The 54,168-nt window shown below is 39.7% G+C and overlaps 3 protein-coding genes across 7 annotated transcripts; 2 read left to right on the top strand and 1 right to left on the bottom strand.

Annotated features, from left to right (window-relative positions):
• Positions 1-6,333: 6,333 nt before the first annotated feature.
• LOC306906512 (uncharacterized protein) lies at positions 6,334-17,698 on the top strand. 2 transcript variants are annotated; one of them, XM_079477973.1, is made up of 10 exons: positions 6,334-7,009; positions 7,900-8,009; positions 11,239-11,376; positions 13,453-13,515; positions 14,117-14,176; positions 14,260-14,304; positions 14,622-15,102; positions 16,605-16,808; positions 17,196-17,333; positions 17,420-17,698. In XM_079477973.1, the coding sequence occupies exons 1-9, from the start codon at positions 6,766-6,768 to the stop codon at positions 17,306-17,308; spliced, it is 1,458 nt and encodes a 485-aa protein (XP_079334099.1). In that variant the 5' UTR covers positions 6,334-6,765; the 3' UTR covers positions 17,309-17,333; positions 17,420-17,698. The 2 variants fall into 2 exon arrangements, with proteins under 2 accessions (XP_079334099.1, XP_079334100.1); XM_079477974.1 differs by lacking the exon at positions 14,260-14,304 and having other exon boundaries at positions 6,647-7,009; positions 17,420-17,691.
• On the bottom strand, positions 17,521-44,578 carry LOC306906511 (BEN domain-containing protein 2). Of its 4 annotated transcripts, none has more exons than XM_079477970.1 (10): positions 24,713-24,912; positions 23,362-23,429; positions 22,800-22,877; positions 22,101-22,208; positions 21,572-21,923; positions 20,892-21,095; positions 19,498-19,619; positions 18,868-19,027; positions 18,278-18,478; positions 17,521-17,964 (listed from the first exon to the last, which is right to left on the bottom strand). In XM_079477970.1, the coding sequence occupies exons 1-10, from the start codon at positions 24,723-24,725 to the stop codon at positions 17,825-17,827; spliced, it is 1,446 nt and encodes a 481-aa protein (XP_079334096.1). In that variant the 5' UTR covers positions 24,726-24,912; the 3' UTR covers positions 17,521-17,824. The 4 variants fall into 4 exon arrangements, with proteins under 4 accessions (XP_079334096.1, XP_079334098.1, XP_079334097.1 ...); XM_079477972.1 differs by lacking the exon at positions 24,713-24,912 and adding an exon at positions 44,511-44,578 and having other exon boundaries at positions 17,524-17,964; positions 23,362-23,465; XM_079477971.1 differs by having other exon boundaries at positions 17,524-17,964; positions 23,362-23,465.
• Positions 36,548-43,038, top strand: LOC306906698 (uncharacterized protein; the record flags this gene model as incomplete). The annotated part of the gene is made up of 7 exons (XM_079478298.1): positions 36,548-36,710; positions 38,131-38,211; positions 38,893-38,987; positions 39,034-39,390; positions 41,739-41,826; positions 41,927-42,207; positions 42,360-43,038. The coding sequence occupies 7 exons, from the start codon at positions 36,548-36,550 to the stop codon at positions 42,813-42,815; spliced, it is 1,521 nt and encodes a 506-aa protein (XP_079334424.1). The 3' UTR covers positions 42,816-43,038.
• Positions 44,579-54,168: the final 9,590 nt, after the last annotated feature.

The raw sequence follows: 54,168 nt of genomic DNA, 5'->3' as shown, positions 1-54,168 counted from the left end.
TTTAATCAAATACAAATACTAATATAAAAATATATATTACAAATATAAAATCAAATATTGGTTACTATATAGGTAAAATCTGATTTTACAGATTTGCTGGCTTTCCCTTACACTCACATGAAATTCAATTTACTTACTTATATTCCACTTTTATTGTATCATGTGTATTTGCATTGCAGTTTTTACATTCTTGTCTGTGGTGCAGAACATCTAGGAACACTTTCAGTTTCACTGTATTAGGACATTTTTCTTTGTCCTGAACCGTAGCTTTTATCCAAAGCGACTTACAAGTAGTTTTATACAGTGTCACATTACTGCAGAGCAATCAGGGGTAAGGTGCCTTGCTCAAGGGCACTTCAGTCATGACCTGCTGGCACTGAGATTTGAACCAGCAACCTTCTGATCACAAGCCCAACACTCTAACCACCAGGCCTACAGAAGTTCAGAAATATATGAGAATGAACTTTATTTGCACGCAACTCGGAAGGGAAATGATGAAGCAGATGTAAGGTTAACTTTCATGGTAAAGGCCCCAGATTTTTTCTCTGTGTTCATCAGAACAGATCTGGGGCCTGTACCATGAATGTAGCTGAACAAACTCAGGGTAGTTGGATTAGTTTTGGGTTGACAAAACCAAACCAACGTGATCAAGCTTTGTTGGTACCATGAAGCAGCTCATGGAGTTTCTTTGTCAACTGGCTAAACCAATCGCATTATAAATGGATAAAGCGATTTCCACAATATGAACACAAACATGAATTTCAGCCATGGAGTGATATGTTTCTGCTGTCTACGCAAGAGAGAAGTGTTTCAGAAACACTGCTGATTGCGTTAATGCGCAAGTTAAACACTATAAAGTACACACATTTACTGTAGTGCAAACAGGATCCGCGGGGTCCTCGGTGGAACTACAAGGGGTCCGTGTCCTTGGGGGCAACTTTTTTTATGTAAGGCATGGGTACAGAAATATTACAACAAATGTTCATTGAAGCTCCCGCATATTGCAATTTTAACCTGCGTGCGGACAAAAAACATCCATTCAGGCAGCAGAAGCAAGAAAGTTAACCTTACATCTGCTTAATCATTTCCCTTCCGAGTACACATGAGAGGAGTCGCGTGCAAATAAAGTTCATTCTCATATATTCTGAACTTCTGTACAAATTTGTTAAAGCTGTAAACGGCTAATTTGACAGGCAAATGACACCACAACGCTTCTGCATTGTAAACTCTGACATCTTACGTGTTTAAAATCAATGAATGCGTGTCAAACAAGTTGCCCAAAAAATAACGCGGACTGGTTGCATGTTGGTCTCCTTTTAGTCTGATATGATGCTCTGCAGGAAAAAAACTAGTTAATTTTTTGCAGAAAGACAACGGAGCTCAGAATTATAAATAGCGGTGTGTTCTGCAACACAGAGAAGCGGAAGAAAATATAAGAATTACACATAATAAAACGGCCTGCTTTTACAACAGAATGCATAAACCTTTACCTTTAATAGACTAGTCTTTGCGGCATTAACCAGGTCAGTCATTTCATTGAAGCCTTAATAAAAACTACGGTTCAGGACAAAGAAAAATGTCCTAATACAGTGAAACTGAAAGTGTTTCTAGATGTTCTGCACCACAGACAAGAATGTAAAAACTGCAATGCAAATACACGTGATACAATAAAAGTGGAATATAAGTAAGTAAATTGAATTTCATGTGAGTAAGGGAAAGCCAGCAAATCTGTAAAATCAGATTTTACCTATATAGTAACCAATATTTGATTTTATATTTGTAATATATATTTTTATATTAGTATTTTTATTTTATTAAACAGTATAAAAAATAACTAGCCATTCTAACACGCATTACGAGTCAGTTACGTCACCTATATGTTTCTTTGCTCACAGCTGATTGGTCAAACTTCAGTCTGAGATCTCGAATCCAGAACATAGCCTGCCCCGGAGCAGGTTAGCCGTGCAGCGTAAGATACCATGGCGACGAACACCGAATAAAGCCGAGCTACTTTTATGGTACCTAAAACCCAGGGTTGCCACAAACTAAACTGAAACATAGCTGGCTAGCCACCTAAACCAGCTTCATGGTACAGGCCCCGGATCTGGAACAGCCTGAATGTGAGTAGATAATAGATAAAAGTATCTATTTAAAGCTGTGAAATGACCATGCTGTCAGTAATGACGTCAAATGTAAAATAATTGAATTGGTCTATTAAAATATTATTATTCACAACGCAAAAAATGCATATTTTAAATACAGACACTTAATAAACACAACACGTGACTCTGTAGTTGTTTTTAAGGAAGTCCAGGGGTCTCATTTATAACCGTAGCGTACGCACAAAAACGTTACTGAAACAGGCGTACGCCACTTCGCACGCATAAATTGTGATTTATAAAAACAAACTTAACGGGAATATTTGCGTACCTGCACGCAAACTGTGACCCATGCGTACGAACATTTTGGAGACGGAGCAGTTTTGGCGACAACCGATGGTGAGCTGAGGGATTGACGGTAGATTAATGAAATTAAACACATTGAATTGAAAAGTTGCGCATATAGACCTATCTATATAACCATAAACATACAAATCACTTTCAATCGTCATTATGCGTCCTAATCATAAAACATGCATGTCCACAATACCAATTTATATAAATAAATGGTAATCATTTATCAAATAAAAGTGCATCAATTTAATTTATTTTACTTTCATTTGCTAATGATCTAAGGGTGGCCGTATGGGTTTACCACTCATTGTCTGATTGGTATGACAGGTGTAAAGGCTTGAATGTGATCGCTGCAAACATAAATACTACGGTGAAACCCCTGCATCTACGACATGATGGATGCGCTGGCTTTGCTGGAGGACTATGCCAATGGCAGACTTAGGAGGGAAAGGGTGTTTAGAGATCGCGAAGATTTCCTAGCCCACGATGATGACTGGCTAATAAGCCGATTTAGATTCCCTAGACCCATGCTTTTGGATCTGTGTGCTGAATTGCGGCCAACATTACAAAGGCAAACTAGAAGAAACCGGAGTTACCAGCGGGAGTTAGCCGATAGGCAAGTTAACAATATGATACTATTTTTTTATTTTTATTTTCCTGAGCAAAGCTTGATGTGGAAACTTATAATTCAGTTAATTTGACATAGGTCTGGGATTTCACAGCCATCACTGAGCTCCTTAATGCCTGCTGTTTTGAAAGGGATTATTAAAATGACAAATCGATACATAAAGTTTCCTTACACTATTGGGGAACAGGCCAATATCAAAAGGCAATTTGCAGCAATGTCCGGATTCCCAAATGTAATCGGCGCAATTGACTGCACTCATATTGCTATAAGGGCTCCACATGAGAACGAGTACATTTATGTGAATCGAAAACATGTGTATTCCATAAATGTGCAAGTTGTTTGTGAGGCCAACATGATTTTTACAAACATTGTGGCGCGATGGCCTGGTTCAACACATGACTCGTTTATTGTAGTGCACAGCAGTGTAGGGAATAGACTTGAGGCAGGTGCTGTGCGCGATGGGTGGCTTCTTGGTAAGTGAAAATTAAATAATGGTGTGTTTTCTAACAGTTATAGCCTAATGTAAAATTAATCTGTTATACTGGTAGGTGACAGTGGTTACCCCCTGAGACGTTGGCTCCTCACCCCATTTCCAAACCCTCAGAGTGCCGAGCAAATGCGTTACAATGATGCCCATGCTCGTGCGCGCTCTGTAGTTGAGCCATTGGCCTCCTCAAGTGTAGATGGCGTTGCCTTGATGTTTCGGGTGGTAGACTTTTATATTAACCAAAAAAAGTCTGCCAGATCATCATGGCATGCGCCATTGTACACAACATGGCACAGAGGAATGGTGTTGCTCTCCCCCCTGACCTCCCTTACCTCCAGCATGAGGAGCCCGACCCACACCCCCCTCCCCAACATGAACGGCATCATCAGGGAGCAAGGATCCGCGAGGAAATAATGTAGCATTTTTGAAGGAACAACACAAAGGTTCATTTTTTAACAAGATCTTTTAATGTAGACGCAATGTCGCCCAAAACAGCCCTTATTTGTTTTAGCTCATCTGCTATAACCGTAATTGCGTCAATAGTGTCCCTCTGTGTCTGAAGGACAGCCTCCGTTAACACCCGGCCACTTCCAACCGTGCCATGGGGTCTGGACGCGCTCCTGCTGGGGACCTCCGAGTCCGGACACTCCATCGTTGCTGCAGACTCAGCGCTGGGAGTCTCCTCGTGTGTGTGCTCCCATATCCTCTGGAAAAACAATACCACATTTACCTATTGTGCTATATTTTATTTAATTGTGCTAATGCAATAAAATGATTTACCCGTTTCCACAATGTCTGTGTCTCCCTCCGTGTCAGGCAGAATACCGCACACACTGGTTTCTCCAATTATAGAAGCCAGCCGGGTCTCCAAGGGGGACAGATCGGACATCCCAGGACCCCCACCAGTCCCAGACACACTCTGTCGGTGACTGGCGAGCCTTTTTTTTGCCCCCACTTTTAAGTCGGACCACTTTTTTATTTCGGGAACCGTCTGGTTAGCTGAACCAACTGCATTTACAGCTGCAGTCACATGCTGCCATTCCACACTTTTTTTTTTGTTCGTGACGCCAATACTATGACTACCAAACAAAATAAATTTCCTTTCCTCCACCTCAGTCACAAGAACCTCTATTTCTGTGTCTGTGAAATTTCTCTTTTTCCCCTTAGTTTCCATTGCTGTTATCACGCATACAGAACCTTTTGCTCATTAAGATGCACGGCCATTCATGAGGTGATTTGCATGGGCTATATATGGTTGAAAAGGGGCGGGTTAAGGGCGGGATGTCGATTTTTTTCACGTGCGCAAATTATCAGGTAGATTGTGATTTATAAATGGAAAATTGCGTGCAGGTGTGCGTGTGCACGGTTTTATAAGTCTCAATTTTTGTTTGCGTACGCCATTTTTGGCTTTCGGGCGCACGCACAGTTTTATAAATGAGACCCCAGGGGCCTCATTTATAAACGTTGCGTAAGCACAAAAGAAGGCGTACGCCGCTCTCTACGCAATAATTGGAATTTAAAAAGCAAACTTGACGGGAAACCGTGCGGTCCTTCACGCAAGCTCGTACGCACAAAAACGGGTGAAATGAGAAATGGCGACACCGTCGACAGATGTTAGAAACACGTGAAAGTGTGTGAAACTGTAGACCGCTGTGTAAAAGAAATGGCAATACTGCCTCTCATAAATAACATGAAGACTTCACAAAGCAAGTTTTACAGTTAACAGCCTACAACAGCCGTTTGATCGTTCTGCAGTGTAAAACCAACAAAAACAAACGAAAATTACAACAGAAATGCAATTAACACATATTTGCAATATATTTGAAATATGTTCTGCAATAATCTTGGCATGTTATGCAATTCATCCTCATAAATAATATGGTAAACAGAACGAAATAATGTACAAAACTGATATTCTCGTCAATGTCCTGGCGGAGCATAGATAGATAGATAGATAGATAGATAGATAGATAGATAGATAGATAGATAGATAGATAGATAGATAGATAGATAGATAGATAGATAGATAGATAGATAGATAGATAGATAGATAGATAGATAGATAGATAGATAGATAGATAGATAGATAGATAGATAGATAGATAGATAGATAGATAGATAGATAGATAGATAGATAGATAGATAGATAGATAGATAGATAGATAGATAGATAGATAGATAGATAGATAGATAGATAGATAGATAGATAGATAGATAGATAGATAGATAGATAGATAGATAGATAGATAGATAGATAGATAGATAGATAGATAGATAGAGATATAGATAGATATAGATAGATAGATATAGATAGATAGATATAGATAGATATAGATAGATATAGATAGATATAGATAGATAGATAGATAGATAGATAGATAGATAGATAGATAGATAGATAGATAGATTTTCTTTTTTATTTCGGCCACGGTCCGAGGTTGTGAGGCTACAGCATTTACAGGGTCTGCAACCTTTTGCCACTCAAGTGCCTTTTTGGCATTAGTAATGTCCACACTGTGCCCTCCAAACAAAATTTTTCTCCTCTTTTTCACCTCGCCAAAGATAACGTTTACTACACATTGAGTGACTTTAAGTTTTTTTTTATTTCCTCTCTGTGTCTGCCATGATTTCGCAATCGATGAATATTAACTTGTGGGCGTTTCACGGACTATTTATGGGCAACTATGGGCGTGACATTAAGCCGCAAAAGCTGCGCAACATTTAGAATTGATTGTGATTTATTAAGGGAAAACTGCCTAGGATGTGCGTGCGCACGGTTTTGTAAATCCGAATATTTCTGTGCGTACGCACGTCCTATGTTTCATCCTTACGCCACTTCTGACGCTAATCCTACGCAAAGTTTTATAAATGAGGCCCCAGATGCTGCACCTTTCTGACTTAACAGTTCCTCTCCAACGCAGCTTTGCTAACAAACTGCGTCTTCTCCACGAAAGCTCGTGACAAGTAGTATTTTTCATGCTAAGCAACGCCTAAAACATCTAGTTAACATAAATAATCACAACATTATTATCCAATCACATTTAAGTAGCCGGAAGATCACTATTTCGAGATCGATCCGCCCACTTCTACTAGTAAGCAAACGGCGCGACGTCCGCTTCCATGGCCGCACGTGTGTTTCGTAGTTAATTCGGCGAGGATCAGACAGATTTCGGCTGTTTTCACTCATACTGAAGAACATGCGTGATTCCGATGCCGCTTCGCGTCCGCAAACTTTGTTCAACCGCGACGAGGACGATGGCGATGAAGCTAACAGTCACTACATAGTTGTCGAGCTCAAAGATGAGGATCTTAATGCGCCCACCAAGGCAGACCTGAGTATATTTGCTCCTGTCGAGTCCTCTGAATGCGAGGAAGATGAAGACGAACTCTCGGACTCATCCGGTGTTTCCTCATGGAGGAGAACAAACACGAGAGAGAGAGGTTTGACTTGTGCTTCCAATACAAGTTAGATGCGCTAAACGCCGTTTAACTAACGTTACTTAAAATGGCTCACTTGTCATGGCGCTATCAAACTCTTAACATTTAGTTGTCCAGACCTTGAATGAATGAATGAACGAGTGACTGTGTCGGGTTTACTGAAATGTTACGAAATAAATCAAGCGACGTCAGCAAACAAATAATGCTGAACATGGTCACAGATCTGACTTGCATTTTATCAGCCCCACAGGTTTTTCTAACCAAGAAGTCCGAAGGTGTCACGTTAGTCACCATAAATATTAATGACGTAAAATGAAAAAGTATTTCTAGAGTAACCATGTTTGATATTTGCAGTAAAATTGAGGTTAAAGGTAATCAATTTCCCCAAAACAGGGTTATTATTACACTTATACCGTGGTACAATTTTCTAATGTCTGGCAACCAAATGTCCTGACCAAATAATTGTTCCTACTAATTTAGTATATTTGTTATTTAGGTTAAGTTTTTGGCATTACAGTAAATTTATTTAATAAATATATTATATAAATAAATATTTTTTATAGAAAAAAAACGAACCCTCGCTTCTCTCAACAGGTATGGTCTAGCTTTTGTTGTAGTGGTCTAGCAAGCTTTTGTTGGAACTAGTAACTTTGTATTAGCACCTATCATACTATTGCTCTTTTTTGACATATGGCTTACTGCTCACAGAACTCTTTGAAAGTTGCTTTGGATAAATGCGTCAGCTAAATGTAAATGTGACCCATAAACACATGTATTCATTTGGCAGAGGCTTTTATCCCAGCGACTTACATTGCATTATACTATACGTTTTTTTTAAACATGCTATATCTTGTTATCTAATGTAATTATGTTCTTCATCTGTCTTGTCACAGATAACTGTGAGGATGTTGCACCCCCTGAGAGGCAATCGTCCAGCGGGAGACAGAACTTTCTGGAAGGAAAGAGACCAAAGAGGAATCCTGAGTGTCGTGCAGCAGACAGGGTATGAATGTGTTTGTGTATGGGTCAATGACTCAAATGTTTGTGTCCTTATGGTTGAATTAAATAGAATATGTTAAATAATCAGATTACTTGCATGCATTCTCTTTCCTGAGGTCCAAGTCTGCAATATCTGGTTTTTATTTATTTTGAGATTATGTTTTGCTAAAATGTCAGTGTGGTGTAACCGTTAAAACGTGATGCCTAATACTTCATTTTGTTTATAAAAGTGAAACTCTAAATAAAACACCATAACTGCTTGTTTGGTGCAATCGCAGAGTAAACCCTTAAACTAGAAAATACAAGGAAATGGTACACAATTGTTCTGAATATTAAAATTAATCTGGGCAATCATGTTAGTCAAGTGAAATTCCTGAAGTGTCAAGTTGGTGTAACCACCATACACCGAGCATATTGTGCAAGAAGACACGTGACAGGAAATTAAATCACAGAGAAGAACCCCTGGTGAACTTCTGCATCAAAAGGTTAGTAACTCTTTAAAATAAGTTCAGGTATTCTTAGGTATATAATGAATGTCAAGTGGTTAGACCCATTTGTAATATTTCCATCAAGGCCATATGGGCACACATAGGTGTCCATTCACGGCTGTCAAATTTGATTTTAATAGGAAATGTCAAATGGTGTAACCGGTTTGGCTCCTATTAAAAGACAATTTAGTCAAATATTACTAGTTAAAGTCCGAGTAAAGTGACATTAAAATATGTGTTCTGAGTTTGTCACACAACAGAGAAGTGTGTTATTAACCACCCAGCCAAATTTGAATTGAGGAAAAAAAACATCAAGTTAATACAATAAATTATCAAAATCTTGGAAATAAAAGGCAGGGAACTCTGCCACTGAAACCACGCCCACTCGCGGGAAAGCGGCTGTTGTCATGTTTCCCTGCCCAGAAAATCCACAGAATTGGTGAAAAACTGTTAAACGGTTTAACTCCACAATTCAGTACTATATACTACTGAGTCTTTGTAACCTGTTTCAGCAATATATTTAAAACATTTATGGGGTGTTAAGAAAAAATTCTCTGATTTCACTTTACCCGGTCTTTAAGGATGCTGATTAAAGGTGTAATATGCACTACTATGTCATATCAACTATTGTGTTAATTCGATGATTTTCTGATATTTTATAATCAATACAATATAAAGAGCCCCTTTCTCCCCAATAGATTCCACTTTCGAGCAAGGAAAACGTGGCTCATCTCTCCTCTTGCAAGGGCCATTTACCTTGTCAAAAGACGTGAAAGGTAGTTTACACATACACGCACAGACGAACCCTCTGAAAGACTGTGATGTTGAAGTCAGGTTAGGTCTTCTGAAAGGTTGGCCAGTTGAAATTACAGGGTGAGGTGGTAATTAAGGACATAACTGTTTTTAGAAGCTCTATAGGCTAAAGGTTTTTACTTTTCAATTGTATTTGTAGTTATCAGAAGAAAAAATGAGAGGGAAAGACTTAGCATATTCCATAGCCGAGCTTTCCAAAACAAAGCAGGAGGAAATAAGGGAAAAGTGGAGAGAGTACCAGGGAAACAACAGAAAAAACAAAAGGCTGCTTTGCATTTTCAACTTAACTCTGCCATATATGAACACATCAGCAAATGAGCAAATTCAGCTTCTTAACAATCCTAAACCCTTGCATAATCCCCTTGACCATCAATACTGATTTTCCAACGGGTTGTCCGATCTTAAAATGGCCTGCGCTTTTTAACTCAAAAAGCCTGGTCTTCAAAACCTTGCTGGTCTTTGCTGAATCTGTGACTTGGGTGGCCAGAGCTTCCACTACCGACTGCATTTTTAGAGATCCTTCAACTGCAACCAACTGTCTGCAAGATCTGAAAGGCAAGTTCATTCTGCTCGGATATGAAAATAAGCCCTTTAATGCACAGGTCATCCACGTGGTGGGTAAAGAAGTGGAAGTGGAAGTGAAAGAATGTCTTTACCTGACCTCCTATTCAAGTCTGATGTGCTGCACATAATATCTGAGCTCTGAACCTTTGAACTTGCATCATTCAAAACTCATGACCGAGGATGAGTGTGCAGCAAGCACACAGCCTGAAAATCTTGTCACATTGACATACTTTTCTAGACCGGAATAGGACTTTTATCAGAAACTAGATAACGCATACACACAGGGTCCTAAACACACATGGTACCCCCTCTCTTTCCCTTTCACCCCTGCCTAATTACGCACATACACACAAGTTTTGAATATATCATTTTTCCCTGATTTGTTGTAGCCAGATATTTTTCTGAACAGTGATAAAAAGTGAACTCATGTCTTGTATTGTGATAACTGTTATGATTTCTTGTTATCAGATATTGTCCCCAACTGTACAATACAGATGTGATTTCTTGTTGCCAGATGTTTTTTCAGCACTGAAAAAAATAAAGACTTCAGCTGAACGTGTTGACTAGTCATGCTTGATTTTCAGCGTTTATTTATTCAACAAACAATTTTAAAGCAACGTGATCAGGTGGTTTAACCGGTTTGTGTCAATTGGCCAGTATTTTTCATAAAAATATAATTCTTTTCAGGACAAATCATGTGGTATAAAATATAAATTTTTACAGTCTAAGCTTTGTCAGCATAGGTCTCACCAAATAATGTAAAATTCATTAAAATGTACTTTTAGAGAACTCTGATGACATGTGTTTTTGTGTGATATTATAAAATGTTTGTATTTTTGAGTTTGTTTACATTTCTATTTAGGTGTATGAAATATTACAAAATTCTCAATATTTGGCAGTTACACTATTTGACATTTTTCAGGTCAGTCTTAACTAAAAATGGTGCAAATGTTGTGTTTTAATAACATAAAATCAACATAAATGCACTAGGTACATTTCAAAATATCAGATGGATTCTTTTAAAACAAGTTTTAAAAGATTTCTTGTATTGTTTTACTTTTTTAGTCACCGACTAAATGTGTGTCTGTTTTTAAGCTACAGTGGTGATATGGTCGCAGTTTTTCCTACAGGAGAAAAAAACTAAGATTGTACATTTCCTGCTTTTGTTGACTTGAAATGTACCATGAAAATCATGTTTTTGAAAGCGACTTAATTGTCCTAGTTTAACTTCGGTATAGTCTTTGCTTAGGCTAAGTCTTGTCTGTGACACTGGGCCTTTTAGTATCAAATAAAGAATGTTGAGTTCAGTAAACAGACAGGTGTGTTCTCATGGCAGCATCTCTCTCTCTCTCTCTCGCTCTCTCTAAGGGCATGAATGAAGCACTTCCTGCTGTGGAGCCTCCATCACTGTCAGATTCAGCCACAGCGCCTGTTGAGATGTCTGGGCCTTCAATCAGTCCTTTAGCTGCCATGGAGCCTCCTGTATTTCCAAATACACCTGTCCAGGTTTGTTGGGTCTTGTTTTTATACAAATTGTATGTTATGGGCATTACTCTATAAAAAGATGAATTGTGAATAATTTTGTAAAATTATCATAATAAAATTGTCATGAATTAAAAGCACCAGTTAAGAATAATTGAAACTTTACTTACAGTATCTCACAGAAATGAGATCACCCCTCACATTTTAGTAAATATTTTATCTTTTAATGTTTCAACACTGAAGAAATTACATTTGTAGTGAGTGTACAGTTTGTATAACAGTGAAAATTTGCTGTCCGCTCAAAATAACTCACACAGCCATTAATGTCTAAACCTCTAGAAATCAAAAGTGAGTACACCCCAAGCGTAAATGTCCAAATTGTGCCCAAAGGGTCAATATTTTGTGGCCACCATTATTTTCCAGCACTGCCTTAACCCTCTTGGGCATGGAGTTCACCAGAGCTTCACAGGTTGCCACTGGAGTCCTCTTCCACATCACGGAGCTCACAGAACCCAGGTGCCGACAGCACTCATGCAGCACCAGACCATGACACTCCCACCAGCATGCTTGACTGTAGGCAAGACACACTTGTCTTTTTACTCGTCACCTGGTTGCCGCCCCACACACTTGACACCATCTGAACCAAATAAATGTTTCTTGGTCTCATCTCAAGATGAGCTTACTTGGTTCAGATAGTGTCAAGCGTAGGGTATGAGTGCTGCTGGCACTGGGGAGGGACAGTTTATTGAGGGAACCATGAATGCCAACATGTACTGTGACATACTGAAGCAGAGCATGATCCCCTCTCCCTTCGGAAACTAGGCCGCAGGACAGTATTCCAAATTGATAACGACCCCAAACACACCTAAAGAAGTGGAGGGTTAAGGTGAACTGGCCAAGCATGTCTCCAGACCCCAACCCCTATAGAGCATCTGTGGGGCATCCTCAAACGGAAGGTGGAGGAGTGCAAGGTCTCTAACATCCATCAGCTCTGTGATGTTATCATGGAGGAGTTGAGTAGGACTCTAGGGCAATCTGCGTAGCTTACTCCTTGCCCAAGAGAGGGTTAAGGCAGTGCTGAAAAACCATGATGGCCAAACAAAATATTGACCCTTTGGGCCCAATTTGGACATTTTCGCTTTGCGGTGTTGTACTTTTTGTTGCCAGAGGTTTGGACAGTAATGGCGTTGTGTTATTTTGTGGGGACAGCAAATTTACACTGTTATACAAGCTGAAAAGTGTATTTTCTTAAGTGTTGTCATATGAAAAGGTATAATGCAATACTTACAAAAATGTGAGGGGTAGACATGTGCTGATTTTCGGTAATTCAATAAATCCCGATAATGAATATACACAATATTGTTATCGTGGGCACTTCAAAATACCGTAAAAAATAATAGCTCCGAATTTTTATTTTTAGAACGTGCATTACAGCTTATTTTCCATCAACCGCTTGAGCAAACACTGCGTATATGCTGCGCAGAACACGTGAGCGCACCCGGATGTAAACAGTGTTCACGTCACACATAGAATCACACTGTGCGCGCCACGGCCACTGACGCCGCAGTCAAATTCTCACATGAAGAAGAAGCATGGCGGAAGGAGGAACGTTGCCGACAATTTATCCCCCTTCTAAAAGGGTAAAGTCAGAGGTTTGGAAATATTTTGGGTTCCAAAAAAATATGCCAGGAAGCCCAACACAACTTTATAGTTGTGTATCGTTCTGTTTTTGCAAATGTTGTACTTTTGCAGTTTGCACATGATTCATTTTGATATAATTGTTCAGTTTACTTTTATATTTTATATTGTTTTATTTATATTTATTTGTATTTAAATGTTTGAGTTACTTTTAGTTCATTAAAAAGCTATTCAAGTTACTAAAAGGACAAAACTGAAGTTTTTCTTTTTTTAACCTGTTTCTCTTGTAAAATTACAATATCGCGATAATACCGTATACCGTGATAAATGCTCTCTCAATTAATCGCAGCATGAAAAAGTGATACCGGCACATGCCTAGTGAGGGGTGTACTCACTTCTGTGAGAGTGTGTAGATCAAAAGTACTGGTCAGTCTGGTTTTTCATCCCAGTTTTCTTCTCCAGAGCAAATCTGTTGTTGGGGAGGAACAGCACAGTATATTACTCGAAGTCCTGAACTATTGTAAGGTAAGAACTTATGTTCTAGTTGAAACTGAAAGGTCGTTTACATGATACCATTTTCAACGTTGTGTTTTGGCTGTTAATTTTCACGACAACAGTGTTAAAACATAAACTTTTGAAAACTGTTCTGGAAGTGCAAGGTTTTGAAAACGACGACATTAACTTTTTCGTGTGATGCGGCGTTTTTCAAAACCCATGATGTCAATCTGTAGGCATGCGCGAGTATTACTCAAACAATAATGGCGGCCTCCATTATGCTTGGTTGTGTTGCCTGACATATCCATTATCATTTTTCCAGCAAAAAAGTAGATTTACTGCACCACTACAACCAGTGGAGACTTTGTTTGTGCACATTCTCGCTGACAGTGTATTAAAAGCGCTTCTAGCTTAAAAAAAAGGTATGCGTATGTGCGCAGGCACGTGGGGTTTTCTTTATAGCGCAACCGCGCCATGCACTTGCCTGGCATACAATGATGTAGTGTGTACGTTTAGCATTTCAAAAAATGCAAAGGACCAACTTTTCAGTTTTTCATCGTGTAAACGTTCTCTGAATAGCTGATTTTTGTTTGTTTGGGATTGACTGAAATATTGTTTGTTTGACTTGTAGTTCCTGCATGCAGCGGTGGAGAGGCTTGAACAGAAGATTGACGGACAAATGTCATATGAGGTACTGTACAGATAAACTGTTTATGCCTGACATAGTGATGATGCGTTTACTGATGTCACTCATTTCTGTTGAATAACTTGAAGCAAAGGTATCAAAGGAGTTCAGCAAGGTTCAACAGTGGTCCAAAGGTTTGTCTACTTATTTTATTTTAGAACAGGTTTTTTAATATTGACATGATTTCCACAATGTAACATTTTCAACCGTATTTATTCGCATTTATTGCTGTAACGTTTTACTGTGTATCTGTTAAAAGCTTGTTAAAAAAGCATGAGGGTGTTTTCTTCAATTCTGGAAGATCTTCATTAGTTCTTGTGTCATGATGGTTGGGTGCAAATCAACGATAACATTTGATTTGACAATAAATTACTAATTTTGGTCAGTTTATCACTTGAAACCACTTTTATACATTACAAACATTTTTACAAGATGAAAATGTCATTCTCAGAGACCGACAAAGGTACCTGCTGAAGGAGAGCATATATCCTGGTCTTTGGCTGAACGTCTCGGTCCACCCGTACAGAGGAAACCACAGTGGATTCCTCCCTGGAAACGAAGCGCTGTTCAGCAAGGCCCGAGCGGGGCAGAACACCAGGTGAACAACTGTAATCTTCAGTCAGCCAGACCGTCTGGTGGTGGGAGAGGGAAAGGCCGGGGGAGAGGACGTGGTCGCAGGGGTCGTAATAATGGATCCAAGTGCCAGTCTCAGACTCCCGATCCTGCTCCACAAACATCTGAGCCTTTGCGAGATGGGATGTTTACTGCAGAAACGGACGATCCGCAGCCATCCAAGGTGATGAAGAAAAGCTCTCAGCTGTTCAAGGATTCAGAGAGTAAGCAGAAGAGGAGAAAAGGCTTGGAAGGAGACGGAGATCACAATGATTCAGAGATGTTCAGAAAGGTGGTCACGCTTGAGGCGGATAAGAAAGGTAGGATGGAAGCTTAACGGTATTGCCAGAGTTGTTTGTGTTGTGTGTGATGTGTTTTGTGAATAATGATTCTTGCATGACATTTTCATGTCATGTAAGACAGCAAAACGTTCTGGGGCACTTTTCACTACCATTGTAATGTTTCCTACTAAAATAGTCAATGAGGTCCAAGAACTGTTTGGATACAAGCATGCGTCCAAAATTCTTTCACTGTGTTCAACCAAACAAAGAAATGTAACAACTAGAGAGTGAGTACTTCATGACAGCATTTTCATGTTTGGGTAAACTATCCCTTTAAAGGGGTTGTCATTGATTTCCTTCTGCAAAACACAAAAGAAGAGCATTTTGAAGAGCGTTGTTTACCGAACAATGGTGGTACCCATTCACTTCTAACATACAGACACAAAACCAATGCAAGTCAATGGGACCGCCATTTTTCACTTAGCAACATTCTTCAGAATATCATCTTTTGTGTTCTGCAGAATGACATGAAATGATGAGTAAATGATAAAAAGGAATATTCCATCCTAAAAATCCAAATTCGTTCAAGTACTTTGTTATATCAGATTTTCCAGGAAAATCTTTTGACAACCTGAATTGTACAGTGTACGGAGCTAAATCACCCAAAGATTTTGAAAATATAAATAGATCTGGACAAAATAAAATCTCCCTAACGTCGTTGTACCTATGGCTGAATTATAATATCTGTACAGGTAAGAGGTCTGCACTTTAAACGAAAGCCCGAACCCGGCCCGTACTCGAGATTGTTTAACCCGACCCGGTCCTACCATTACAGTTACATTATAAGCCCGAACCCGACCCAAAGTGCATTTAACAGCAAGCTTTGTGGAAATGTGCTGCATTTTATGATTGCTTGTGATGCTAATTAAACAAATAGCTACATGTAAGCAAACACGCTTTCATCAAGGCACGGCGGCCCCCTCAGCAGTGAACACACAAGAAAAAATAAGAAATAGCACAGACTTGCCAATAAGAAACTTTGCTGTGGGTGAACAGGCGGAAACTCTGAAACTCAAACTTCAAAAATGACTTGATGGTTTAAGCTCCGTCCTCCTCGGATTAAAGGTTAGCTGCTAACGTTACTTGCAGGGATGCTGAGGATATACGGGCCAGTCTTGACAGTAATGACAAGATCATAATTCTTCCAGGGTGCAGCTTTCCCTGCATCATTTGGAACTGTAACAAGTTTTCCATCGCTAATATTTCACTTTATCGGATTCATCTTATCATCACCTGCTGTGTTTTGTGACAACGAGGAGAAGCGCGGGAGGTGGTAGCACATTTGTGTGTGTTTTCTCTCGTGTTTTTTTGTGGTCACAACGACGCAAACACGCAAGCTCACCCCACTGCGCACAAGCTTGTTTTTATATAGACTATATTTCTTACTTATGAACCCGAACCGGAGGCTATTCATTAAACATTAACCAGAATGGGTTGCAGATCTCTAGTACAGACGTGTGATTGGCTTTTTTGTTCTTCAGTGATGATTGGGAGCTCTTTGAGGAAAGTGTGCATCCCGCTGTCTGTGTATAAGGAGGCGTTTAAAGAGATGGAGCCCCAGAAAGCCCTGGTGCCAGTTCTCCATTCTCTCTTCTCTAACAGCACTCTGTCCTGCAGTGCGGTCACAGGCAATCCAGACAGAGGCATCAAGCAGCTCGACCCCAACAAAATAGAAGCGCTTCGAGGTAAAAACCATCTTCACCGGCTCAGTTTAATTATAACTGAAGTAAATCTCTGGAATCCAAAAACATTTGACAAATACATATGTATAAAATTGCACGAGGCATAATGCAACATCTCCGATATGGATGCTGTCACAACAGATCATTTAAAAGCCATTTGACGTTCATAAAACACAGAGACCTGAATTCGATTTCATTAAGCATCCACGTGTATTTGGGAGCCATAGTCTGTAACCTTTTTGTGCTTTATCAGTGTTTAAGCCTGATATAACATTTATGAATAAAATTACGTATAACGGTTTCTGGGAATTTAATTCATGACCTATCGCTTGCACTAGTCAAGCTCCCGAACTGTATAGTGTTACACTTTATGCACGTGTTTGTGTTCAGAGTTTCTTGCTGAGATGTACCCACAGTACGATGTCAGCCTGAGAGGTGTGACGTGGGCAATGTGTGTTGGAGTGGTCAACAACATTACCAAAGACCTCAGGAAAAAAAGCTGAAAACCCATCACATCTGCTAGAAAAGGTCAGTTTGTTCTCTAATTCTTGGTCTAATCTAGATGATTATCAAAAACCAATTTGATAAACCCAAGCTTTTGTGATATATTTCAGGTTGGTGACGGTGGGAGTGATGCTGCGTTTATTCATAACTCTAAGGATTTGTGTTATTAAATCCACAATGTGACAAAATCACACACTTCATGCGCAACACTACTGGCTGTCAAAAGCTTATATCTGTTTAATTCAGTTTGATTATCTTCAGTACAGATGACATGTACAGATCAGTTTCTGTGGCTGTTATATAGAATTTATCTAAGCAATATATCAATGTTTTTCTGTTCTAACATTTTAATATTTGTGTTACAAAATAAAAGTTTATTTTCAAGAATGTGTGCACGCTTGTTGGAATATACTTCAGTAAATGTTCAATTTACAGAAATACAAAAAGTAAAAAAAAATCACCAGTATGAATCACAAATCTGTTACTGATCGTGCTGGAGTAAACGCCTCTCAGCGCTAGCATTTTCCTCTCTTTAAGCCCATCTTCCTCTCAAATCGACACTTGCGGATGGTGCTGTTTATAGCTCCAACGCAAACCTTCCAGTCACATCCATCCTCTTCCAGCTTCATCCAGGGGAAATGCTCTGACAGGTGCTCTGAAGAACAGACAGACAGTCAATGACAAGGTAAAGCAATCCGATTCCTAATCAAAACAATACATTTCTCAACCTTATGTTTGATTTTATTATTAATAACGAAACGTCTGCAGTCACGTGACCCGATAATATTCAATAATGTCTTTATGGCATGTTAGGAAACTGAAAAGAAAATCATGAACTTTACACTATTTACATTTTTGTAAATTGCACTGCTAATAGAAGCCAGAGTTTGTACTGAATCCATTAATGCAAAACTTTCGTAATGCAAAATGGTGCGAGTTTCATATCGGCTTTCTAGCATTTCACTGACCCCGGAGTGCAGATATCTTATTGTGGTCGAGGGGATCCATGCCGGTGCGAGCGCCGTAGACATTACTGCGTACCAGGACATCCTCTGGGAAGATGAATTTAATGAGATACCGTGCTATGAGCTCGGGACGCTTGCGGATATGTGCTGCATACAAGGCGGAATTGGGAACCTTCACTTCTCGATGACGGGACCCGATATATACTATTTAGAACAGAAGAAAATACATGAGAATTCAGCATCAGCAACGTTTCTGTAACACCATTGGAAATAATGGACTCGCTTAGTTTACAAAAAAGCAGGAACACATTGACAATGGAAGAACGCAGGGTTGTGATGTAACATTAAAATACCAATGTTGACGCGAGACTAGTCAATGGTATGTCATGATGACATAGCTTTAAATCCTGTCAATCCTTCCATTTTTACAAATGATGGTACAATAGGATGCAAGAAGCATCTGCCTATAGGGCACTAACCTACAGGCCTTGTTTTAATTCTTAATAAAGATTATTCACCAAAATATGTATTTCTGCAGTGAATGTTTGTAAATAGAGTTCGTAAAAGAAAAAGCAACAGATGTAAACGCCTACCCAAGTCGCATTCTGACGTGTTAAAGTAGATTTTGCTCTTCTGCATCTCTTGCGGTTTCTGTTCGGTGTCACTGTCAGACAGCTCAACATCAATCTCAGCAGTACGTGCAGGTGAAACTTCTACTTTTGATTGAACCGTTTTAGATGCATTCATCATTTGCTGTCAAGTAAAAACAAGCTTTTATAATGTAATAAAAAACAATGTTTAAATAAACACAAAAAGATTATACAACCGATCAATAATGTGTATCAGCCTTTGAAAAACATTTCAAGTAAAAATAAATCTGAATGTTTTAGGAAAGTTGTTTTTATATGTGTATGTACAGTTCATGTAATCCCTTAAAGCTGCAGTCTGTAACTTTGGCCTCTAGAGTTTGAAATGTAATAATGCAGTTTATTTTAACATACCAGTATGAGGTCATTTGATTAATGTATTTCCCATGAAATACCGGACAGCTGAACGTATGAATCATTAATATAAAATGATGTGATAAGGAGACCGTTTTGAAAACGTATGAACTTTTTCAACTTGCGATTAAAAATACCAATTGTAGGGTTCATGTGAGGTGATGAGCTCTGCTAATAATTGTACAGGAATTAAAACATTTGCTTAAATGGTTTTGGTCTCACCTTCGGTGTCTTGCTTATAAAGCGAAAGTATCGTGCCATTGAGGTTATTACAGACAAACACATTTTCCATTCTTTGCCTTTCTCACGAAGATCAAATTTGGGGTACCTCTTGCCAGCCCATTCTGTGAAAATGAGCACGGTTACATCTGATGGATTAACACAATACATATCTCCTGGGCCCAGTTTTTCAAAAGGTTTAATCCGGATAAAATTGATCCGGATTTAGTAATCCTTTTTTTGCGATCCGTGATCACGTAATCCATCTTACTTTTGGAGCCAGTTTTTTAAAGCAACATCGGATTGGATCAACCTGATCCAGATAGGAACTTTTCAGGATCACCAAATCTGGATAACCAGTGCTCAAACAGGATAGGAACTCACAATGTAGAACTATAGATATGTAAAGAGCAACAAGTAGAATAGCCAGTGTGGGGTCAATATAAGTTTATTTTGATTTGAAATGAAAACACACACATTTAAAAAAAACTAAAAACAAGAAAAACCCCACCCCATCCTCTTCCTGCAGTCCGCTCATCTGAAACCTACAACACAAACACTGTACATACAATAATAATTTCAGACTTCCTCATCTGATGTGGAGAGACCAGCTTGTCCGGGCGTAGCCTTTAGGATGCAGATCTCAAGTCTGGCCTTTGTTTGCTGCAGTTTGATCAGAGTCAGTTGTTCCTCTGCCAGAACGAGCAAACAGGACGTGCAACAAGGGACGCAATAGTTAGACACTATTTCTGATTTGGTTTTGTATTGGATTTCAAAAATCAGTGATTGCCATTCTTTGCATTTTTTTGGTTATTCTGTAATCCTTGCATGCATCACTAATAAATATTCTAAAAACAAAAATATTTTCGATTGTGATGAATATATATATATCAATTAGTGACAGAATAAAATGTATTGTTTTTGGTTTGGATAATTATTTTATGAGGCCAAACTCTTTCTACTTTGCTTTAGGCCTATACTGAAAGGCTGAATACGTTTAATCACTGTAGCCTGACGGATGAACAAATACAATTAAAACCTTATGAATAAATAGGATATCTTGTAACCAAATATAGTATTATTTGATACATTTTTTTAAGTTTTCATTACATTTTGGGCATGAAATCCACGCTGAATCCACCCTTCTGATGGGATCAGTTTAATCCAGATATTTTGGATCAAAGTGATCCAAATCCTACAAAAAAGTTCTGAAAAACCCAAACTAAAGGTTTGATCCGGATCAAAACCAAGATTGGATTACGTGATCTAATCCGATTATGTGATCCGTTTTTTCTTTTGAAAAACACATTTTCAAGATTTGATCCAATCCGTTATCCAAAATCCTAGTGGATTACTTTTGAAAAACTGGGCCCTGATAATAGATAAATCGGGCTCACCTCTGATGGCACTGATCTTGTTAGGGTCGAGTGTCTTCAGACGTTGAGTCGGATTTCTGGTTGTGCTGCTTTTAGAAAGTTCCTCAGTTGTGAACATGTTTCGCAAGAGGTACCGCACCGCTGCGCTGGGTCGAGCCATTTTACCTGCCTTGTGCAGGACACTGGATGGAAGGAAAACGTTCCTCTGAGATTTACCCACACAACCTATAGATGATACAAACAGAAGCATTCATGTCAAATATTGTTGACATTGTCCTGACATGAAATTTCGTATTCTCCTATAGGTTTTAATCGGGATTAATATAGTTTACTAAAACTACGATTACTTAAACATTTCTATTTATCGACTCAAATGAAATGTCTGACAAAATATTACTTTAAAAACTAAACGAAAATGAGCGATATCACTTTAGTAATTAACTGAAATAAATTTGAGGCGGTATTATTGAAAATAACTGAAAATTATAATAAACGTATATAACGATAACAAATAAATAACGAACGGATGGAAGCACATTACAAAATTGCAACAAATTTAACTGAAAATAAACAAAAACAAATTTGTCAGTTTGAAGTATTAATAAAACTAACCCAACGTAAAGTAACCTGCGATTTTGTTTCAAACAGAGATGGCGATAAAGAGGCAAAGTTACAGATCGCCGCAGAAATATTCAGCAAACCTTCTTGTGCCAGTCGAACATCAGAAAAAATCTTGCATGACTTTACAGGAGTGGTTCTTTCAGCAGGGTCAGCGCTATCAGTGTTGATTTGAGTTGGACCGTTCCCTCCGCCCTTCTGTTGTTCTGTGCGATTTATCTTGAGTGATGTTTTTTGTACGGAGTTATGGGATTGATTCTGGATATAAAGCCGTAAAGGCTTTTTAACATCTGGACCGGGAGACAGTGTGGGAAGTGTCCTGCTCTCCACAGAATGTGAAGAAGAAATGCGTGGCATAGGGAGCCTAGAAGTTGGCAAGCTTTTACTTCTGCTCTGGAAGCTGTCTGGGTTACCGGATGACACGTACGTCTTCTTCTACGTAAGAGAAAGTCAAATAAAATGAAACATTCAGGGTTATTTATTCATTTTAAGATGTTTTTAGCAAACAAACTAACCATATCAAATGTTAAATGCTGTTTCTATCATATAAAGTATTAGTGATACATAAATGCCTTCCACATTTGCTCGTATGTGTAAAGTGTGTCATTTCACCTGAGAGAGCAGAGCCGATGGATTCTCATGAAGGGTCTGTATGTTTGCTACTTTAGCCTGAAGCATGTCAAACTTTTCCTCAAGTTTCAGAATGGCTCCATACGTAACCTGCACACAGAGGAGGATTCATATTTGTTCAGCACTAGATGTAACCTGGTCCGATTGAAGTGTATTAACTGAATGACTGTCGTTTCTGTATAAATAACCCCGGAGTGGGGAGCGATGGTATGGTATCTTGATGCAAAACAAGACTCAGTTTTGAATTCATACAGAAAATAACAGAATGAGATTTCTGTCATCATTCACTAACACTTGTTCTGTACTATCGGTCTGTATAAAGCAGTGTGAATGAAATAGTTGAATGCCGATTTATTCTACCAAAAAATTAAATAACAATTCATGCAGATGGTTTACAGTACCACGTGTGTAGCTTTTGTTTTATTTGGCTTTCTTGTACGCTGTATGTTATGTCGTTGCCATTGTTTTCTTGCAGATAGTTTTTGAGGAGGATCAAACAAGGAACTTGTGATGCTTGCTTATAAAATGCAGAATTATTTGCACGTGTAAAACAGATATTCATAACTATTGCCAATAAAAGTTGAAAAGGGTATAAAAGTACATAATAGCAGAAGTTTTAGTTTTTAGTGTACTTCAACAACAGCAATACTTGCAGGCAGCACGTGTGGTAAAAGTAAGTACCTGACAGCAGCCAAGAATCTCTCCCAGAGTCCTCTTCAGGTCTGCTCCATTTATCTCAATAGAAGTGCCATTTTCCCCCTTCAGGCAAAGAACCAAAAACATGAGGTATGCAAGTCTGTGTAATGTTTGTTTTCGGTACCTGTGAATTATGTGGCAATTTATGTTCGATGACATCATTATTTAAACCGTCATTGCCTTCCTCAGAAATATAGCAGAAAAGCATTCAATACCATATTCCACGTCAACACATACCAGTACAGCTGAACCCCGTGTATTACAGTTCATGCTCATGACTCTCATCATTTCTTGTGACGTTGGTAAAATGATTCAATTTGAGAGTTCAAAAATCTAAATGAAGAAATCGTATTTTTTTTATATTCTGTGATGTATTTCTCTATCTGTTAACTGACAGAGCACTGCTTTCCAGTCAAGTACACAGTTGCAGTGGTTGCCACTTTGTTCAACAAATCAAATTAGTTAATCCTTCTAGTGTTCAAAGTAAATGTTACAATACTAATATGAAACCGTGTAACTCTAACACACTGTCATGGACAGGACTTACGCCTCCGCATCTCACAGATGATGTGCCATCATCAGCCCCAGTCTTCATACTGCACAATCCTCCTCTAACTGCAGACAGAAATGCAGCACCAGTGGATTATTTGTCTACAAATGAATGAAATTTTTCAATGAAAACTATTAAACAGCAAGAGTCAAAAATGAAAGTTCTGTCATCATTTATTCACTTTCGAGTGGTTCCGAATCTGCGTTTCTTTGATCTGATGAACGCAAAGAAAAATATTTGGACAGATCTTGCCCCCCATTGACTCCCATAGTAGGAAATATTACTTTATCATTCAGTTGAACACAAAAGAAGATATTTTGAAGAATGTAAGACAGCAAACAGTTCTGGGGCACTTTTGACTATCATTGTATTTTTTCCAACCATGCGAGTCAATGGGGGGGATAAAATGTCTGGTTATAAGCATTCTTCCAAATATCTTTCTCCGTGTTCATCAGAACAAACACATTCATACAGTTTTGGAACAATTTGTAAAAAGTTGACAGATTTACATGATGATGACAGAATTTTCATTTTTGTGTGAAGTATCATTTTGAGTTACTGTGATCTAATCTGTAGTACAGATTTATGTTTTATGTCTTCATTTGTAAAGGTATGAATAAAATAGTTGCCATTTACTCACAATGTAATTCAGTACCATGGTATTGTATACAGTATATATTTCAAAATGGTTTAGTATAATCATATGATACCATACTTTTCCCCAAAGCTTGGTCAAGAGATTAACCCTTATTAAATATGAACCATGTTCTACAATAGTTGCTCAGGTCAACTATGGTATTTGTGGTATAACCAACAGTAACAACACATTTACTATGGTTTTACTATAGTGACAAATAGTTTGTATTAGTCTGTGTGTCAGGAAAATAAAATGCATCTGCACTTTCGTTAATAACACTTTTTGTGATATGCACCATATCACAGTACACCAATGGCGATCATTCAACTCCACGTTATTATAACTTTCTTTATCGTAGTCTATGGATGTGAATCGGGTAAATTCAACCTTTGGTAGTAAATGATCAGACCATTTTCCTGTAGACGGTATTATTACATGCGTTCCTAACATCTTATATCCCAACATCTTATATCCCTTCTTCCTCTGACCTCGTGATCATGATGCGCTACTCAATTGCGTTCATGAACGTTCGTAAAGAAGGAACCGTGTCATCACACCAACGTACCACGAAAAAATATGCTACTTTCACTTCTGTATTTTAGAGCCAGAGAAACACAGGAGTTCATCAAACATTAAAGTAACTAGTACACAAGTCATCAAACCCCCCTCGACATTGTATGTTCAAACGTGTTTAAAAAGAGGCACGTGTACCGTGTAGAGACATGCTTGATCCTCCGCTGTCACTCTTGTATGGCTTCTCGTTTAATGTAAATAATCTAGTATTGTGTTTAAAAGACTATTGCGTGGATTTGAGATTAAGCTGTTGTTATTGTTGGGTTCCGACTCAAGCCACGCCCCGTTCTGCTCTGTCATCCCTCTTTGCGCATGTCTGAACGCTACAAAGCGTTCCCGACGCGTCTGAGGAACCACGGGAGCAAAATGCGGATGACGGTGGGCGGCGCTTAATCCAACAATCCTTTAGGGCTTTAAATCTCGATTGTGTTTTTCCAGAATCCATTAAACGTCTTTGGTGACATTATACGGCTGTGAGATGTGATCGTTCACGTGCTCATAGGCGTAATTTCCAGGTGGGGCACGTCCCCACCACTTTTGGGGAGAAATGAAGTAGCCTAATGCTTGCGGAAGATGTGCGGCTATTGTTTAGGGGCCATTAGCATCTATCTATCTCCCATTGCTCAAACTCGTTATATTTGCAGAAGACAGAAAGCCGCGACTTCAGGAACTTGATTTGGTCACTGTGACATTACCTTGTGACCACGTTCTGAAGACGTCTTGGCAACGTTCCATTTGTTAGAATGTTTACTTATGTTACCGAAACGTCCTAGCCATGTCCCCAAAATACTGGTCCTCAGATAATATGGACACCGGTCATTTGATTAATGAATCTGGTCATTTTTGCTAACGTTCCAGGAACGTCTGAGCCACGTCCTCATGTAACGCCGCAAATTGATCCCGGGGAGAACGTTGTAGCGACGTAATGCTGGACACTGGTCATTTCTGTTTATTATGTTACTGTTTGGAAAATGTATTATTAGAGTAAAATCTGTTATAATGTAAAGAGGATTGCCATTAATCTGTTTTCTTACAGCGATTAAACTGGAGTTTCATTCGATACCACAATTACAACTATTTATTTTGTTCTGAAAAGAGCCGTGTGCTCTCATCATTTAGGCCCCATTCACATTTCGCGTTTTTTCTGCGCGCATATTCTTTATTTTAAATGTAAGTGCAGGGAAATAGGGGGCGACGCAGTCGAGATGGGCATGTGCGGTGCGACGCGCCCTTTTTCAGGCACGTCTGTGCTGCATCTAGATTAAAAAAATCTAAACTTTTCAGAAAGCGGCGTGCGCACCACAGGTCATGTGACAAGAACCAACCAGCCAATATAGACAAGATCAATTAAGATGGAGACACGGATGATCACAGCATAACTAAATCTAGTACCAGAGTTATTGCAAGGTGTTTTCAGTGCATATATCTTTGTTTATATCTCCTCGTATCAATGGCTATCATGGCCCCATGGTTGCTTAGCGACGACATACGCCAGGGGAGCGCAAAGTCCATTTGGAAAAAAAGGAGGACACAGTGCAGCTCGCGTTTTCCACACGGTTTTAGACGCGCAATGTGAATTGGGCCTTCAACTGTCGATTATTTTTACCTCACTGCATGATTTAAAGTTAGCGGTTTATTTATACTCTTAATAGGACACACAGGTTCGACAGCTTGGAGGTGCAAATAAAACAGAGGTGTGACCTTCAAGTTAATTGTTCTATTTACCACCCTTATAAAAATGACAATTAGAATCCGTATGAAAAATATCTTCAATTTAGAGACACTTCTTGAAAGACACTTCAGAGGGGAACATCATAATAACAACGTCCAACTGGCTAAATCCAAGGCCTAAAACAGACATTGCAGCCCTATTCTGACAAGGGAGATCTGCCGCCAACTCCTCTGGGGGGCCTCTCTACTCTCTGAGGTATCCACGGCAGTAGGGGACAAACCATTAGTCCCCTGATCTGAAGCTTCTTCCCTGCTGTTGTCCTATAACAAATCTATTACAGATAGTGTACCGACAGGGGAGGGGGGATAAGGGGCAGGTGCTTTAGCAAGAACCTTATTACTAACTCTAATCCAGTACTATTCGTCCACAACTTCTTCCTCCTCCATGATAGTCTCTGCTTGCGGGGGCTCGAAACTCACTCCTGGACCACTGAGCCGGTGTACTTGGTGTCGCTCCAGATTATCAACAGGGGCAACACAATAGACCACTTCTCCCGGGACAGGTGCTCGAACCACTTGATACTTTGTGGGGCCCAAGACGTCTTGAATTTTATTCCTTCCCGAATACTACAGTCTTTTAGGTATATCAACTGACCCGCTCAGACTGTTGCTACAACCTTTCTGGTCATGACGACCTGGCTGCCATTCAGATTCTTTCTTGAGCACCCTCAAAAGCGACCCGCAAGCACTCTTGATGTTCCTTAATCTAGTCCATTACAGTTCATGTTCCATTACAGTTCCTGGTTCTATGACTCTTCCAAGCAAAAAATCAAGTGGGAGATTTTTGATCAAAGGTTCTTGGAAGGTTCTTGATCAAACATTAAAAGATCAGGGAAATCACCCATCGCTTGATGCACAGTAGTGTTGTAAGAGAACAGCAATTGGGGTAGAAAATTAGGCCAGTAAGTATTGGCTGACTCAGGGACCATGCAATGGGCACAGTGTACCTTCCAATTAAATTGTTTACATTGTCCATTGCCCTGAGGGTGATAGGGTGTAGTAAGAGTCTCCTCAATCCCATACAAATCACACAATTGTTGTATCAGGGCCCCTTCAGAGCTCCTCCCTTGATCGGAATTTATACGAGCTGGAGCTCCAAATTTGCAAAACCACTCTTTCACCAGGACGTCTGCTACTGTAGAGGATCCGATATAGAACCTCGTCTCTCACTACAAGATGATCCCACTGTCTCACCAGCTCTCACCCACTCAACTCCATCCGCTATCCGCGGTCTGGTCGTTGTTTCCTGTGTCAAAAATTAAGGAAAACTTGAATAACTGGATCGGCCTGTTGAAAAGCAGCCAGGTCATTCACCGAATAAATTGGTAGAGCAGATACTGCAGACTCGTAAGCATTAATTAGTGTCCGATCTAATGCCTGCTCCAAAGACATTGGATCTGCCTTCCCCAGAAGAACTTGATGCACCAGAGCGCTGCCTTCAAAAGGATGCTGTCTAGAATGGAAGTCTATGTTATGTGTTAGCCCGCCCTGATAAGTCAAAAACTTCCAGTAATGCCGCCCACCGTAACTCCGTTGCCCTAAGCTTTGCCATGTTTAAGTGCCTCAAAGGGTAATTATCAGTCCAGACTATGCATCTATGACCCTTCGCTATGTATCAATCGATGGCCAGCTTTTTTCCCTTTAGTTTCACCTAGTTCCCCAATCAGGCAATACAAGGGAGCTGCAATTACAGAGAAACCCTTCACGATCCGTCTGTAATAGCTAGCGAACCCCAGGAAAGATCTCAGGGCGGATACATCTCTTGGCTTAGCCCAATCAGCCACAACAGCAGTCTTCTCAGGGTCAGTAGAAACTCCTTCATCAGATATCACATGCCCAAGATATTTGACCTCCTTCTTGAAGAAGCAGCACTTTTCAAGTTTCACTTTAATGCCTTCTTGATGTAGCCGACTCAGGACAGTATCCAAACGTTCTAGATGTTCGTGGATGGAACTGGAAAAGAAAATCACATCATCTAAATACAACAACAAGATTTGAAAGTGTTGGGATTCAAACATACGTTTCATAAGTCTTTCCCAAACACCTCTTCATCCACTTCAGCTTACCCCAGATACGGTATATCAAAACCAACTGGCAGCTTTAAGTTGTAACCAATTACAGGTATGAAGTTGTTCATTTAATTGTTTAAAGAAAAATTTTCAGACACAGTCTTCACCATAGATCCAGTATCTAAGAGACATGGCACCCTCACTCCCCTCATAAGCACTTTACCCGAGGTACACTGTCCCACCAGTTGCGGCACCCCTCATGAACCATGACTCTACCACTCAGAGCGAGCTGGTTTTCTGCCGGCTGCTGCTGGGCTGACCTTCTCTACCTGAAATGAGACTGAGGCCCAGATTCAACATGTTCATTGTCACCCACTCTTCATGATCGGCCATCTTTGCCTTGGTGGATCGGGTGGATGCACGCATTCCCTCCGTTGAGCAAGCGATTGCAGTGAACCTGGGCCTGTCCTCATCTTCTCTGCGGTCCGAGGCTGGGCTGGCATCTAAGCCATGCCGGATGAATGCCCAGGTAGCAGAGAAGGCGTATTCCGCCTCTGGAGAGGACACCTCTGCTCTACAAAAATTCTGCCGTTTCTCATACAATGAGCAAACCCTTTCCCATAGGTTTTGCCTTGTATATAGGGTGTAAATGCCAACCGTTTCTCACACAATGAGCAGACCCTCCCTTAGGTTTTGCCTTGTATATATGATGTGTAATTCAGCCGTTTCTCATACAATGAGCAAACCATTTCCCATAGGTTTTGTCTTGTATATATGCTGTAAAATTCAACTGTTTCTCAAACAATGAGCAGACCCTCCCTTAGGTTTTGCCTTGTATATACTGTATGCCATGTAGTTTAGCCGTTTCAAGCACAATGAGCCGCTTCTCGTACACGAGAAGACCCGTGCAAAATTTTTACACGTGAATAGGCCCCGATGCACATGCTCAGTGCACTTGTTAGGGGCCCCTTGTAGGAAAGTGGTTAGAGTCATTCACTTCTACGTGGGAGATCTGTGTTCGATTCCCGTCTTAGCCATCACTTCCTGTGCTCAAATTGCACTGTGATGTGTTGTACGTGGACACCATATCTTATATTATACAGATATGAATTGTTTGTAATACCTGTTGCAGGGTGTAGGCTTATGACTTAGTCATGTTACTGTCCTGGCCCATTATTGCATAGATCCTCGCTTTGTTGCGTTTTATCATATTTGTGACATATCCAGACAGCCACGCTTTCGGCGGTTGACAGATCGTCATACAGGTTATTGTACCCAAACTTAACCATATGCAGTATTTGTTTTAATCTAGACAACACCTTGTCGTAGACATTTTCTGTGATTCTTGTTGCAATTCTGAATATGAACTGTCACTGGATCTGCCCCGAGTAAGGGGAAGCTGCAGACCTGGATCCGGTAAATATACGCCCCTGTTATAACTCATGCGTCCAGTAGGGGGAGAAGGAAATACGGTGAATAACACTATATGGGGAGGCTGCCGAGTTTAGAAAGAGAGATTTCTACATTCAAACCATATTGGACCAAAGTTTTTAATGTGGGTTTTATCATGCATGACGTATGTATGTATGTATTATTTGACAAAATACTTGAGTGAGAATGCAGTTTAAGTCTTTTTACTTAGAGACTTAGCGATTTGCATACATACATGCCTATTATAAATGTGTATTTTGTGTGTTCACACATCATAGACTGTCAAAAAAATCACACATTTGTGATTATCCACTCTAATGTTGCTCCAGAAACCATGTGGTTTATGTTTAAATGCAAGGATTAAACAGGGTTTACCAGAAGAAGCAATGTCACGCAAGGTAAAGATAGACAACAAGATAAAAAATAAAAATGTAATTCATTTTAAAAGTGAGTGAGACAGAGCGGGTAAAGAGAAGACTAGGGGCAGCTTAACCTACACGTGGTTAGCTAAGTTTGAGTTGGACATAACATATATGAATGAAATTACCACTCTGCTTTGCTCTTTAAACTTTTTGGTTTCTTCGTCCTTCTACCTCTATTTTTACAGTTGTGTACCCTGCATCTCATAAACTTGTCCTTGTGTAATTATTGTTCTTTGTTGATATGAACCTGCAACCATTCAAAATCTATTGAGCAGTCAGTACTGTTCACAAATGGAAAGCACAATGTTCAGTGCAAAACAATTTGTTTACAGTATTGTACAGCCTTCAATGTACTGTAATATAAAATCAGAAAACAAAAGAGTAAACATGTGAGGATCAATGTGCTTCTCTTTGGGCTGGGTCAGGCCAGAGCACTTCATGAACGTCACAAGCAATATTGTCCTTCCTGAGGCAATGGGGAAGAAGCCTCTTGTGTGCCGTATCCAGTCCTGACATGAAACATGGTGATGCAGAACACCATGGTTGCTGATAGCAGCACAGATTGTGACATTACCACCTCGTTGACCAGGAACTTCAACAATGGCCCGCTGTCCAATCCCGCCTCTACTTCTTCTCTTCCTCTTTCTTGCCCTCCTCCTCCTCTTCATCTTCCTCTTTCTTGCCCTCCTCCTCCTCTTCACCTTCCTCTTTCTTGCCCTCCTCCTCATCGCCCACCTCACATAAGCACTCGTCCTCTCACATTATTTTTTCTATCCATTTTCAGACTTTCTCCTTCCCACCTTCAACACTCTTTGCTCTATGAACTGGCTTATATCGGTTGTGTCACATCATTTGAAACAGGTTAAATCAAATTTGAGTGGTTGTGTTCAATCAATGAGAATATCTTCTCTATTTGTATTTGATTGTTACCACTTGTGTTTACCGGTATGGATGACATGTGCATTAGAGTGCAGAATGTGTTTTGAGAATGAGAATGTGTTGAGTGTTTTGCTGAAGAGTCTAAGCAGTGTTGCCAACACATTTTCAGGGGAAGTTGCTAAAGGCAGATCGATTTGTTGCTAAAAGTTGCTAAATGACGTTGTGACGTCATTACGCAGTGACGTCATTACGTAATCGCAACGCAAAACTACGCCATTATATGTAATACGTAGATATGACTGTTTGTAAAATAAATAATATATACACACACACAGCATTTGTAAAAGTAATACAAACAACACTTATTCATGATAAGATTTTTTTTATTTTTAAATACAACATTGATATTGAACAGTTAAACACTTTTAAACAATTACATTTTATGTAGGCTATTTTCTGATTTACCAGTGAAATTACACATTAACTGAACAATTTAAGCACTGTGGTAGTTGATATCTTACCAAAATAATCAACAAGTATACAAGTTAATAACAAAGTATATCAGTAAATGAACAATTAGGCTATATTGAACAATTGCAGCTAGCATCTTAACTTAAATGTGATTGTCTATTGCTAGTCACCTCTTTCCAACTCTCTCCATAGAATGGTGTGCTGCTGGGCTGGTTAGCAGTGGTTTCCTCAGATTATTTTTCTTATTTACAGTGCAGTGCACACTGTCACCACCATCCTTGATTCCCCCAGTTCCGGAAAGTCCATTGATGAATCATAGATTTACAAGCAAATCATTTTCATCTTCACTGTCCAATGAGCTGGTATCAGCAGAAACGGATGGCATGGCTTTAAAGCTGTATGCTGCTGTGGTGCCAAACTGTTGCAGAACTTCACTGGGTAGTTCATGCTGGTAACAAGTATCACCAGCCAGCTTCAGTCCATACCGCACAAGGAGTATGGAGTTGAGAGTGTGCAGGGACAGTCTATTTCTTAACTTAGACTTGACCACACTCATTTGGCTGAACAGCCGTTCAACCTCTGCATTTGAGTGAGGCAAAGAGAGGGCAGCCAGTGCAGCTTTGCACAGTTCTTCGAATGGTTTTAACCCTGAAGCGTCTGTGTAGTTATACACTTCGCTCCAAAACTCAATGGTATTTTCAGTTGATTCCCACCTCAATAAATGGATATTTCTCCATTGGGAAACAATTTTGTCAATTGTCTCTGGCTGGTACCCCAGTAGCTCAACTACTTTAATAATTTGATTGGTGCCTTTATTGTGTTTTAGTGTTTCCTTAACACTGAACAGGGTCATGTTTCGTAAGGTTTCGAGATTGTCTGGGAGCCTTCCTTGCAGCTCCTTGCTTAGAGCAACAACATAGTTGATGCATCGTCTCCGAATTACTTTTTCGTCCTCTGGCGCAAGGCTGAGTTGGGCCATTGTGCTTTCGAAAAGGTATCCAAGATATGGTGCTGGACTGAGATGACCATCAATGGCATCCTTCAGGACATTAATTTTTGCCATAGGGTTGACTACTCTGCTACAAATTGATGATATGAGGTGTACCAGATTGTCTAAAAGCTTGACAGGATCTGTATGTTCTCCCTCAAATGACTTCACTGCAACTTGAACTTCAGACAGAATTGATTTTAAGAATGTAAGGTAGACATAGTTGTTCTTGTCCATGTACATAGCATGGAGCACATCTGCCATGTAGCAATGCTCGCTGGCCTTGGTCAACTCAAAGTGGAGTTTCAATTCTTCCCACTGGTCCAATATACGAGTTACCGCAGGCTCAATCGATAGCCAACGTGTAGCACACACTTTGGTGATCTGCAGGGGTTTCTGACCACAATTAATGGTGGCATACACTGCTTTGTATGCCTCTCGCCGTTTTGGGGAAATCGAAAACCAGTTGTAGGTTTCCCTGATTAAGTATTCAACACTTCTAGGGATGGTTTCTTTGGATGCTGCACTGACAGCCAATTGTAAAGAATGGCACACACAGCGAATGAGTACCAAATTGGGCAAAGCACATTCTTCCTTTAAAATCTTGTGTACGCCATTGTGTACCCCAGTCATCACAGACGCATTATCAGTGCCAATACCCTGAAGATTCTCCTTTTTAAGGCTACACTTTTCAAGAAATTCAACTATTGCCTTTACTATTGATCTGGCATCGCCCGCCTCCAATTCAACCAGCCCAAGAAATGTGGACACAATTGTTCTTTTTTTAGCACTAAAATACCGAATCACCACACCCAGGTATTTTGAGACACTGACATCAGTGGACTCATCCAAAAGGAGACTGAACCTCTCATCCCCCACATCTGATGTTATCCTTTTCAGAAAATAAGGAGCCAATACTCCCTTAATCATTTCTGTGCACTTGGTGCGGTGCATCTGGAAGTTTGTTGCTGCCACAGAATCTGAAAAGGCAGCTTTGCAAGCCATACCTAAATGGTCACATGCTAGCAGTGAACAGTGTTCCGCAATGAACATTGCCATAGTAGCTTCTGCACTTTTGCAGTTATCCACTTTCTTAACTAGCTGCGGTAATGTAGACTGCTTTGCTGGGTTATATGCTTTTGATTTATTTATATGCTTTGCTGTAGCACAATGTTTTTTGATGTCATACATTTTTGCAAGCATATCTGATTTGCAATACGCACAGTATGCTCGACAGTCATCCCCAACTACTGGCTTCAGCCACCCTTTAAATTCAGGTAAAGACTCCCACTCTTTTCTGTACTTCTGGCTGTACAGTTTTGATTGAGACATGTTGATGGATGTAGTTAAGTCTCTAATCAAACATTCATTAACAGCTATATTCACTGGATTTTAACTGTGGTTGTTGAACTATTTAAATGTATCAAGAAAAGTTTAAGAAAAACTTCAAATACGTAATTTAATCAGATTTTGTCTGTAGTGAGTGCACTAGCATGCATTAGCCCTTTCGAAGTGTTAATGGTAGCCTACTTGTAGGAAATTATAAATGTATCTTTTCTTTTTAATTCTGACTTGCTTACCAAACAAATGTACTCTGAACTTAATGTGTTTAAACAATTTTGCCAAAAATTTTAAATGCGTGCTGCTCGGTGCTTGCCCTGGGCGCTATATAGACCTTATGTAGCCCCGCCCCTGCGCTCGTTGTCTTTTGTCTTCCTGTTTTCAAATTTCCACAGCGATCTTGAAGGGTAACTAAACCCTAAAACAACTTTTTTTAGTTAATGATCTGTAAGACTGGGGCTTTATTAATGCTGTTCATTTATTCAAGCAATTTTTTTTTACATGTGGGTATAAAGTGTTTTAATTCTACAATATATGCTGTAAAAAGGTAAAAACGTCTGAGTGCTGCCCTCTTCAGGATGAACAGTGGCTACTGCAGTTTAATTTTGGAAGTTCTGATGCCCTAACCAGCTCACTAAGCCCTTGCTGTGTCATGTTTTTTGGATTTTAGTCACTTTCCCAAAATTGCTAAAAGTTGCCAAATAAATTTTAAAAATTGCTAAATTTGTTGCTAGGTGCTTTTTGAAAAAAAAGTTGCTAGGGTAGTCTGAAAAGTTGCTAAATCTAGCAACAAAATTGCTAAGTTGGCAACACTGAGTCTAAGTGAGATCTGCAAATTGTGTTTTACCATGAGAAATGGTTTAAGGTATTGACAACAGACTGCACAATTAGCTAAATAAGTTCAGGCAACTGAGAACTTTGTTCAGCCAATGTTTTTTAGTGTTTTAGCAATTGAGAAAAACTGTAAAATGTACTTGTGTAGTGCTGGGTTGTCTCAGCCCTGCTGGGTTGTTCTAACCTATTGTTTGGTCAAATACATTTTCTGTTAATTTATACAGACGGCTAGATTTGTCCCCTTTTGAACCTTTCTGAAAATAACCCATTATTTAGTGTGTGTTGCCTTTATTCGGTTTCAAACTTAAAATAGATTTATACTTTGTACTTTACCTTTGTCATTTTGCATTTTGCAAATCTCTTGCCTTTGGGTGGATTTTTATCTGATTATTCAGTCTTGGTATGCCAAGCAGACTGTATCACATCTATATGTGGTGAAATGAATTTCAGTGTGCGAACTCCACGCCCACTAGTAATGAGTGTCATTGGGTGGCGGGTATATATATCGTGGTGGGTGGGAACAGGTGATGTTGCTTCACCGTTTCAGCCGGTTCCGGTATTCGCTGTGTTCGATATCCCCTCGTGGTGAAGTGTCTGTTTGCCTTTTTGGGATAATAATTTGCTGCATCGTTGGTCAAACTGCTACGAAGATGCGTGTTTGTGACCGCTGTCTTCCTGTCGGTAGGTATCGTTGTACTTTTACAAGATATGCATGTCAGAGATCTTTTCTTAATTGTTACCATTATTTTCGCGTAGTTACTTAAGGTGCTCCGCCGGATAGGTGACGGGGTTTCCCGCATGTGGGTATGTAAAATCTACTCTTCTTTTACGATCGCGTTGAAAGGTATGTGAAGTCATTGTTTTAAATTGTGTATTTATATCTTAGATACAAACCAGTGCATCCTTGTATCCTTTTGTGCTCTGTCGCTGCAAGATTTGATGTCTCAATACTGCTGTTTTGCTTTAGTTTTTCTTTTGTTTTGCTTCGCGTTGCTTCCGGGTTGCTGCTTGCTTGCTTTTCTCGCTAGCCGGCCCAGGGGTGTGTGCGGTGGCCTAGTGGTTGCCGGTGTTTCTGTGGTACATTTAGAAGATTGTTTAATTGATTTCCTTTTTGTACTTATTTCTTTTGTTTTCTTGTTTTCATTATAGTTTTGTTTAATTTAATCATTGTTCCATTTCTATTTTCTTTGTTTCTAGGAGCTGGGAGGAGTCCAGAGTGGGCAGGCTAGTTATCCCTGGTGCCAGAGTTTTCCTACCAAGTGTAGTTTTCTTTATATTTTCTTTTGACGTGTATTCCACGTGTGTGTGTGTCGTGGTTGTCTGTTTGGTGCACGGGTTGACCCTTGCGGGCATTGGAGGCCTAGGATCTAGCCTGTTCAACTACTGGTGATCTCAGTTCCCGAAGTTTGTGTACTATTTTGTTTAGTTAAAATTGTCTGCTTCATGTGATTGAACTCCTGACTAACACCATTGCAGTGACCAGTTTTTAATTATTTATGGTCATATATTAAAATTACAACTAGTACCAAATAAAGGTGTCAATTATCAATATCCACGTCTCATAGTCTCTGTCAAAAAGGGAAACTTGAACCTGTGTGCTTGTATTGATTCTTTCCCAGGTAGTTAACCTGGGTGGCGTAGTCGTTATTTTCTTTAGTCCAGTGGGATTGAGTTCTTCCTCGGGCTGTTCGAATCCAAATCCCACCCCTTCTTGATACATTTGGCGTAGTCGGCAAGGTGTCCCTATCTTATTGACCTCTAGTGATGTGGATATTGATTTGTTGATTGTTTTGTGGCTGTCCATTTGTTTATTTGTTTATTTTTGAAGCAAAACAGCAGTGGTTGAGGGACGTTATTTTTCTTTACCATGGAAGACGAATTGCAGGAGTTACGAGAACTGGTAGCCCAGTTAAGAGCTGATAATTTAACATTGCGACAGGGACCTTCCCAGACAAGTTTGCCAGGCCCAAGTAATGAACCTTCTGGTCTGTTAGAGCCACCAGAGCTCTCATCCCAAGCTACTGATGCTGGTGCCACATTAACTTTTTATCCCTAGGGATAGGAAGTGTCCAAAATTTAATGGCAGATAGGGTATCGGGATAAATGAGTGGGTTGAAGAAGTGCAGGCCTGAATGCGGGCCCGACATCTTTCCGTGGCAGATCAATCTTTCTATTTGTTTGACCATTTGGAAGGGGAGGCACGGGAAGATATCCGATATCGACCTGCTCACGAACTAGATGTTCCTGAGAGAATTTTTTTTTGCTTTGAAAGAATTGTACGGCTGTTCGCAGTCGTATATTGCGTTGCAGGAGGCATTCTTCTCCCGGAGACAACAGGAGGGTGAGACCTTATTAGAGTTTTCTCTTGCCTTACTGGGTCTTTTGGAGAAGGTGAAACGGCAGTCACCGAACGTAATACCAAATGCTGAGATACTGTTGCGAGATCAGTTTGTTGAGTATGTTCTTGATTGTACCCTTCGGCGTGAACTCAGCAGTTGGTGCGCCGTCAACCCTCTGCTACCCTATTAGATGTTCGTAGTGAAGCTATAAGGTGGGAAAGGGAGGGTATGCCTGGGGGGGTTGGACGTCGTAGCCATTCTGTTCCTGTAGCGCATGGATTTCAATATGGTGTCGAAGGTGGTGCTCGTTCACCTGTGGAGAATTCCAAGTGTTCTGGATTGAGTGAGCTTAGGGAAATGTTAAAATTACAGCAAGAGCAACTGACTTTGCTTACTAAAAGTGTTACTCAGTTATGTGAATTACCGAGGGGCATTCGTCCTGTTCGTAATGATTCAGTTATATGTAGTAGATGTCAAAAACGTGGTAATTTTGCGAGAGAGTGCAATGAGGAGCGTGTTCCTCCTCGACCAGATCGAACAGACTCCAGGACATCAGAGAATAGACGAGAGAACGTGTTTTTTTCTCGATCAGATAGGACACAAAATTGGCAGCAACACTTGCACCAGGCATCGGAAAACTAGTTCCCGCTGTGTTGTCGAGTCGCAACTCGGGTGGGGAAAACGAAGGCTCTGATATGTTTATGAGGGAGGGCCCTGGGTCAAATTTAATGTCATCACGCCACCATGTTGTGGTTCTTATGGGTGGTATATCTGTGCCGTGTTTGATTGACACTGGCTCAATGGTGTCTACCATTATAGAAAGTTGTTTCCGTGAATATTCATGAGCCTTGGGACCAAGAACGTCTTAAGGCCTGTCAGTGGCTACAGCTTAGAGCCGCTAACGGGTTGTCTATCCCTTATAATGGTTATATCGAATTAGATGTAGAACTATGCTATAAGTTGGTTTCGAAATGTGGAGTGTTAGTGGTCCGAGATCCCTCGGGTGGTATCTGTGCCCAGGCCCCTGGTGTGTTGGGTATGAATGTCTTAGGGCGGTGCTATCAGGAGCTTTTTGGGCAGTATGGACTTTCTCTTTTTGATTCTCCTTTAGTGTCTGGGGCTGCCCCTGTGGTGTTTCAGGCTCTGCAGCACTGCCATCAGGCAAATGCACAATTTCCGATGGAAGCAACAGGTAAAGTGACGGTGTGTGGCCCTCGAGCAGGTCGCATACCAGGTGGTATGATGAAACTAGTTGCTGCCACTTGTTCTGAGAAGTTTTCTAGTGGTGTTGCCCTCTTCGAACCTTTGGAGTCGGGACTCCCAGTAGGGTTATTAGCTTCCCCTGCCCTTGTCCAAGTGTCAAGAGGCACCGTATATATACCCAATGTCAATGTGGGGACTACTGATGCCTTGTTGTTTCCTCGCAGGGGGATTGGCACCCTAACTAGTGTGTATGTTGTTAGTCAGCCCCCAGGTGTTTGCAGTCCATATGCCCCTCCAATAGTCCTTGTTAAAAAGAAGGACGGTAGTCTACGGATGTGTGTGAACTACCGTCAGCTAAATACTAAGACCCGGAAGGATGCCTTTCCTTTACCCCGCATAGAGGAGTCATTGGACACATTGACTGGTGCCCGCTGGTTTTCCACTATGGATTTAGCCAGCGGGTATAATCAGGTTCCAGTCACTGAGGGGGACAAGCCCAAGACCGCTTTTTGCACACCATTCGGGTTATTTGAATGGAACCGAATGCCATTTGGGTTGTGCAATGCCCCCAGTACGTTCCAGCGATTAATGGAGCGCCTGTTTGGAGATCAGCAGTGTCATTCCTTGCTGTTATATTTGGATGATATTATTGTGTTCTCCTCTTCTATAGAGCAGCATATGGAGCGGTTGGAGGTGGTATTAGGCCGATTGGAACGGGAGGGACTTAAGGCCAAGCTTGAAAAGTGTGCGTTTTTGCAGGCTAAGGTTAGCTATCTTGGCCACCTAATTTCTGCTGAAGGCGTGTCCACAGACCCGGGTAAAACCCAAGTTGTGGCTCAGTGGCGTTGTCCATCTAGTGCTACAGAGCCACGTGGGTTTCACGAGTTACTACCTACGTTTTGTGGAGGGATTTGCAAAGGTGGCAGCCCTTCTGCAACGACTGGTAGCAGAGTTTTCTGGTAGTAAGAGGAAGCCCAGAAAGCAGATTGGTACGGGCTTTGTTGATGCCTGGAGTGAGCAGTGTGAGAAGAGCTTTGAGGAGTTAAAGCAACAAATCATTTCTGCACCAGTACTTGCATATGCTGACTTTTCCCAGCCATTTATCTTGGAGGTGGATGTCAGCCACGGAGGTCTGGGGGCAGTCCTCTCCCAAGAGCAAGAAGGCCAAGTGCGCCCTGTTGTGTATGCAAGTCGCAGTCTGCGGCCGACGGAACGTAATATGTCAAACTACAGCTCGATGAAATTGTCTGCTTCATGTGATTGAACTCCTGACTACCACCATTGCAGTGACCAGTTTTTAATTATTTATGGTCATATATTAAAATTACAACTAGTACCAAATAAAGGTGTCAATGATCAATATCAACATCTCATAGTCTCTGACAAAAAGGGAAACTTGAACCTGTGTGCTTGTATTGATTCTTTCCCAGGTAGTTAACCTGGGTGGCGTAGTCGTTATTTTCTTTAGTAAATATATTCCTATTTTCCAATATGATTGACAGACATCCCAAGTCTCCCGAAAGTTCCGGGAGTCTCCCGCATATTGATAGCGGCTCCCTGATGCCCGCAAATGACTTGAAATATCCCGGAATCTAGAGCGAGTGATCAAGAGCGCGCATGCGAGACAGAGACTGTGCTTCAACACATGTAGCGCACGCACAGCAGAGAGGGAGCGCGATACCTTGGGTGTGTGTGTTTGTGCTAGTCTGCGTATGTGACTCGTGAAGCGCAGGTAATACAGAGAGCATCCTAATTGGCCCGTTTCGGTAAATCAACCAATCAATTGTCAGTGTGGGCGGGCTTTTATCTCTTCTCCCTAGTCCCGACCTGAATACTGGGTTTAATGATTGTAAAGACATGTTGAGGTGAGTTCATCAAGTTTTATTTGATTTCATGCGCATATTATTCAGGTCGGCTAACAACTAGCTACGTGAAAACACCTTAGACATATTTAAAATGGCAATGGAATGTAAATAAAAGCAGTTTACATGAGAGAGAGAGAGAGAGAGAGACAGAGAGAGAGAGAGAGAGAGAGAGAGAGAGGGAGAGGGGGGTGGAAGGGACACCTCCCTGAAATGACTTTTTGCAGGTTGGGATGTCTGGATTGAGTTCTTCCTCGGGCTGTTTGAATCCAAATCCCACTCCTTCTTGCTACATATACCTATTTTATACCGTGGCCACACCTCATGTACACCAGTATTTGTTTTAACCGGTTCTTTTCAGTGAACCAGTCGAACCAGTTCATCAAACTGGCATGATTTTTTTTGGATGGTTCACATATTGGTGGTAAGAAGTTAGGAATACAACAATGTATTTGTATCACACAGATACTGGGCAGGGGCTTTAGAAACGTGGTCAAACCAGGTTAATGCAAAATAGCACACGTTGCTAACACCTCTAAACAGGTTTGTTACCTTTATTTACACAAACATGTTGTTTTTTATCGGACACTACAATGTGTTAACAAGGCAGACAGTTGAAATGTTCAGTAGATTTCACTAATCCATCTACAGTATGCAGTGAACAGATCGCGTCAAGTTATTATATTATGATCACAAGACATTCAGATTGACTAATTCAAACAACTAAACTTTGTTTTACTATCTTATTTACAAGTTATGTTTTAAAATCAACTGTACTGTGATTGTGGTGGCATTTTATTTAAGAGGTTAGGAGTAAAGGAATCATACTTACAAAGGTGATACAAACTAGAAGTATTATTACAGTTTTTTACAATCGCTATGACAGTTTTTTCATTACATTTAACACGTTTCCTAAACTCTTAACACGGTTAGCACAACATCCGTCTTTTTTAGGCTATACAATTAACACATTTCTTGTTGCTATGACACAAAATGCATACAGTTAACACAAATTTAAAATACTTGAACTTCTTTTACACACAAGCTCAACCAATAACAAAACAATGTAATTTTACAGCCAAATCTACAAATGCTTTCACACTGTATGTCAGAACAGATAACATCATGTTCTAAACATAACTTATATAAGCTAAAGTCAAAGTGAACAGCTGTTCATATTGTGAATTGAAACACAAATATATTCCCTGTAATTTATTCCATTGCTAATGAGAAAAAGCTTAGTGAAGTTATGCAAATATATAAATCACAGCTGATTCCCATCTAGGAAGCACACTCAGGTGTTGAGTTTCTTTCAATTGCATGACCATAAGTTATAAAAGAGGACTCTTTGGGCTGATCTTGTGTGGAAAAGGAACAATATAGAGCAACACAAAGAGAGAAAGAAAGAAAGAAAGAAAGAAAGAAAGAAAGAAAGAAAGAAAGAAAGAAAGAAAGAAAGAAAGAAAGAAAGAAAATGCCTGCACGAGGGAGAGGAAGACGAGTACCAGGACAAGGGAGAGGAGTGGGGCAAGGGCAAGGGAGAGGAGTGGGGCAAGGGAGAGGAGTTCGAATGCGTGGTGGCGCTCAAAGAAGGACCAGAGCTAAGGTAACTGATCAAATAAGAGCTACTATCATTGATCATGTCATAAACCAGGGGCTATCATACAGAGAGGCTGGTGAACGAGTGCAGCCAAATCTCAGCCGGGACACAGTGGCGTCCGTATTTTCAGAGAAACCAACAGGTAGGATATGCTTCTAGTAAAGTGTAAATAATTTTACCATTTAGAAGAGTGACTCTATGCCTCCGATCTCTAATATGTAACTGTATTTTGTCCCTCTAAGGATTCAACGTCTACCTCCCTCGGGGCAGAGGAAAGCTCCTAAATGAAGAACAGGAACTTGCTATTGTCAACATGGTGATTGCTAACAATGAAATAAAACTGAAGGACATTCAGTCCAGTGTTGTAGAGGACAACCTTGTCTTTGGGAACATTGCAGCAATCAGCATAACATCCATTTCTCGGACTCTAGCTAAACACAGAGTCCGAATGAAGCAACTATACAAAGTTCCTTTTGAAAGGAACAGTGAGCGCATCAAAGAACTCCGTCACCAATATGTCCAGGTAAGGTTATGCAATACAGTCATTACTGTACTATACATTGTGTGTTTTGCAGTAAACTACTCTATAAACCTGGAGAACGTTAGGACATACAGTAAATATACAGCACAGCATTTACATAAACTGTGTAATTACTACACTGTGTAATTACTCAGAGAGTCATGGAGTTGGAGGCCAATCAAGTCCCACATGAAATTTTATATGTTGACGAGGCTGGCTTCAACTTGGCGAAAAGGCGTTGCCGTGAGAGAAACATAATTGGCAAAAGAGCCACAGTCACCGTGCCGGGCCAGAGAGGAGCCAACATCACCATGTGCGCCGCAATCTCCAACAACGGTGCACTCCTGCATAAATGTGAGATTGGCCCCTACAACACCGACCGCCTTCTCCTGTTTTTAGAAGACCTTCACGAAAGACTGGTGCCAGAGGTAGAAAGGGGACAGGTGGAAGACCACTTGCCAATATATGTGATCACATGGGACAATGTGGCATTCCACCATTCCCGTGCAGGCACAGCCTGGTTTGACGCCCATCCAAGGATGATGTCCCATTTCCTTGCTCCTTACTCCCCTTTCCTCAACCCCATCAGCCTGGAAATGGAAGGTTTTTGACCATCGTCCACATGACCAAATGTCCCTCCTGGATGCAGGATTCTTCCCAAGATGCCTTGCCAGAGAATATATCAGGTGTGATGTGGATGAGAACATGTGGCCAAATGCAGAAGACCGAGCAGATTAGAAGATTACTTTTTTTATTATTATTATTATTCCGGTGCTTTTTCTGTTTGTATATCTTGCAGTAATGTCCTTTTTCAAATAAAGTCTTTACTGCAGCATTTCTGTCTCTGTATTTTTTTTCATAAACTGTGCATTCTATAAAGCTACGCTGAGATGGTCATTCATTTTTGTATTATATTTCTGCAGCAAAAGAAACAAAATGCATACATTTACTAAACCCAAACAAAACTAAAATGTAGAGAGTCTTCAAAAGATACTACAGTGCAAAACCCAATCTATGATCAATACAATAAACTGTCTATTGTATAAGGGCAGACCTGACACATAAAATAATGCAGTTTCTGTAAATTCAGCTGATATTAGTGTTTTTTTTGTCATTGTGTTATGATTGACTAAATGTTCCTGTTGGAAGAGAACATGTGTTAGGGTTTTGAATAATTATTTGATTTTGAAACATGTTTGCAAGGTTTTGTTAGACATAGTGTATTGTGTTAGTGAATTATTGTATTTTGAAAATTAGTTTTGGAGTTTAGTTTACAATGTGTGATTTTGAGCATGAAATTAACCGTTTTGCCAATTGTGTGTTTTAGGTGTGTTGGTGCGTTAAGAGTTTAGGAAACTTGTTAAATGTATTGAAAAAACTGTCATAGCGATTGTAAAAAACTGTAACTAAGCCCTGAGGATGCTGACATTAAGCATAAAGTGGCAGTGTTCACATCCAAGTATGAGAAGTGCACATGAGATCAGAAGAGAAGAAAGGATGCAACAGCAGATGGCAAGCAGTTATAGTGTATATGTCGAGAAAAACCCCCACAAAAAATACTTTTCCTCTGGCACATCACCACAACACTGCTGGACGTTTGGGATGAATACTGTTTATAGGAACCGTTGAACTGGGATGAGCAGCGACACAAACTGGACATCCACCCAGTTATGTTGTCATAAATGCATGAAGCTTCAAGGCGTCTGAAGCATAAAGCATGAACATATTTCAAATATCTCTACATTGTTGATTTAATCACTTAATACTACTTTCCTATTGGTACCGTTTTCAACTTCAGTAATTACAGTTTTTTACAGACGCTAGGACACATACTTTTGCAAAAACTCTTCACACAGTTCTCCTAACCAACTTTCAGCTTGGCAAAGCAGTTAATTTCACATTCAAATTTCACTACAACTTCCAAAACACCTTATTCAGGTCTCAAATCAACTAATTCTTCCAGAACACTAGCAAAGGTTGACAGCCGACAAACACACTTTGTCACCCACAAAACAATGACGTAAAAACACTAACAACATGTAGCATTATACAATGTTTTCTTGTGTAAAACAAGGACACATCTCTGTTTATAATTCACTGCAATATATGTTACTGGAATAAATCAGACATGCTGCAGAATTTGCAATATTTTATGTCGTTTATTTATTTTTATTTTTTTGCACTTCGTAATTCGGCACTAAAATAACAAGGCAACAGAAGCTGTTACAGTAGTAAATTTGTACAAATTGTCTTTGTGTGTGTTTGGTTTTGTTCAAAAGCAGTTCTGTATTTTATTGTGATCTTACCTGGACATATTGGTTCTTGAGTTGCTTGACATGTTCAGAGTTCCTCTCAATATGCACAGAGTACAACTGTTTCATCCTGACCTGATGTTTTTTTAGGACTCTAGAAAATGTTTACACTGTGAATATTTGCAAAAGTAACGTTGTCTGCCAAGACTCTGTCTCGAATCTCAGTGAGTTTTATCCCATTGTTTCTGAATACCATATCAACAATGGCAGTTTCCTGCACATCAGTGAGCATCCTTCCTCTACCACTTGTGTGAGGTAACCATTGAGTCCTAAGCAAAAATGCAGATACAATTACACATAAGTTTATTTACTTCTGTAATGTGCAACTCAGTCAAATTCCCTTGCAGAAACTCTAACAATAGATGCAACTGTAGAGCGTTGCAGATTTGGCTGTACTCTCTGACAAGCCTCTCTCATTGAGCGACCATGATTTACTACATGATCAATTACGGTAGCTCTGATCTCATCTGAGACTACAGCTCTTGATCTTCGTCTTATTCTTCTTCCACCACGCATACGTATTCCTGGTCCCCTCCCAGCCACTCTTCTTCCTCTTTCACCCACTTCTCTATGTTCCTCTACAATTAGAATCGGCTGTGGCTGGTCCAATTGTTTTTATAGCATTTACAGTAATTTTAAGATTTAAAATATATTTCATGCAAATATTACTTTAGAAATGTAGCAAACTGCTGTCTTATTCAGTTTTCACTGCACAGTGAAACATAAGTTTAACAGTTTTGAAAACAGTATGTAAGCATGTGAAAGTTGGCCTGTACGTACAAAGAGTTTTGGCAGTTGTTGTGTCTGAGTTGTGTCTGAGAAAACAATTCATGACGTTTGAGAGATGTAGTCATTGAATGCGTTTTGTGCCAAAGCAATGATAATTGATCCTCAGTTTAGCCCACATAGACTTCTGTTGTGCTCACTGTGTGAAGAGTTTTGCAAAAGTGAACTAAGGATTGAGAAATGTGTCCTAGCGTCTGTAAAAAACTGTAAGTGACTGTAACACTTCAAAATGAGCAATAAGAGACCGGTCTCATTACTGGCATTAGCACAGCAACACTGACATTCTTACAAAGCATTTTCTTCATGTTTTCTATTGAAAAAATCCTAAATTACAATACATTAACATACCAAGAAGGGTGACCTTAGACATTTATTCTTGTTTTATGAAAGAAAATAGAAGAACTAGGTATGTTTATGTTTAAAACCAAATTGTAATTTAAATCCAGACTAAGTTACTGGCAGCAAACGTTTTAACGTGTAAAATGAAAAAGGTATGACAATAGAAATGTAATGATGGCAGGTTGTAATCTAACGTCACGCCCAGGTTCCTAACTGTGAATCATGACAAGCATCTAGATTAGGGGTATGCTATTCATGAATTCAACTCCTTCCGCTATAAGCAAACACACCTGATCCAAGTCTTTACGATTACTAAATTACTAAAGAGACCTTACGCCAGGCCTGGAGCTAAAAGACCAGAAGCAGTATTTGACACGTGTGTGATCTACAGAAAGGTTATTTTTTTCAAGAAAATTGTTTTTGAGCAGTTTATATAAATTTTTCTTTCCAACTATTTCCTTTATAAATGTAGCTCACCCCCATAGTGATTACCATTCACAAAATTACAACAGCAGTTTGGTTGTGATTTGTTATTGTATGTGTTTGTTTATGGGGAGGGGTCAGTTGCACTTTAGCGAGTGTAATGTGATCTGCCTTTGACTGTTCAGTACTCATTCAGGACAGCACAAATGGAATAGGATCAAGGATTGTTCCCCGGTAAAATATCATTACATTGCTATAGGGTGTTCATGCTGGTTGTAATGGTGTTAATATGCAGCCTTTATGGTGTTCAGGGTGTTTGACGAGAGAGGAAACTATTTGTTCCGAGAAAATAACTCTACTTCAGCCTCTCAGATTTGTCAGATGCGATGGTGTTTTTATGTTTTCCTTAGTCAATGTTTTCTTGTACAGCTGCTTTGTAACAATGAAAATTGTAAAAAGCGCTATATAAATAAAGCTGACTTGACTTGACTTGACTTTACCATCTATCCCAACAAGGAGCTGTTTATCGGCGAGGGCGAACTGGTGAATCGTAAAAAACTGTAATATAACTTGTTCTTACACAACTTTTTTACACCCTGTTTTGGCATGCGAGCTAGACAATAATAATGAAATAGTTATTATGTCAATTGTCTTATTGCCCTACATGCATACAGCAGCTTCGCTGGAAGTGGTTTCAAGTGTCATCAATTATGTTTTTCATTTGTATAATTACTGTAGAAACAGGCAATGTCATTTTGTTACACAATCAAATAGAATGGATGTAGATGACTATACTCTCAGTGTATATTTCACCTTAGGGTGGATTTATATCAGATTATTCAGTCTTTGTATCTGTATCTGACACTCGGTCACCCTGGAAAGGGAGCCTGACGGCAACGGCCCTGGAAAGGGAGGCGGTGGCTTCGACTGCTGCCTCAACGATCCCTCTGTCTGCTGGGTCCTAATATGTCTGGTTCATTCTGTAGTGAACAAGGGACAGAGGACCCAGGTGCAAAAATTGGGTACAATTCGCAAAACCGTAAACTCAAGGAGCAAAACACAAGGCTAGATTTGCACAACTGTAAGCACATTGTCAGCTTCACACTATTTGCAAAACATTACACACAGTGATTTGCAAAACACTAAACACACTTGTATACATCAGACACAGAAGTATATCATGATGTCACTTCCTTGCAATTCCAAAGCACTGACTGTCAAATGAGCACACCGATGAGCCAATCTTTTAAACACAGCCATCAGGTGCACAAACATATGATTGCTAAATTGTAGACACACCAATCAGGTTTAATCACTATAAAAAGGAGGAGGAGGACACGGAGGAGGACGAGTAGGAGGAGGACGAGTAGGAGGAGGACGAGGAGGACGAGTAGGAGGAGGACGAGTAGGAGGAGGACGAGTAGGAGGAGGACGAGTAGGACGAGGACGAGGAGGAGGAGGAGGAGGATGAGGAGGAGGAGGAGGAGGAGGAGGAGGACGACGTGGAGGAGGACACGGAGGATATTGTACAGTAAGTTACATGTATTATTCTCTACATAGGACTGAGGGTCGGGAACGACAAGGAGGAAGAGGGCCCATATTCACGCAAGAACAAGAGAGAGAGATAATAAACATGGTTTTGGCCAATAATGATATCAGGCTCTACAAGCAAACTACAAGAACTACAAGCAAACATTATCGGTGACCATGCCATTTTCCATAATGTCCATCAGGTCTCTCTGTCAACACTGGCACGCATCCTGAAAAGACATCAGGTTCAAATGAAACAACTTTATCGAGTGCCTTTTGAGCGGAATTAAGAGAGGGTCAAACGGCTGCGGCATGAATATGTGGAGGTTTGTATTGTTCACTTTAGCACTGTGATATTGCATACTCCACACATTACTTTTGTACATTGACTGTAATATACTAGACCTATCCTGAACCACACAATGTTGTCTTTCACTGTATTTCAGAGAGTTTTGAAGATGGTTGCTGAGTAAATCCTCCATGAATTCATATATATTGATGAGGCAGGGTTCAACCTCACAAAAGCAAGAAGGAAAGGCAGAAATATCATCGGCCACAGGTCTATAATCAATGTCCCAGGGCAACGTGGGGGTAACATCATCCTTTGCGCTGCCATTTCACAGCATGGGGTCCTCCACCGCCATGCCAAAATGGGCCCTTACAACACACCTCACATTCTCGCATTTTTAGACCGATTGCACCACATCGTCACAGCAGGTAATGAAATGCACCAGATACAATACACTGTCATCTGGGACAATGTGTCATTCCACCGCGTTACTTTGGTCCAGAACTGGTTTCAACACCATCCACAGTTGACAGTACTATACCTTCCACCATACTTTCCGTCTCTGCATGGCGGTGGAAGGTTTACGATCTTCAGCCCCAGGCTCAGGTACCCCTCATTCAGGCCATGGAGGATGCATGTGACCGACTCGACGCCGCAGCTGTGCAAGGATGGATTCGACATTCAAGACGGTTCTTCCCGCGTTGTCTTGCTTATGAGGATATTGCTTGTGATGTTGAAGAAATTCTCTGGCCAGATCCAGCTAGGCGAAGAGATAATGTATAGTATGTTTACTGTAGTATTTTCTGTACAATATTGTCAATTTGTTCAGATTATTTTTTGTTTGTTGTTATTTACTGTAATTGTTACCTGTACTGGATACAGTATTTTGTTTGTCTGTTGTTTGCTAAACAAACAGTGTTATGCACACTACCTGTAGTAACATGACAACTGGGACATGTTTTCTTGTGATTCTCCGTGTTGACTGATTTGGGTATATGGAGGGAAATAAATGATATTTTCCTCAGTCTGTAGCATTGGTCTTGTATAGTCTTTGGTGAATTATTGTATAGTTGCACTTTTGTGTACTTCATTTGCAGTACTCTAATCCCTGAGAATTAGACTTGCTAAAAGTGTTTTAGGTTAGCAACAGCAGTGTGTAAATGGTTCAAAAAGATTACAGTCATATGAAATGTGTGTTCAATTTACTTACTTATATTCCACTTTTATTATATCACGTGTATTTGCATTGCAGTTTTTACATTCTTGTCTGTGGTGCAGAACATCTAGAAACACTTTCAGTTTCACTGTATTAGGACATTTTTCTTTGTCCTGAACCATAGTTTTTATTAAGGCTTCAATGAAATGACTGACCTGATTAATGGCGCAAAGACTAGTCTATTAAAGGTAGAGTCTTATGCATTCTGTTGTAAAAGCAGGCCGTTTTATTATGTGTAATTCTTATATTTTCTTCCTTATTGTTCCTTATAACTTATTGTTATACACCTGAACTCCCCATTAAAGAACTTAATGAAAAACATGTATTTTCATTTATTTATTTGTGTATCTTCAGCTGAATTTGTTATAAAATCAACAGAGAACACATTTTTAGTTTTGATGTTAATATTGAATTTTAATAAATGCATTACTAGAATAAAATGCAGTGTTTCATTGTGCAGTGAATACTTAACTGTTTCGCCAGCATAAGTTAGATTTTAGTTTGCTGTGTTAACTGTTTTGACAGCTGTTACCTGAGTTTGGAGAAATGTACCAAATCGATCTAGACAAACTGTATTTTTTGTTTATTATATTAAATGTTGTGTTACGTTCGCCGGTTCCCGCCTCCTTCCTTCTATTGAACCTATTGTTACAGTCCCCTTTTGAACCTGTTTGAAAAGAAACCATTATTTTGATAACACCTAGAATTTTTAAATCCACCAAAGGGGGTTAAGCTTTCTCATACGTAGCACCTAAACTCTGGAATAGCCTTCCTGATACTATTCGAGGATCAGACACACTCGCCCAATTTAAATCTAGACTAAAGACGCATCTTTTCAGCCAAGCATTCACTTAATGCAAATATGCTAAATAAACCACCAGGAGATGCTGACATTAGATATTATTTACTAGAATAATTGGATTTATTATATAACACACCATGTAGTGTGTTTTACCCTTTCTTGGGTTTTTCGTTTTTCCCCCTGTAAAGCTGCTTTGGAACAATGCAAATTGTAAAATTTAATTGAATTGAATTAAGTGTGTTGTCTTTGTACAGTTTCAAACTTAACATAGATTTATACTTTGTACTTTACCTTTGACATTTTGCAAGTGAAGCAAGCAAATCTCTTGCCTTTGGGTGGATATTTATCTAATTATTCAGTCTTGGTATGCCAAGCAGACTGGATCACATCTATACCTATTTTATACAGCGGCCACACCTCATGTAAACCAGTATTTGTTTTAACCAGTTCTTTTCAGTGAACCAGTCTAACCAGTTCATCAAACTGGCATGACTCCATTTGGATGGTTCACATATTAACAACAATGTATTTGTATCACACAGATAGTGGGCAGGGGCTTTAGAAATGTGGTCAAACCAGATTATTGCAAAATGGCCCACGTAGCTAAAACAATACATCCTCTAAACAGGTTTGTTACCTTTATTTACACAAACATGTTGTTAACACAACGTGTTAACAAGGCAGACAGTTGAAATGTTCAGTAGATTTCACTAATCCATCTACAGTATGCAGTGAACAGATCGCGTCAAGTTATTATATTATTATCACAAGACATTCAGATTGACTAATTCAAACAACTAAACTTTGTTTTACTATCTGATTTACAAGTAATGTTTTATGTAAAACATTTAAAATGTTATGTTTGTGAAAATAGTACCAAATTATATACCTGAAAACAGGCCTATTTTTACAACTGCAAAAGACTACCAAAAGAGTGACAAATGTTTTACATTTACTAACTACTAAGATGCACTAATTTAAAGTAAGTGCAGAACATGTGGTATAAGTACAGTAACATTTCAAAATATCCCTTTAAAAAATGGGACAAACAAATTCATAATCGGATGAAAAAAAACAGACACAAAACCAGAACTAACAATGGCATCAAAGAACAAAACAACAAACATGTAGCTGTAGTAAAAATTTAGTAAAACACAATTTGCAGATCTCACTTAGACTCTTCAGCAAAACGCTAAACACATTATCATTCTCAAAACACATTCTGCACTCTCATGCAAATGCCATGCATACTGGTAAACACAAGTGGCAACAATCAAATACAAATAGAGAAGATATTCTCATTGATTGAACACAACCACTCAAATTTGATTTAACCTGTTTCAAATGATGTGACACAACCGATATAAGCCAGTTCATAGAGCAAAGAGTGTTGAAGGTGGGAAGGAGAAAGTCTGAAAATGGATAGAAGAAACAATGTGAGAGGACGAGGGCTTCTGTGAGGTGGGCGATGAGGAGGAGGGCAAGAAAGAGGAAGATGAAGAGGAGGAGGAGGGCAAGAAAGAGGAAGATGAAGAGGAGGAGGTGGGCAAGAAAGAGGAAGATGAAGGGGAGGAGGTGGGCAAGAAAGAGGAAGAGGAGAAGTAGAGGCGGGATTGGACAGCGGGCCATTGTTGAAGTTCCTGGTCAACGAGGTGGTAATGTCACAATCTGTGCTGCTATCAGCAACCATGGTGTTCTGCATCACCATGTTACACTCGGGCCATATACAGTTTTTTTCGATTGCTAAACGACAGTGGGCACAACTGGAGTCACATGTGCAAAACTCTAACTACAGTCTGCACAGCAGCAGTTCATGTGGACCAAACTCTAGTTCGTTTTTCATTGCTTGAACACAGTTTTCAAAACTCTACACTTATCCCACGACTTTAACCACAACCTGCACAACACTGTGGATTTTCAGCACTTTGTTCAAATGAACACACTGCTGTCAAAACTGTGAACCAAACATTCAAACCAGAATAGATTTAAGCCTTGTGCCTTTCAAACACTGCGGGTTGCAAATTCAGCTGAAAGGCTATATATATATATACATATACACACACACACACACACACACACACACACACACACACACACACACACACACACACACACACACACACACACACACACACAACATACACACACACACACACACACACACACACACACACACGAGGAACGAGGAACGAGGAACGAGGAATACGGGTTCGTGGTTGGATGAAGGGTGGCAGGGAGAGGGCAGATGCGTGGAGGAAGACACAGAGCTGTTATTTCAGATGAAAGAAGGGCTACACTTATAGACCCTGTCGTGAATCGTGGTCTCTCATTGAGAGAGGAAGGGTTGAGGGTGCAACACAATCTGCAAAGATCCACAGTGGCATCTGTAATGCCTATTTTCCATCATTCAAACAGCTGAGAGTTACATCCTTACAGTAAATGAAAACATTACAGGAATTTATTTTCTATTGCAATTATAGAATATTTACACAGATATATATTACAGTAAGTTTGACTGTAAAATATATTTTTACAACAGGACCCAAAGGCCGACCCCAACAGGAGGAAGAGGAGAAATATGACTTTGTATGAAGTCACAATTGTTGAAACTGTAAAGATGAAAAGTTTGTATTTTCTGTATTGGTGTTTGATGCTTGTGTTTTTACTCTCAGTGTGTTCTGAGTGACAGTGTGTGTTATCTCAGTAAGGGTTGTGCATTGTGTTTGGCTGCACTGAGCCTGTTTTGAGCCGTGTGTTACAGTTTTTCTCGATTGTTTACACACAAATATTGATACTTGAGACACAATGACCACAACATGTAACTCATTCACCAACCCCCTGAACCAATTCTGCTAAACTACAAGCACAATTCCTGCTTTACACTCACATTGCAGTTCTAAAACACTTTTTTCAAAACACTACACACAATTCTCTGCATTTGGCACAATTTTCAGGCAGAAAAATCTCTTGTTTTCACAAGGAACACACTGCCATTCAAATATGAACACTGACTCATCACATGTGTAAACACCTGTCATAAATGTGTAAACCCCTTCTCCAGGCTATGGAAGATGCATGTCGAGATATAGCAGCTGATGCTTTTCATGGCTGGACTGAAAAACATTGCTTGTGATGTGGATGAGGTGCTGTGGCCAGACCCAAACCGAAGAGAAGATGCAGCATCGTTTTTTTTACTGTGACTGTACACAGTAAATTCTTCTGTTGTTTTGTATGTACACCACTGTATGTGCAACTTTGCGTTGGTTGGGATGTACACTGTACATTGTTTTTGTTGGAAAAATAAAATATATTTGTTATTTGTGTGTTCTGACTATAAAATCTATTTTATATATATATATATATATATATATATATATATATATATATATACAAAAATATTTACAACACACTTATATATGTACTGTCTGTAGTAAGTGTAACACTGAACCATATAAAGAGCAATGTCATTATGATGAATGGAGAAGTGTTTTACATTCATTATAGTGTTTTACATAGAGCACATCAGTGTTCAACTGGTTCTTATAAATGTCTATTAATATGATGGTTTGTGTGTGTCATTTGAAAACAAAATACCATTTTGAGAAGAAAGAACATTGTTTTGAATGTGAAGTTTCATTTTGGAGGAGAATTGATGGGTTTTTCCAATTGTGTTTGTGTTTTTTGATTTGTGTGTAGAGTTCTGAGAATATGAGGCATGCTTTCAGAAAATGTGTGTAAACTAATTTCAACAAAAAACAATAATTACACTATCCCAGAGACCAAGGACAAGTTTATGAGATGCAAGGTACAATACTGTAAAAATAGGGGTAGAAGGAGGAAGAAATGCAAAATAGTACAAAGAGCAAAGCAGAGTAGTAATTTCTGATCAATTTTGAGCTACGATGATAGAACATGTTTTCATTCATCAAAAGACAAATGACGAAGAAAAAAAAATTTACTTCTCCCTGAGAACTATGTTTTGAACAATGTATTTTATATTTATTGGTGTATTGTTTACTGACTGCTTGATAGTGTATATCATTTTGATCACTTTGTTTATGATTTGAGAGCAGTGTTTGATTTTGAACACAGGTAAAACTGTTTTGAGTTGAAAGTTTCATTTTGCAAGAGGAGTCCGTGGTTTTGCAAATAGTGCTTGAAGATGAGGTTTTGTGTTCAATGTTTTCAGAAAATGGAGCAAGGTTTCAGAAATTGTATTTTAGCAATTGAGAAAAACTGTAATATGGATGAGAATTGAATGATTTTG

Source organism: Barbatula barbatula (genome assembly GCF_947034865.1).
Source record: "Barbatula barbatula genome assembly, chromosome: 17".
Classification (NCBI taxonomy): domain Eukaryota; kingdom Metazoa; phylum Chordata; class Actinopteri; order Cypriniformes; family Nemacheilidae; genus Barbatula; species Barbatula barbatula.
This window is presented reverse-complemented; position numbering and strand designations above follow the sequence as displayed.

Coding starts and splice junctions, on each gene's coding strand:
- LOC306906512 (XM_079477973.1), top strand. CDS start 6,766: ATGCGTGATTCCGATGCCGCTTCGCGTCCGCAAACTTTGTTCAACCGC. Junction 7,010..7,899: donor AACAAACACGAGAGAGAGAG/GTTTGACTTGTG, acceptor GTCTTGTCACAG/ATAACTGTGAGGATGTTGCA. Junction 11,377..13,452: donor TTCCAAATACACCTGTCCAG/GTTTGTTGGGTC, acceptor TTTCTTCTCCAG/AGCAAATCTGTTGTTGGGGA.
- LOC306906511 (XM_079477969.1), bottom strand. CDS start 22,973: ATGTCATCGAACATAAATTGCCACATAATTCACAGGTACCGAAAACAA. Junction 21,096..21,571: donor TGTTCGACTGGCACAAGAAG/GTTTGCTGAATA, acceptor TATCATCTATAG/GTTGTGTGGGTAAATCTCAG. Junction 17,965..18,277: donor TAAGATATCTGCACTCCGGG/GTCAGTGAAATG, acceptor TCTGTTCTTCAG/AGCACCTGTCAGAGCATTTC.